The following is a 69,190-nucleotide window of genomic DNA, read 5'->3' as shown; positions in this document are numbered from 1 at the left end:
TTTCCAATTTTCAAAATAAATGTCATCATTTTTACATAATGTGTAATTTCTCCCTCTCTGTCTGTAGAAGTCGGTCATCCCCGGCCCTCCCTTCCTGTTCGGAGCGTGTGCCGTCTTATTCGCCTTTCTCGTCGCCATCTTCATCCCCGAGCACCAACAGCTGGCCGACGTCAAGACCTGCGCCGCCCGCAAGTCCAGCAGCACCTCCACCGCACACGCTCAGATCACCAGCCCTCTGGCCACGCCCACCAGTGACGCGGAGGACATCGAGCCGCTCCTACAGGACAGCAGCATGTGACTGACAGCTGTCCCGACCAATCACAGCACTGAGGCCTGAGTCCTGTCTGCTAGTCCCGCCCCCTTCAGAATAAACCGTTTCCAGCTTTTATATTTTATTTTTTTATTTCTTCGGATCCAGACTGTTCAGATAAGAGTCAGGTAACGTTAGGCGGCAATCACACTGACGAGCTTCATTTCTTTAATTGACAGACGATATTATAATATCTTCTTCGTGGTCATTTTCTCGCAGGCGTCTTCGCTCTTTTTTCATTTTATCGCCGCTGTTGTTGCTGTAATCTAAATCTTGGTATCGTTTCCCTCCGTCACTGTTGCCCCTTCCGGTGTAAATCAAAAGAAAAACAAGTTTTTGTACAGCAACGTACAACGTTTATACGATTAATATAACTCAACCTTCTGCACCACCGTTTATACACCTAAAGCCATTTTTAGCACCTTGCCCAGGTGTGCTCGGGCAGGTGCACCCACAGGGCTTTGAACCCTCAGTGGGACCAGTAACAGGATGTCGCCATGAAAGTCAAAACAAACACAAGTTAGACAAAAAGCAGAACCTGTCGGGTCAAAGTCAGAGCTGCCGCTGTTTGTGCAGAGCAGATAAACTTAAACGATGCGTCATGGAGGATCCCATCGCTCGTCACGGAGTCCGAAATATGTTTAACCACGATACAAACTATTTGCTGCAGTTGGTTGTTTGTCTTTTCCCACCATAATGCCATTTTTAGATGAGCTGGAGCTTGATAAATATCCCTGTGCCGCCATGTTGTTGTTTAACTCGGACTCAAATCAGAATTTCTTCTTCTTCAGAAAATATTCGCTGTTTTTTCAGCTGCGTATTTTCACTTTTTTAATCGTAGTTTTGATCGGCAGTGTAGAGACGCGGGAATCACAAAGAGCAGGTGACGACACGAGGCCGCTGGCTGAGATCAAACCAGGACCGGACGCCGCCGCCGTGTGCGTCCACCTCAGCTCCATGTCGCTGAACTAGTTTTGGTCTTAAGTTCCTCTTGTGACACGTTTGTGAGTCGCATCTGCTCCCAGCGTGACCTCCGACCTCCTTCATCGGGTATGGAGACCGTGGCGGGCCGTGAAAACGCGCCCCTTGTGATTTATTACTCTGGAGCGTAACGCACCCTGCGCCGCTCTTTCACATCTCAGAGCGGCTTCTGAAATCAACTCGCGTTTCTCAAAGCCGTCAGTCTGGTTGCCGCCTAAACACTCCGGAGTCAGTTCGCCTTCTCTCTGTGTGACTCCGCCCGTCAGGTCTGCAGAGGTCACGGGATCAAACGCTCCTCGCTGTACAGGACCGGCGGTGAGGAAGAGGAGGAGGTGTGTTCACTTCAGCACACGGCTGACACCAGCTGTCCCAAAGCTGCAGACTGTTGTTTTAACTGAAACTTTTCACCACGGAGACACGGGGGGAGGACGGTGTGGTCACAGCTGCCGGGGATTGTGGGATATGACCGAGGGAGAGGACGGGGAGACTCGTGGGAGTGGAGGTCATCGCCTGCAGGGGGCAGCGTGGTAGTTTCTGTTGTTGCTACTTGTCTATAATCTCCACATACTGACAGTTTATACTCTGCGAATAACGGGACTCATGGATAACTGTTTCTATGACAACAGACCGTCACTCACACTGAGCGTGTGCGAGCTCTCACCGGCTGTGACGTCATCCTCCTCTCCTGCTGTGTGTTTTCACACTGAGGAGAAAACGGAGCGTCGTCGATATATTTAGGAACTTGATTAAACAGCTTTTAGCGGAGCTTCTGCGGAGCCTGAAGGCGTCAGAAAATAATTAGTACGCACCAACTCCTGCTGTGGATCTAATATCGGATATATTTTGCCTCCTCCCCTCTCGTAGACGGCCGTAAACGTTCGCTCAGACAGACGTGTGAAGAAGATTTATGAAGCGCTCCAGAAGCCTGAAGCCGAGTCTGTATGATGACGTCTGCAGTATCATCAAAGAGTTTATAGCAGAGCGTCCTGTAAAACGAGGGATCTCAAACACAACGTGAAGTATCTCCAAAAGAGAGCGAAGGAAACGGAAGACAGGACCAGTGACATGAAGCGGATCAGTTATGTTCAGCCCCCCCACCCCCCCGGGCTTCGTACGCTCGACTGATCTCACCACATCGTTATCGGATCTGTCGACGTCTCCTCATCTGTTCTTGTGTTTTAAATACTTGAAGTGTGTTGAGCCTGTCAGGCCGTTTGATCTGAAGGTGCTCCTCCCGCCCGCCCGCCCGCCTGCCAGTCCAGGTGGCACAAATGAAGCGCTCCCAGTTACTGATGTAGTTTGAACGTGTGTTTCCTGTCCGGGCCCGACGGCCTGACCTTCGTCTGTGCAATGAACGCTCTGTTCTCGTTGTCTTTAGTTTGATTTTTTTAAACCACAAAAGTTTGAGCTTTCAGAATCGGCAGGTCGTCAAGAACCAAAAGGTGCCATGTTTTTAGTTTTCTGTTCACTTCTTCTGTTACTTTTGTTTACCGGATGTTTTTTTTTTTTTTTAAAGGTAAAAAAAAATAATCCACCCTCCCCTCCTCAGTCAGAGCTGCGGATGTGATACGACAGCGACTGATACAGAAACAGACCTGTTACCATGGCCGCAGCCAGGAGATGCTGTATCCATAGCAACAGCTTTGTAACTGCACCAAACTCCACCCGGCTGTCCAGAACTGAGACAAAATGGCCGACAGCGTTCCTGGTCTGGTTTTAAAAAGATGCAAAAAGCTTCATTATATTCTCCCAGCGTGCGGTTTGAAGGGATCGAACGCTGCATCAGGAGGGCACAGTACAGATGTGGGTTTACCCTCGCACGTCTTCTGTACGTCGGTCGGTTTATTGTAAGAGGAACATATGCTGCGTTCAAGTCGTATCTGATGTGTGGGAAACGCGAGTGTCTGACTGGGGAAGGCGGCTGTTTCAGGTCTCCGTACAGAGAAGTAACCAAACCGTTAGTCTGCATGTCGGGTGACGTCACAGTTTCACCGTGTCTTCACTCGACGTTCTGCCATTTTTATTTATTTTCTTCCTCCGACGTGCCGTGAATGCAGCATCGGTGTCGTCGCAGCTGAACACCTGAGCGTCCCGAGGATGAGGTGGATGAAGGTGTGTGGCTTCATGAAGCACAATCATGTTACAACCAGAGTGGATTTGTCTTTTTCTTACAGTCAGAGAAGTTTTCACCTCGTTACGAACGTTTCTAAAAAATTCAGATTCAATCTTCAGACTTCATCTTTAAATTAATATTTATTATTTAATTTTTTTTTAACCTCGAGCTCTGTCAGCTCGTTAAAAGTTTTATTGGTATTTTTGGAACCGAACTTTGGACTCGACCGAGACTTAAATCTGGTCTCTTGTTTGATTTTTCTCTCCGTCACCGGTCGCTCTTTCTCAAAGATGATGTCAAAAACAGGAAGCTGGACCTACAGTATATTTTTCTACAGTCAGCATGAAGCCCTGCAGAGTTCTTACTCAATATCCCAGAATCCACCACAGTGTTATGAACTACACAATGCTGTCCTCCTTCGCTCTGCCTCTCTGTTCATGTTGCCGTTCACGTCTCATTGGAAAGTTTCTCTCGAGCGTCGTCACAAACAGTGAAGCGATCGAAGGATCCTGTTTTGTATTTCAGGGTCTCTGCTGGAGCTGCAACGATTGCTCAGTTAGTTGGTCGACAGCTAATGATTCCACTAATTTGATAATTGATGATAGTTTTTAGTCATTTTTCAGATGTTTTCTGGTTCCAGCGTCTCAGACGTCAGGATTTGCTGCTTTTCTTTGCGCTACACGATCGCAAACTGAACGTCTTTGGTTGGTCGACAGAAGCTGTTAGAATAGATCGCCTGTTTTAATAGCTGTGGGAAATGTTAACGGGTGTTTTTCACAGTATGAAAGCTGACACTCTTTGATTAACTTTTCTTCAGCCGCAACTTATTCAGACAAAGTTCTTGTACAGCTGCTCGTGTTCAGACAACTTTTTAAGAACTTTTGTAGAAAAACTCTGGTGTCGGCTCTAATGTCGAATCGTTTCAAACGAGTGTTACGCGAGCGGAAAGATCAGCTCTCCGATGCGACGTGAAGCGACAACATGGCCGCCAGAGTGACCGGCAGTAACCGATTGGCTGATGGAGAACGGACGTGTGACTGAAGCTGAAGACGGAAACTCTGAATCTATAAGTTGACTGAGAAGACTTTTCCTTTAGCTGCCGATAATTAATTATTAGAACTGATACAGTAACTTGTGTCTCACCCCCCCGCCCCCCCCTCCTGTGTACATGATGCAGAACATTTGCTGATTGCTGCACTTTAATTTCTCTGAACGTGTGCCTCTAATCATTCTTCATGTTCATATCTGTTTTTATATATAAACAAAGAGACGCTGGATGGCGTCTACGTGTTGTGCATTTGCAGTTGCTTTCTTTTATCTTATTAAGAACATAATTTTGAATATCTATGATGATGATAATGATAATAATAATAAAGAGAAATGTATGGAATTTGAAACGTGGACTTGTTTGTTTTTATTTGAAGTATATTTATTGATTTTTGTAATTTATTTATTTTTAAATGATGAATCGATAAAGTTCATTTTGTTTGTTACAAAATAACTTTATTTGTCAAAGTGCTCAAACACGAACTTTAAAGAAATATTTTGGGGGGAAATGTGTATTTGAAATAATTTGTAATCAGATTTTTAAAAACAGTAAAGAATCTTTTCTTGCAGGAAACTGAAGATTGTCAAAGTCAAACAACGTGAACAAAAAAAAAATCTGCACAAACAACATTTATTAAAATAAAAAAGCATGTCAGAATAAAAACACACAACCACACCTCTCGGTCAAAGCGTCGCACAGAAACCTGCTTCAATAAAAATCAGTTACACAATAAATACAAATATAAAAGTAAAAACAAAGTGAAAGAAACTGTCAGCGCCGAATCAGGAAGTAAAATCACTGAGTGTGTTTGTAATAACAGTAATTTAATTTTTACTTATTGCAGAAATGAATCTAAATCCATAATTTGATTTTTTAAATAAATCTTGTTGCTGTATATTGACATTTGTTACTAAGTTTGCAGTTGCAGCTCGACTTCAACACAGAAAATGACCAAATTCACAAACTTTGTCTAATAAATAATAAATACACTGCAGAATATTAATGAAATGTATAAAATCAGCCTCGTCTCTGTTTGGTCACGACATTCACACCTTCAAACGTAAAATACATCCGTGTTCGAGGAGAAAACAAAACGTTAAAATCGTCGCGCTGACCAAAACACATCAGAATAATCCTCAAATACCTGATATTCAAATGTCAACATTTAATTGTAAAATCTGTTATATGGGACTGTTTGTGAAAACAGGGCTTGTAATGAAGCAGTGAACTTCAATGTCTGAGTTAATGTCATAATAATATATAATGATATAAGCATAAAAATTGTTTAAATGTTAGAAATCTGATTTTGGAATGAAAAGTTATTTTTGAAACGCAAAAAATTAATTTGAAAATACTCATAATTTAACATAATTTAAAAAAAAAAAAAAATATTCAGTAACTCAGTCAACAGCAATCCATAAAATAAATTAAACTATTGTTCTGTTTCAAAAACAATAACTTCACTCATTCACACATTAGATTAAAATATGGAAGTTCATTCCTGCCAAGGAAAGAAAAAAATTGATGAAATGTTAAAAATCAAAAGTCAAATTTCTGAGTAAAAATTTGACTTTTTATGTCAAAAGTATGATAACGTGCCAGAATTTAGATTTTGACTTCTCATATTTCCATTTTAGTGAGTCATTTTTATTGACCTTTTTCATTTTATTTGATCTCAAATTTAAGGCTGAAAATGTTTTGACTTAGAGAGTCAAGACTTTGACTAAATCTCATTATTTGAATTCAGAAAGTGAACGTTTTTACTTACTATCTCCTAATTTTTACATGAGTATTTATCTTTTTTTATTATTAACTTTTCATCTTTATTTTCTTATTGTGGAAATAATTTGACTTCCATAAAACCCTAATCGAGTAACAAAAAAAATTGTGACTCAAACATCACAGTACTCTGAAACTTCTGGACAACATTTCAACAAAACACAAAGTATTCCTGATTCTTTATTCTCAGTGAGTCAATGCTAAGAACAAGCTAGCATTAGCATGTTAGCTCGGTGAACTGAAACCATGGCTGTGTCCGAAATCACTCCCTGTTTACTATATATAGTGTGTAAATGTACCTGATATATACAGAGAGTCCTCACAAATTATACTACGGAACGAAAAAAGTGTCGACTATTTTATTTAAAGTTCTTGTGCAGCTGCTTGTGTTTGGACAACATTTAACATTTGAGAACTTTTGAAGAAAAAGTTATTTATTTTTTCAATCTAAGGTGTTAAAAAATGTCTTTTTTTTTTTTTGTTGCCGAAACTTGGGTCTCATATCAGCTCTATTACAGAATAATTTCAAACGAGACTTTAAACTTCAGACATTAAAAGTCAACATTTTTACTGTCTCATAATTTTGACTTTGGATTTTTATTTTTGTCATTTCTAACATTTCATCTATTTTTGCTTCCTTAGCAGGAATAAAAGCATGTACACTACTTTTTGCTAACAATCCCACAATGCAATGCGCTGCATTTTATAGATGCTAACTGATGATGAAGTGTTAGAAATCTCAACGTACGGCTCACTATCGGGTCTGTTATATGGAGTAGTGAGTGACTGAACGAGGGAGTGGTTTTGGACACAGGCCGTGGGCGCCACTCATCCCTGCTGCTAATTTGTCCCAGTGGTCATTTGTGGTACTGCACCTAAAAAATATATAATTAAATAATTATAATTAAATCATTTTCCCCGTAGACCTTCATTATAAAAGAGACGTCTGTAAAACTGTTGACAGGACGCCTCCAACTGCAAACACGCTCAGTTATTACTCTTTGTGTTTTGAATTTATAAACGATGAAGGTTTTATATTTGTAACCTAGAAAAGTGATTTTTTTTTTTTTATTTGCATGGCGTCCAAAAGTAAAGTCTTTGGACCGAATGGGCACGCGTGGGCGGGGCCAGCAGGGGAAACACTACTGAGCATGTGCAGTGGGCCGCACGATGCAGAAGCTAGAAAAGTGAGTGGGCGCCATCTTTGAGTCCTGTACACAGTTCTTCTAATATATCTATGAATTAAACTGTTTTATTGTGGTTTTGTTTTTGTTTTTATCTTTTCTAGTGTAGCTTTGAAAAGTGCTGCCTCAAATTATCTTGTCAGCTCAACCTTCTTCATCTTCATCCTCCTCTTCCTCACAGCAGGCAGGAGATGGAGACCTTGGTGGTGGAGAAGGGGACGGTGTCTGGTGTGGGACAAACAACATGTCAACTGGTTTATCCGACGTCTGTCGTCAGTTGAATGTTGAATCAGAAACATTTCCGTTTACAGTCGGAGCAGTTTGCTGTTTTATTACCCACAATACAAATTATATAACACTGACTTTTTAAAGATTACAGAAGGTATAAATAATATAAAGCAGAACCCCAAATTTGTATCTTTCTAAATGTGAGACAGTGCTTTGTAGAGCCGCAACAACAGGAATTCATTTTGGACTAAATATTATATCCATATATGGAAATCTAAAACATAAACATACATATTATATTCACAATGCCATGTGGAACATAGCAAACAATATTATTCCAAAATGCAGAACAATTTACAAATTATTGCCACTTTTAAAAAATGTAAAATCATTCCAATATATCTGAACAAAACATTTTAATTTAGCATCATATTTTATACGTTATAGAATAAAATAGAAATAGAAAATAGGATTTTCATAGATTTTATTTTGTCTACTGTAAAATATACGTCGTCTATTTAATACATTTTATTATTCAATATGTCAATAAATACAGTTTGTTCTCTTAAGCAAAAATAATATGAAGCCTCAAGAATAATTTAATAGTGCTGCAGTTCATCTGCTTGTTAATAAGTTGGTAATAATTAATAATAAAGCTTTTTGTCCCTCCATCCCTCCGTAGTTTTTGCGGTTCCCGAGTCTCACCTCTGTCCTCCAGCGTGCTGATGTACGCCTCGATGAACTCTTTCTCTCTGCTGTCCTTCTTCACCTCCTCCTCTCTCGGCTCTCTCCACCTCTTCTTCTTGTTCTTCTCCTTCTTCTTCTCCTCGTCTTTCTTCTTCTTCTCTTCGCTCGCTGGGTTGTCGTACAGTCGAATAAACCTGCCGGGGAACAGCAGAGACGAGGAAGCCTGAGAACAGGAGCAACACGTGCTGCACAGTTGGTCATTGTGTTTTCATCATGTTAGAGATTGTGTCTGTTGTCGCCACCTACAGGTAAAGAAAGTAACAGCTGCTGCAGTTTGAACACTACCACCACCTGCAGGCAGCGAGTGGTACAGCTGTAGTTTTGTTTTGTTTTATTCTGAAGCAGAATAACTAAATACGATTGAGCATCATTGTGTCTCACTAACCTCTCGTCAATATTTAATAATAATAATATTTAATCATTTAGTTTACGGCTGTAAAACACCATAAGTGAAATAATGTCTATTTTATTTCTCTTTCTAAACATCTGTTTGCTGTCTGTAGTCATCTGTATACAGAAAACAATTGTACCAAAAAGCAACAGACATGTAATGGATTTCAAAAACACATAAGTTTATAGTTCAGATATTCATCACCAAAAACAGAACTTTGTCGAGCTGCATTGCCAGTTTTCTTGTACTGCTGCTGTTTGGCCAAAGTAATCGGTCTGTAACTAGTCTTGAAAGTAACTATAATCAAAAACACTTCCTGTACTTTTACACCTAACTGTGGCTTTTGAAACTTACTATAATAACATTCTTATTAATAGATCGGATACCATCTTTTGTCTTAATCCAGAATCACTTGTGACAGAACAAAGGTTTCATGTGGAGTTCCTCAGGGTTCAATTCTGGGTCCACTACTCTTCAGTTTGTACATGCTACCATTAGGGGTCTGCTAGCATATTATTGATTGTTATCATTATGCAGACAGCACCAAACTCTATTAAACCCATTATAACTTTATTGCCTTACAAACTGAATTTCTGCTATGAAAGGGTGGATGCTTCCAAAAATCTCATCCAAATGAATCGGGACAAAACAGAGATTTGGTTATTTGGTTCATGTGAAAAGAGCCAAACTGAGTTCACAGCTGAAGTCATCAACACTGCGTGTCAGACCGCAGGCGGAAAATATGGATCACACAGTCAAATCCAACTTTACAGCTAAGTGCAACAATTTTAAATAAACCAGCATCGTGTTGCTTAAAGAACATCTCAAAGGTCAGATTACTACTGATGCACGTCAGGTCTGCCCAAAAAGTCTATAAAACAAACTCTTGATGCTGCTGCGAGAGTTTTAACGGGAGAAAACTAAGATTGTTTTTAAGCTGGTAAAACGTTCTTGTAAAGAGTTCTTGTGTCTGTGTGGTTCGTGTACTTGATGTCCGGGTTGCTGCACAGTTTGGTCGGGATGCAGGTGAGCTCATCGCCGCTGACGACGATCATCTTGAGCGTGGAGATGTTGGCGAGACAGTGAGGGAGGTAAGACAGGTTGTTCTTATGGACGAACAGGGTGACCAGCTGCTCCAACCTGCGCACACAGAGTTTTATATATATTTATACACACAGTTTGTGATAATTTGAGTGTAACTTTGTTTAGCAATATGCAACAGCTAAAGCACAAAGTAATCCGAGAGGATGTGTCTTAAGGAATAGTTCAACACTTATTCTCTGATATGCTTATTGTTTTTCTGTCTGAAAGTGAGTTTTTCAGATGGATATAATGTCTGTGTGTTAGGTAAGGAGTAGAGGCATTGGTTAGCCTAGCTTAGCATAAAGACTGGAAGCAGGGGGAAACAGCTAGCCTGCTAGCAGCTCTTTTCGGTGCTCTGCTGTCTTTACAGTCCAGGTCTTTTTTTTTTTGCAGCTCACATCTCTGTGAAATTCCCTCGTGAATTTATATAAATGTAATGTTTAATGATGCATTTCATTTGTTATTGACATTAAGCAAAAGTAGTTTGTCTTGTTGTGGCGAGAGAGAAGTAGAATTAGAGGGAGGGAGACGAAGAGGCAGTTTTCCTTCTGTTAATGTTCACTGTTCAGGAAATACAACATAAAGATCATTCAGCGCGCTGAGTACAGTCATTAAAGTTAATACAGTTCAGACACAAAGTATCTGTTACCAGCAATCTAATTAAGTATGTTGAGGTCTCCTAGTGGTCCAGATTACAGGTAGTGATGATGTCATCAGTTACCTGTCCATGTCCTGCGGCAGGTCAGTCAGACTGTTGTTACTCAGGTCCAACAGCTGCAGGCTGCTCATCCTCAGAGCACAGATGGGGATCGACACAAACCTGTTCTCCGCGATGTCCAGGTGAACCAGCTGCTTCAGGCCGCTCAGCTGACAGGAGTTACAGAGTGACGTCATCAACAGAGTGACGTCATCAACAGAGTGACGTCATCAACATGAGTGAGGTCATCAACATGAGTGACACGATCCCTGCAAAACCCAAACTGACCCCTGCTCTGACAAAATTATCATTTATGGACAAAATGAAGCACATAACGGATCACTGTTTGTCCAAAGTTGCGTTAAAGGAAACTTTGATTTTTAACAATCGCTGTCTTTTTGATCGTCTAAACAGCAGATTGAAATATTGACTGATCAATATTACAAAGCATTTTGTATTCAAAAGGTTGTTTGACGTTTTGCTGCTCTCTCTCTCTGAGAGTCAGATGTTCAGATCGATGCCACTCTCGTGTCTGCACTGTAAATATGAAGCTACAGCCAGCAGCTGGTTAGCTTAGCTTAGCTTAGCTTAGCATAAAGACTGAAAACAGGGGGAAACAATTAGCCTGTCTTTGTCCACAGCTAACAGAATCCATGTACCAGCACCCCTAAAGCTCACTGATTAACACATTTTATCTCGTTTGTTTAAACTGGACACAAGCCGAAGTGTAAAAACTACAATTAGCAATTCTTGCTATGTGCCCGGACTATTTCTTGGCTCTGAGCAGTTGCCAGGCAACCAGCGGAGAGACTCCAGGAAGTTCTGGTCCCAGGCAGTATCTGGTCCCTTCAATCTGAACACCTAACTCTCAGCAAAATAAGAATAAACTTCCCAAAACTTTTCCATACAAATGAAAAGGCAGTTTACCAAAATAAAATAAAATCATCAGTTAAGTGTAAAGTGTCCAGTTTCTGCACGTGTGACCAGACTAGTTTCCTGTTTAGGGACTGATAAAGTTATCAATCTGTAGATTTGCTTTATTTAATTAACCAGGTACTGAAACTACCGCAGGCTGGCTCATCCCATCCTCTCTGACTCACCTCAAACGGCAGCTCGGACAGGTTGTGGTTTCCCGCGAGTTCGAGTCTCTCCAGGTTCTCGCAGTTTCCGAGCTCTGGAGGAACTCTGGACAGACGGTTGTAGTTGACATTTAATTCTCTTAAACCCGTCAGTTTACCTGAGGACAGAGGAAACTGATACGTCTGTGCTCCGCTAGTTTTTCCTAACTCATTTCAGGATGCTGAACAAAAACACACTAAACTCAGGTATTTAGGGAATTCAGAGACATTGTCTCCCACGCTCCGACTGAAGAAAAACGGGGGAAACTAAAGAATAAAATCAAACAACCTGAATAGCTCAAAGAGATTTAACAAACTGGAACCAGGCTCAGGTTGGTCCCAGGTGAGTTTGGGGCTGAAAATCACCCGACGGCTCTCCTCTGAAACTTTATCACGTTTGAAATCTCGGGCTTCGTCCTCACCGATCTCAGGTGGCAGCTCGGCGATGGTGTTTTTGGGGATCTCGAGCACGGTGAGCTGGGTGAACAGAGCCAGGTAGTCGGGCAGCCGACGGATCTTGGTCTCTCTGACGTGCCACTCTTTCAGGTAGGTCATCCACTGCAGCTCCTTGGGGAAGTCCTGCAAAAACATTCACTCATTAACAGTTAGTTTCTCACAGATCGCTCCCGAACCTGTCGGCTTACCGTCCAATGGTCTCCGTCCAGCTGGAAGATCAGCTTGCTCTGCTGCGGATCCTTCTGATCCTGCTGGTCTCTCTGATCCTGCTGGTCTCTCTGATCCTGCTGGTCTGCTTCTGACAGATAAACAACAACAACAACATAAACAAATACATAACATGATCAGCAAATCCAGAAACACAACAACATGTTATTCACAAATATAGTAACAAAGGAATTTAATTAACTATTACAGCTTTATTTACCTGTGTACGGCAGTATTCACTTGCGTACAGCTGTATACACCTGTAAATCAGTCATGCTTACCTGTGTACGGCCGTATATCAGTCATGTTTACCTGTGTACACCTGTAAATCAGTCATGTTTACCTGTGTACGGCCGTATATCAGTCATGTTTACCTGTGTACACCTGTAAATCAGTCATGTTTACCTGTGTATGTGTCATGTTTACCTGTGTATGTGTCATGTTTACCTGTGTACGGCCGTATATCAGTCATGTTTACCTGTGCACACCTGTAAATCAGTCATGCTTACCTGTGTACACCTGTAAATCAGTCATGCTTACCTGTGTACACCTGTAAATCAGTCATGTTTACCTGTGCACACCTGTATATCAGTCATGTTTACCTGTGTACGGCCGTATATCAGTCAGTGTAGCTCTCTCCAGGTAATGGTGCAGCAGGTTCAGTTCTTTGGTCTTCAGTGTCTTACAGTAGATGCGATACTGCCACTGCTGCTCGATCCTACAGACAGACAGACATGTTAATGAAGCTTCATACTGAAGTCGTATCAGGTTTCCGGCAGACTGGATGTTCCCGTTCATTCTCCAAACCCGTGACCTTTCTGCTCTCTGGAGGCCGACGCCGACCTGCCGTCACGGTTGTACCACAGCACTGATGTTGGGATATAAATAGCAGTCTGTGTGTTCATGTTACTAAAATCAGCCCTGACTCTCATAGTTCATGACTAACAGTCAGCTCTGTACGAGTCTGTCTCCGACTGAGAGCTTAAATACTTTTACTTTTAACCTCGGCAACTCTTTGAGACAAATATGTTCGAGTTCGCCGCCATTTAACTTCAGCGCGGGACGGACAGCCGTCAGTGTAGCAGGTTAATTAATGTCGCCATGTAACTTCCATTTCTACACCCGGCGGTGGAAGAAGCACTCAGATCCTTTTAGTAGAAATACCACAGTCTAGAAATACACCATTAAAAGTAAAAGTTCTGAATTCAAAATATTAAGTACAAATACAAAAGTACTTATTATACAGAATATGAAAATATTTCCTGTCCGTCCGTCCTGGGAGACGGATCCCTCCTCTGTTGCTCTTCCTGAGCTTTCTGACATTTTTTCCCGTTAAAGGGTCTTTGGGTAGTTTTTCCTGATCTGAATCGAGGCTGTAAGGACAGAGGGTGTCGTAGTAAAACCCCAAAATATATAAATAAAACTGACATGACTTGACGGTGTTATGTTATTATAAAATATTAAATTCTGCTTTTATCACTAATGAATAAATATAAGAGCATTTTAATGTTGTAGCTTGTCAATGTGGAGCCAGTTTTACATACATACTTTCTATACTACTGGGTAGTATAGTACTGCATCATATCATATAAGCATATTATATGTTTTTTATGTAAAAACTAAAGCTGTCAAATAAATGTAGTGCGGTAAAAAGTACAATAATTCCCTCTGAGATGTAGTGGAGTAGTATACAATGAAATACTAAAGAACAAGTATGTCAAAGTTGTACTTAAGTGCAGTACTTGAGTAAATGCACTCAGTTACATTGAACTTTGCCGTAACTGACGGTGACAGCTGTAGCCGCACAGCTGTGATCGTCTTACTTGGGGAGGGCACTCTTCTCGATCCTCTCCTGCTCCTTCTTCTGTTTCTGTCTGTGTTTCTTCACTCGGACCTCCCAGATCCCTCTGATCAGAGACAGATCGCAGACCGGGACGTCCAGCTTCCTCCCCAAACCCATCTCTGCTCCTGGGGGGAGAGGAGGAAGAGGAGGAGGGGGAGGAGGAGGAGGAGGAGGCCGTTATCTCAAGATTTTAGTCCTCAAGATTAAGATCCCATTTTATTTTCTTGTAACCTCTGAAGCCTGATTTTAAAAATACCAAGTTTTAGTGGTGGAATGTAACTATGTACATTTACTTAAGTACAAATTTGAGGTACTTGTACTTTACTTAAGTATTTCCCTTTTATGCTACTTGATACTTCTACTATAATAATACTAATATACTTTCTAGTCCACTACATTTATTTGACAGCTTTCGGAACTATGTACTTTTCAGATTAAAATTTTACATTAAAAAGTCTATGATCAGTTCATAAAATACAATAAATTGTTAAAGATTAAACCAGTGTTTTTCGCTTGTGACCTCTTATAAAAAAGCAGTGTGTAGTTGTGTCTCAGATGTTTCAGATGTCTCTGAGTTGTTATCAGTGTTAACTGTATATAAAGCAGTTAAAACTAGCTAACTGTATATAAAGTAGTTAAAACTAGCTAACTGTGTATAAAGTAGTTAAACTAGCTAACTGTGTATAAAGTAGTTAAAACTAGCTAACTGTGTATAAAGCAGTTAAAACTAGCTAACTGTGTATAAAGTAGTTAAATTAGCTAACTGTATATAAAGTAGTTAAAACTAGCTAACTGTATATAAAGTAGTTAAAACTAGCTAAAACTAAACTAGCTAACTGTATATAAAGTAGTTAAAACTAGCTAACTGTGTATAAAGCAGTTAAAACCAGCTAACTGTATATAAAGTAGTTAAAACCAGCTAACTGTATATAAAGTAGTTAAAACCAGCTAACTGTGTATAAAGTAGTTAAACTAGCTAACTGTATATAAAGCAGTTAAACTAGCTAACTGTGTATAAAGTAGTTAGAACTAGCTAACTGTGTATAAAGCAGTTAAACTAGCTAACTGTGTATAAAGTAGTTAAAACTAGCTAACTGTGTATAAAGTAGTTAAACTAGCTAACTGTGTATAAAGCAGTTAAACTAGCTAACTGTGTATAAAGTAGTTAAACTAGCTAACTGTATATAAAGCAGTTAAACTAGCTAACTGTGTATAAAGTAGTTAAAACTAGCTAACTGTGTATAAAGTAGTTAAAACTAGCTAACTGTGTATAAAGCAGTTAAAACTAGCTAACTGTATATAAAGTAGTTAAAACTAGCTAACTGTATATAAAGTAGTTAAAACTAGCTAACTGTATATAAAGCGTAAAGTATAAAACCACCTCGAGCAGCTAAAACAGTAAAATTCGACTCTAACATTGATGCATCTGTATTAATAATTTATTTATTGTAATATATCAATCACCGGCCGATTTTCTGCAGAACAAATAGCCTACTTTTACGTTTGATACTTATTTAGCTAGTAATGCTTCTGTACATTTACTTAAGTAGACTTTTACTAGTATTTTTACATTGTTTATTATTGGTTTATATATATATATATATATATATATATATATATATATATATATATATATATATATATATATATATATATATATATATATATATATATATATATATATATATATAAAACATGGTTTAGTGATGATCAGGAGAGGACCAGAAGTGCAGTTTAATGTGTTGAGATAATTAAACTGTTGGTCTGAAAAATAAATGGTCCACTATTGTTGTGGATGCACTTCTCCTTTACACGGTTAATGTGATGTATATGCATTGTCGGCAATGCTTTACTCATCACACCACTATGTCACACTTGCCTTGTATTTTTGAGTTTAATTGCTCTTGTATAGTTTAAATTTTTATTACTACTCTGATACTTCTAATTATTGACTTTTCTCTATTTATCTGTACGTCTGTGTCCTTGTGCTGCTGCAACACCTGGATTTCAGTCAGTAAAGGCTTATCTCATCTTAATTGGTTAATAAATTGCCGATCATAACAAAAATCACAAAAACATAATTTGCTACTTTGTGAGAAGGATCAACAAAAACAGTTTTATAAAGGTAACGAGATCATGAGACATCAGCTCTAAACAAGATGTCAGCAACTACAGCAGAAACATTCATTCGCTTTCAGTTTAAATGAGTTGAACGGATCGCAGCTGCTGTTTGCAGGTCAACGAAAAGCTCTTCTCATCTTCAGTGAGAACACCTGTTTCTGTTGTTTCAGCCGCTCTTTAATACTGGCTTTCAGGGGAAATGAAAGCATCGCAGATGTCGAGTTCACTGAAACTGAAGTGATGAAGAGGAAGAAACCAAAGCTGCAGAGCGGAGGCTGTGCTGCAGTTCTTCCTCCTCCCAGGTGTTTGGTCTCATCACTCAGCAGACGTTAATATGACAAACACAACTGCTCCCGAAGAGTCTGCCAGTGTGTCACAGCAAACTCAACCCACAAGAGGGCTTTTACTTTGAAAACCGTCGGCCTTTGCGGCCCAGCTGGCAGTAACGTCCTCTTCCCCGTGGACAGATAACAGGACACGTGTCCCATCACATCATCATGATGTTCAGTTAAACGTCTCATTTAAGCCTCGAAATGCAGCTGAACTGTCGGCTTTAAATGACTTCCTCTTTCCTGCAGCTCGACGCTGAAGCTCTTATTTCTGCTCCCCCGAGTCTCGTCTCTAAGGCAACGGTTCTCGGTTCTCTTTCCTCTTCTGTTACCAAGTCCAGGAGCCACTATGGACCAGGTTCTGACTCTGGACCAACACGTAAACCCGTGGGCCGTAACTCCCCGTATCACCAGCAGGTCTCTGAGCTCCTCTGGTCAGGGTCTGCTGGGCGATCCTCGATCCAGGATTAAAACTAAAGGAGTCTCTGAGGTTGAGTTCTTCTGTTTTCTTCTTCTTCTTCGTCTGTATTCGTGTCGGGTTTCTTTCACAAAGCGCTTTGCGACGTTCGGCTCCTGTATGATGCAGTCCGGCTCTTCTGCGGTCTGGATGGATCGGCTCGAAGCGGAGTTTCTGATCCCCAGAGGATGAACCACGGGGACTTTTCCTCTGGCGCCACCAACACCTCACATCCCGACAAGACACCTCCAACGCCAGCGACTCAGCTGAACGTTAGCGTGTTGCGCTGACATATTAAATGCTAGTATGTTGACATGCTAACATGCTAAATATAAGAGATGAAGGAGGAGGAACTCGACTTCCCATGAATCATCGGTCACGTTTCCAGTCGCGTCTGCTGGCTGGAGGACGAACTTCATCCTGCCGTTTGTGAAGCGGCTTACTTTAAGAGCTGCTAATCCGCCTGTGTCTAAATAAAGACGCATTTCCTGCGTGTGATTCAATTTATTTATATAAATAAAGATATATAAATAAATATATAAATGATCCCTGTTACAGTAAATCTAAACCAACAGGAGTCCTGTGTTCTTACCTGTGAGTTCCTGTCAACGTCCTGCTCACCTTCACCAGCTTGTTTACTGAGATCTGACTGTGTGTGTGTGTGTGTGTGTGTGTGTGTGTGTGTGACACAGCATGCTATTTTTACCAGCAGCGATGTGTGTGTGTGTGTGTGTGTGTGTGTGTGTGTGTGTCACATGACGCCACCGCCTCCTCACATACGAGCATTTGTCTGGACCGCTCACATGACGTTCCCTCGTGTGTAAATCAGGTGACACACTGTGATGTAACTGCTTTTAAATGAGTTTCATTATAGTTTCACTCACACAAGAAACTAAGCTTCACTTTTATTCTGAAAAACGTATCTACGTTATGTTATTTCAGCCGGTGTGTTGTTATTTTATTTTTGTATGTGCGACATCTGAGCACAATAAAAGATATAATGAAGGTATTACAATCAGACGAGTAAAAAACTGCACCTTAAGACTAAATTTACAATTAATCAAATTATCACAAACTAACTGCCACGCAGTGAACCTGCGGCCTCCGGGGCCCCTGAGGGTCTGGGGCCTCAGGGCCGTTGTACGCTTTGCCTGTGTTACAAATAAGTATTTAATGAGCTCGCTTGAGTGTTCAAGCGCCGTAAAATGAACAGCGAGCAGTCGTCATGTTCGTTTCCCGAAGCACCAGCGGTGGAGGAAGCACTCGGATCTCTTAATTACTTTATACACTGCTCGGTATTTGAATCTATAACAATACATCGTGCTTTATTTGTTGATTATTATATTCTGTATTAATAATCTGAGTCTGTAAAGTAGCTAAAGCCGTCGGATAAATGTAATGAAGTGCAACATTTGCCTCTGAGATGTGGCGGAGTCGAAGTATAAAGGTGCAGAAAATGGAAATACTCATGAAGTCCCTCATGACTGGACGTAAACACAGTACAGGTGAATGCAGCGATCCCCACATTATATGGCGAAGTGTTTACAGGTGTTAAAGGTGTTACTCACTGAGCTGCAGCCTTTAACTGTGCAAACGTTTGGACACAACTGTGTCTCCATCAGAGTCCGAATGGACAGAGACCCGGGGCAAACACATGCAGACGGGGACAAACGAAAGGACAAACCTGCAGCAGCGCTCACCTGATCTCCGTCTGCGTCCGCTGCTGTCTGTCCTTCAGCTCGTGTGTCTCTCCACCTGCTCAGGTGTGTCTGGTCTCAGTGAGACGAGCTGCTTAAACAAAGGCTGTGTGCGTAAGCGAGGGGGACATCGTGCGGAGGAGGGGTCCGTCCTCCAGCAGAGCTCCTCGGGAGGCCCCCGGAGGCCGGACTCCGCCCACAGCCAACCTGGAACAGGTGCGCGCTCGTCGTCGGATGATTGGGTGAGCAGGACTTCAAAGAGTCTGATTACACCTCGTGAATCCGTGCTCTGTTGCTTCAGATGTGACGGCGGCGAGCGGAGGCGACTCCCAGCCTTCGTCATCCAAAGATCTGAAATCCAATTATCCAATCACAAGCGAGCACCTGTTCCTGGCTGATTAAACGTGAGTTTGCCTCTGATGAAGTTAAAGGCTGCAGCTCAGTCAGTCAGTCCATTTTGCCCTCGAAAATCACCAAATTCGAGTTTGTCAGAAACAAAACTCGTGCTGTTTCCTGTCGGTTATTTCATCAATGAAAAGTTTCAAATTGTACATTTTGAAATCAAATTTTCAGAAAATGTAACATGTTGCTGTTATGATAAAAATGCCATAAACAGTAACAGACGATCGAAGATTTAATCCACCGCTGACTGAAAGGTGTCGTTTATTTGCACATATAATAAAAAAGCCAAACAAAGACACTTTGCATTTTTCATTTCACTTCATAAAAAAACCAACAAATGTTGGATAAAGAATATCTCCAGTAATAAATCCCAAACTCTGGAAGGTTATTAACATATAAAACAGTAACGTCAGTGCTTTTCTTTATGAACTATCATGACACGACGGATTCCTTGTTATTATCCTGTTGTTATGCAGGGATATTATTACTGTTTAGCGGCGACCGGAGGCCGCAGCAGCTTGTGATGTGGCTCCTTCAGTCCTGGTTTACAGGTCAAAGGTCAGCAGCAGCCTGCTGTAGTTCTGCTGCTCCTCCACAGGAGGGCGCTGCTACACAGACAGCATGTAAAGACTCCCACTGTGTAACAGCTCAGAATCAGCTCATTGAATTATTATATTAATAATTAAGAACATTGTTCCAGTAAAACTGATGATTCTGATCTTATTGTGAAAGTAAACCACCCACCACCTTTGTATCCGCTTCTTCTAATACGTCCACGTCCCGGTCATGAAATGGTCCGGGACATAACTCGCCGTAACGCCACGTGTTGTTTCTACACTTTGGTGTTTGTTCACAGAAACAAGATATAACATCAGTGAGCTTCAGAGCGGCTGGGAGGGGGAGTTTGTTACAGAGCCAGGCTAGCTGTTTCCCCTTGTTTCCAGTCTTTGTGCTAAGCTATTTAGCGTATATACACACACACACACACACACACATATATATATATATATATATATATATATGAGAGTGGCATCAATCTGAACATCTGACTCTGAGAGAAAGAGAAGAAGACGACTTCCTGTTGCTCAGTGTGGTTTAAAAGTCACATAGCAGCAGCCGTGTGACGGACTGTTTATATTAGTACAACACAGTGTGTGTGTGTGTGTGTGTGTGTGTGTGTGTGTTTAACACCTTGGGACAGCATCATGTCACGCCCCGAGAGGGTTGAGATGTCAAACAAGTGTTATCACCCAACACACACACACACACACACACGCTCGTAAAATGTGTTGTGAATTCATGACATCATTGTAAAAGTAGATCACTTTCTGTTACTACACAGGATATATATGTCTGCAACACGCACACGCACACACACGCACACACACACACACACACACACACACACGCACACACACACACACACACACACACACACACACACACACACACACACACACACACACACACACACACTGTGCATGGCATCATTTTGAACACTGATCACTTGCCTGGGTCAGTTTTTGTGCACAGTGTTGAGTAAACACGCACACACACTTGTGTGTTATTACACGGCTTTGTTGAATACTCGATTCTGATTGGTCCAATGACGGACGCAGTCCTGATCGCAGACTCTGGAGTCCGATCACTTCGATCCGCAGGAACCGAAACGTAACGGCAGAAAACACGGCGGAATATTTTTCTAACATTCATTTTAATGCGTTTGGAGAAACTTCAGGTGCGTGGCCAACGGCCGCGCTGAAAGCGAGAGCGAGGAAACAGTTCTCCTGTTAGCCTGTCGCTACACGCTAACTCACTTAAGCGATGAGCCGTAGTGATGATAATAATATTGTTAGCAAAAAATTGCGTTTCCAGGTGTTTGAACTGCAAAGGCAAGAAGCAAACAAGATAAACGAACGTCAGAATCCCCAAAGATTCACCTCGTCTCTCTTCACCATCAACCGAAACGTTCAGTTTAACGTGAATTATAACGCTAAGTGTGCTAAGCTAATCTGTAAACGGCTACAGGGGTTATGTTGCCGCGGACGCGCTTCCAACCGTAGAATCTAACGGACTAGTTTTATTAGCGATACGATCATTTTTAAATCAACATTATGTGTCAGATTATTGATTTCCGGGAGAACCCCGACAGGCTGATGCAGGAAGGTGTGTGTGTGTGTGTGTGTGTGTGTGTGTGTGTGTGTGTGTGTTTAACACCTTGGGACAGCATCATGTCACGCCCCGAGAGGGTTGAAATGTCAAACAAGTGTTATCTCACACACACACACACACACACAAACATTAAGTGTGTGTGTGTGTTATTTATCTTTAATGATCCAGAATGTGACAGCTGTCAGAGTGCTGACAGTGTGTGTGTGTGTGTGTGTGTGTGTGTGTGTGTGTGTTCGTGATGATTGACGTCTGATCACTCATGCACCACCGCTCTTGTGTTCTGGAGCTTTCTTCAGTCATATCGCATGATCTTCATCAGCAGGTGGCGTTTGAACAGTCGTCATGGAAAAGTCCATTTCCACATTTACGTTCCCGTCATCTCCTAATGAAGATCATGTGATGCGACTGAAAGCTCCAGTCAACCGATATTACAGCAGACTGAACACGGACTGTGTTCAGGTTTCAGCTCTCTGCAGGCTGATTTTCATGGAAACAAACTGAAATCAATCTAAAAACTGATTGATGAAGAGGAGAAGGATCAGCAGTGTGAGATTTGCCGTTAAAACACGTAAAACCAGCGGCGTGGTCTGACAGACGAGTGAGGAGAGGTCTGCGGCTCGTTGTGTGGTTTCTGTAAAGTTTAACGAGCGTCGGCAGCGTCAGCGCACTGATTCATCATTTCGCTCCTGCAACGTGTCGGACTCGCGCTGAACAGTTTAAAACAAAAAGGATCCAAGTCGCTGCAGCAGAACCGGAGAGCCTGTTTCGTTCCACACGTTCGTCTTCCTTGTCAAAATATGGCGCCTACATTACCCACAATGCAACTCTGACAGGTGTGTGGTAGACTGTGGTGTGTCACGCTAGCGGCGGCTAACGTAGCCCGCAGCAGAGACGAGCAGCGGAGGTCTGCTGAGCTCACGTCTTTCTGACGCCACGTCTTCAAACTCGAGTGAGAGACGTCACACAGCTCCCTCTGAGACACTAAGGGCTTCATACTGCTTTTAAACATCTGCAGTAGAACTCCCCAACACCTGGAGACACCTGGAAACACCTGGAGACACCTGGAGACACCTGGAGACAGACACTGATGTGGACAATCAGCTCGAAGTTCTCCACGTTCGGTCTTTCTCAGCAGAACACACCGTTTGTATCCTTAAGGTCTAAACATGTTGAATGCATTCCCTCCTCAGAAAACAACACAAGGAAGATGTTAATACACTGAAACCTTCATCAGTTAGCACTCTTCTTCCTCCTCCTCTTCTTCTTCACTGTCATTTCTTGGCGCAGTGCTTGAGATCACTGATGGTTTGGCTCAGATGTGATTGGATTAGATTCAGCTTTATTGCCGTTACACGTGTGCAAGCTGTCTGAGCTGTCACACTCACCTGTCATTAACCTCACACATCGCACTGCCTCACCTGAGCACTTATCCCAGTCACCTGTCACTCATTACACACCTGCACTTAATCATCACTCCACTCCCCTACAAAACACCATCCCTCACTTGAGTCAGTGTCGGGTCTCGTTTGTAGTAGGACAGATCTTTGTATCCAGACTCCTACCTCGCATCTGCACGTGTCTTCCCTTCTCCTGAGTTCCCGGTTCCTGTCCCGTGTGTCTCCGGTCTCCAGTGTGTGTCACTACTCCCCCCAGATCTCCAGCTAAGCTAGCCAAGGACGGTATCAGTACCATCTCCTCTTTGCCTGTTTACGCCGTGTGTAATAAAAACTACCTATCTCATCTTGGTGTCTCCGGCCTACTCTGTCCGCAACACAAGCAGAAGTGCAGGATATAAAGTGTGTGCAGGATAGAGCAGTATTATACTAAGTATAAGTACACTGATGGATGTGTACAGTAACAGCAGTGCAGTGAATATATAGTAGTGCAGTAGATGAGTTATTGCAGTACAGAGTACTGCAGTGCAGACGATGCAGTATGTGTGTAAATCAATAGTCCGGCGGTGCAACTGAACATGTGCTGCATGTAGCAAAAACAACACAGCAGCAGTCGTGTTTTGTTTGTCATTCATGTCATTATTACTTCCTGTTTTATTCTGGTACTCTCCTCTCGTTGCAGATCACTTCCTGCCCCTCACGTGTTTCCCGCCTGTCCCGATCGCATTGCTCCGCCCTAATCACCTGTGTCCCGTCGTCTCCGCCCACCTGAGTGCTCGGCCTGCTGCTTCTCCTCCCTCCGCGTTCTGGTTGTTTCTGGTTGTTTGCTCTCTCCTGACTGCCAACCCGTGTTCCGACTTTGCGAACTGGAAAAGTAAAGACTGCTCGTACCCGACTTCCTGTTTTCCAGCCATTACAGAGCCGGCTCTTCGTTTAGCACCGCCTCCGCTGGTTACTTTCTTATTTGTTGCAAGAAACATGCAAGATACATATACAGATATACAAGCGAGACGTTCCTGGTATTTAACAAATATGTTGTAGGCTCATCATTCTGTCTTGTGTTAATTTACACGGGAGCCGGCTCATTCTCGGCCGACGCGTCACTACTTGAGATACAAACGCCGGCCGCTAACCGGCAGAGACTCCTCCCTATGAGTGAGCAGTAAACTGAGATTTCAGACACTTACAGTATGAATCATCATCATTTTTGCATAAATTTACACTCAGAATTCAGACACTCAAACAAAATGGTGGACGGCAGATTTTAAAGCACTATGTAGTAAACTGGAAGTGATTTCAGACAGACGGAGAGTCTGCAGCCACGCTAGCAGCTCTGTGAGGCTGTACTTTGAGCTAAATGCTAACATGCTGATGTTTAGCAGCTATAATGCTCACCATCTTAGTTTAGTGTGTTAGCATGCTAACATTAGCTAGTTATTTTGTGTGTGTGTGTGAGAGCGATAACTGTGTTAGTGAGGGAGGACAAGTTCACGCCAACGAGGAAATATCTAACAGCGCTGACGACGTGTTGAAAAGTCTTTTATTCACGCTTTCTTGTTCGCACAAAATCCATTTGTTTGTGATATTCGATCCGTTCTGCATCTCGTCCAAACTAATTCTGACGATCGTCCGCATCACGAGGTTAAAAACATTAAATATGTTTCACTGAAAACAAGGTGAGAAAATGGTTAAAACCAGACTCTGCGAGGCTGAACTCGTGCTAACGCGCTCGCAGGGGCAACGCTAACACGCTGACGTTCAGCAGCTATAATGTTCACCATGTTAGCTTAGCTTGTTAGCATGCTAACATTAGCTAGTAAACACAGAGTGCAGCTGAGGCTGATGGGAAGTGTCGGACACGTTAACATGTCGACCTGATGGTGGCGCTAGATGGAAAGTCAGAGGATCAGCAGAGTTATTACAGTTCATCCTGAGGGGAGCATGAACGATGAAGCACGTCCCATCACAGTCCAGCTGCTGCTGATGCTTCAGTCTGGACCGACGTGGAGGACTGACGGATGGACGGACATCCTCCTGTGAAACATGTCGACGTGTCCTGGGGAAAGACACTGAACCCCAAACTGCTCGCTGCCGTCGGTGTGCGAGTGTAAATGGGTGAATGAGAGGCAAACATTTTAAAGCCCTTTGGATAAAAATCATTATATAAATGCAGCCGTTTACCGTTTACAGCCGCCAGCAGAGCTAAAGCATCCCTCCGCTGTGCCAACAGTGGTCGGAAACGTCGACAGGATATCTCTAAAGTTCCTAAAACTTTTAAAAACATGAAACTACTTCAGAGCCAATCAGAGCTGAGACTTGAACCAGTCCCTGTTGGTCCCTACAGTCCAGTTAAATCCCAGTACACTAAGTTCACTGGGAGGGAGAGAGCGATGGGAGGGGGACATGAGTGGATTTACTGACTGGAGATCAGTAAAACATTTATTTCTGCGGGAGGAGGATCACACACACACACACACACACACACTTCATCCACCCAGTGAGGCTGACGGACGCTCGGTTGAAGCTCTGAACAAAGGTTTGTGTTTATTCTTTTTTGTGTGTTTTTAATCAGCATTTTTACCTTCCAGTGTTTAAGGTCATTTATTAGAATCAGCAGTGAAGTAAAGATATTTATTTATTCTGCTGTTCTGATGCAGTTACTGGTTTCTTTTAAGCAAACTTTATAGTCAATAAATCAAATGTTTTTAACAGCTTTAAGTATTAAACTAATTAAAAGTATTATTCCTGAAGCAGAATTCACTATATCTTTTAGCAGTGGTGGAAGGTAACAAGTGCATTTACTCAAGTACTGTACTTGAGTACACATTTGAGGTACTTGTAGTATTACCATTTTCTGCTACTTTATACTTCTTCTCCACATCTCAGAGGGAAATATTGTACTTTTTACTGCACTACTTATCTGACAGCTTTAGTTACTTTGCAGATTCAGATTAATACAAAATATAATTATGATGTATTATTACTGATAAAGATGCTAATACTTTTGTACTCAAGTATGCAGGACGTTTTTACTCGTAACAGAGTATTTCTACACTGTGGTATTACTAAATTTAGTCGAGTACTTCTTCCACCGCTGCTTTGTACACAGTCCAGTGTTGGACACAGTTCAGAAACACTTCGTCTGCAGCAGCTGTGAGGAGTTATTATGGTCGGATGGATTTAGCGGTACATTCAGTTAGAAGAGATCTTATTATTCAGCACATGAAACATTATGTTGTAAATATAAATGTTATTAATTTATAGTTTGTTAATATTTCCTACTGTAGTATTACCTGCAGTAAACTGCATGTTTAAAGAGCAACTTAACAAGAATCTTGTTGTTGCCAGTGGTGGAAAGTACATTTCCTCAAGTGCTTACTAAATTTGAGGTACTTTACTGGAGTATTTCCATTTTAAGCTACTTTATACTTATACTCCACTACATCTCAGTGGGAAATGATGTACTTTTTACTCCACTACATTTATCCGACAGCTATAGTTAGTAATTACTACTTTTACTAATTAGTTACTTTCCAGATCAATATTTTTAAAAGTCAAACATATGATCAGTTTATAAAATATGCTTTGTTATAGATGAAACCCAACTGTACAGCTGACAACATTCAGATGCTGCTCAGTAACACTTTGAATGGAGCCATTTTGCAAAATGAGTACTTTTACTTTTGATACTTTACTTAAGTGAGATTTTGAATGCAGGACTTTCACTTCTAACAGAGTATTATTTCATTGTGGTATTGCTACTTTTACTTTACTAAGTAAAAGATCTGAATACTTCTTCCACCGCTGGTTGTTGCTCACTTCTAGAGGCTGAAGAGTCAGTACGCTGTGACATCACTGCTGGGTGTGTTTACACGTGCAAAGGACTTTAACCAGCAGAGGGCAGTGAAACAAAGCTTTTTCAGCTTGTTAAGTTACTCTTTAATCAAAGTGTCAGTATCTGGATATTATCAGTGTTGTGTTGTTGCAGATGAACCTGGCTCTGATCCATGACAGACTGCACATTAAGTCGTTCTGGGAGAAAAGGATTAACAATCAATGTCAGCATGCTGAGAGCGAGGAGCAGAGGGTGAACAAGAGCGCACTCAACAAGTAAGTAACAACACACAGTAAGCGGTAAGCGTTCAAATCCTTTACTTAAGTAAAAGTAGCAATACCACAATGTGAAAATACTACACTGAAAATCTTGCTTAAGTAAGAGTATGTAAGTATTATCAGCAAAATACACTTAAAGTATCAAAGCAAAAGTGCTCATAATGCTGATAAATTGTCATTTCCTGTTTTATTTTGTTAAGAGTTCTCCCTCGTGTGTCTTGTGTAGTTTTACTTCCTGCTTGCTCTTATTGCTTCCACCTGTGCGTCGTTGTCTCCCCTACCTGAGTGTATTTAGTCTGTGTTCTTCCTGTGTTCAGATCTTCGTTGTGTTTGTGTCAAGCTTCCCGACCCTAGTTTTCTGTGTTTTGGAGTTATCCTCGGTTTCTTGTGGACCTTGTTTATGGATTTTGGACTTTGCCGGCTCCGTTTTTGGACTTGTTTGCCTCTTTTGGACCGCTTACCTGGTTGTGACCACTGCCTGTCTGTAAGCCTTGTACATTTCATTAAAAAACTGTTGAAGTGAACCTGCTCTGCCTGCTGTCTGAGTTTGGATCCTCTCCCTGTTTCCCGCCTTGACACTTAAACGTAACATAAATGACCCCTGTGAGTGTTTTACTATTTTATATATATTATGTTATTACTGATGTATTCATGTGTAAGCAGCATTTTCCTGTTGTAGTTGTTCGAGGTGGAGCTGACTTGAACTATTTTATATACTGTTGGGTAGTTTAATATATTTTAAGTACAAAACATATGATGAACTTATAAAACGTGTTGCATTGTTATGTTTCATAAGTTCATCATGTTTTGTACGTAAAATCTGCAAAGTAACTAAAGCTGTCAGATAAAATGAGTAAAAAGTACAAAATTTCCCTCTGAGATGTAGCAGAGTAGAAGTAGAAAGTATAAATGGAAATACTCAAGTACAAGTACCTCAAATTTGTACTTGAGTACAGTACTTGAGTAAATGTACTTAGTTACTTTACACCACTGGAAACAAGTTACAGAAGGCGCATTATTCGAGGTGGAAAATGTGTCTGCAGGTAGGATGAATTCTGATTTAAATCTGAGCTCCATAAATGCAAATTTAAAGTAAACAGAAAAACGCAGCACTCCTACCAGAGTTTAGTTAAAAAAAAAAATGTTTTTAAACTTATAGGAAAAAGGTATTGAATGTCAAAAACTAAATAACTGAGTATTTCAAAGTTATGTACCAAATTGAATTTAGACTAAATGAATTATTTTTTATTTTTTTCTGATGGAGGATGAATGACTCAAAATCGTGATGTTACATGTGCAATATGTGGTTTCACCAATCCATCCATCCATTTTGACCACGACCGTCTGGCATGATATCTGCATTGCTACAGACGCCACATCGCTCTGCCTGCTCCACCTTACCCTCAGTAGGGAACCAGGCCCAGAGATACTTAACGCCGGGCAGCTACTTGCCCCCAATTCAAAGGGAGCAATCCAACATATTCCAGCTGAGATCTGCATCACACTTGGCTGCAAACTGCCTCGATCTGTGCTGAAGGTCACAGTCTGATGAAGCAAACAGAAATACATCATCTGCAAAGAAGCAGATATGTAAGCTGTTGTCAGAGATCCTGCCCATGAAAAAGCAACAACACAAACCTGGCTGATCCTAACCGAGTTAAGCCTTAATTTATTGCCAGGGATACGGACACAGCTCTCACTCCAGTTATACAAGGATTGGATGGCTTGTAAAAATGGCCCCTGTACCCCGTATTTCTGCAATACGCACAACAAGACACCCCAAAGGACATAGTCTTACCCAAGTCTAGAAAGACTCAGACAGTTCATGCACTATTACTTTATACCGTATTATTATCAACCGGTAAACCAGCTTTGTACTTCACACTTATTTTATACTTATACCCACTTGGTACTTAATTTATTTTCTGACCTGTATTATAGTGTATTATATATTTTTTGCTTAGTACTTCTATTCCTGTGTGCACTGATGTGATAGTGAGCTGATGTAACAAGAGTTTCACCTCGGGGATCAATAAAGTATGTCTGATTCTGAAAACACATGCAGACTGGTGAGGCAAACTTCCATGCCCACTCCAGAATCCTGATCCATTTTCTCCTCCTGGATCTGAGGTTCGAACATCAGCTGGAGTGTCCTTTCCAGCAACCTGGAGGAAAGTTTCCTGGGGAGACTGAGCAGTGTGATATCACAATAACTGGAGCACACCCATGAGTTTTGAAAAATGGGAACCACCACACCCATCTACTAGTCCACAGGGACTATCCCCAACATCCATGCGACACTGATTTGTCAACCAAGACAGCCCAATAAAATCCAAAGCATTCAGCATCTCAGGGCAAATCTCAACCACCCCTCTGCTACTTCTGCCAAGGATATGGGTTTCTGGCCGTGTAGACCGAGAACAGCCCTGCATTAAAAAAATGCAAGGGGCTGTGTTGGAGGGGGACACTGCACAGCTGTTTTTAATTTTCATCATCGCAAGTTAAAAGTGGAAATACTGGGCCCACATTACGAAGTAATCTAACAGGAATGCGTGATTGCACATATTTGATTACAACGCAACACCTTGCAGGATGACGTGTGTCAGCAAAGTTGAGGCAGGTTCAAGTTTGTTTGATATTTTGCCAGACAACCCTGTTTTGTTTTTTGCCGAAGCCCACTATGTTGGCACCCCTGCTGCATCGCATGAGTGGTCCGATTCAAATGAATGCCAGCAGCCATGTGCTTCTTCTGAGCCCTCCAACTCTCTGCGGGTTCAGGAGTTCCTTAAAATGTTACCTTTAAACCACCCAACAATATTCCCAATCAAGGTCAGCAGTTCTTTCCCTGCCGAGTGTAGCCTTAGCAAGGCCCCGCTGCCCCTTTTCTGAGCCGTCGGGCAGAACCTTTTATGGCCAACGAGACGTCCTCTGCCATTGCCTCCCCAAACTCAGTGGCCCCATTTCTTTGGGCTGAGTCTTTCTGGGCCCTTTGGGTATAAGAGCGCCCGTATACTATATCAGAAGTGGTTGTCAAAAGTGGTTGAACAGCTTCTGAAAACCACTCCCTCCACACCTTCCTGACATCAGAATGTACGAAATCTGACAATTCATCAATCCTGCCCACTTCACGCTTTGATTGGTCAGCGATGTGCAGGTGAAAAGGTAGGCAGGTTTGAACTTCCCATTCTCCACACAACTACTTCTGTCACTTTTCATGTGAACAACAGAGTGCAACACCACGAACGTCTGAAAGTGTGCGCCGTTATCCCCATTTGTACAATGCATCACATCTTTTTTTTTCCACAAACTGGTTTGTTTGGAGCATTCCTCCGCCTAAAGGCCTACCACCAGATGCAGACCTACAAGCTCACCTCCTTGATCCAGAAAGAGACCCTATTCTGGGCAAAGTGTCTCTTTCCTGAAGATGCCGATCTATCGAGGTCTTTGAATGTGGTGTCTGTGACCAAACTCAGAATAAATGTGGTGGACATGTGTTTGACAAATAGACGCATCTAAAAACAGATCCTCTCATTACAAACAGCCTCTCGTCTCTCAGCGAGCTGGAGGACATACCAGGACACGCACTCGACCCTCACGGACAGTCTGGTTGTTAAAGGTCTCAGTAATGATGATCACTAACAAGCGGAAACGTCAGCCAGACTGCAACCTGAGCTCATCTCGTCCTGTAAACTGACCGTCAATAGTCCGGAGTTTTATAATTACACACATAATACTCTGGAGATGTTTCAACTATTGTCACACACACTGAACATGATGGCAAAATGGACAAGTGCAGCTAAATTACAGTATTTTAATCAGCTTTTTGATGTTTTATTTCTCATAAGGTAACTTTGACAAACCTTTTCAGTTTGTCAGATCTTCTTAGTCTGATCGTTTGACAATTACACTTCTCTCCCAAACTCCCTTTACCTTCTGATACAACCATGAAAATAGACAATGTAAAGTGCAGTGAAGTAGTGTGAGAACCCTTGATGTTCCATAGATGTTTGGTATTGATCCACCCATCACTGGCAGTCAGAAATAGAGCACAAATGGTTACGTTACTATACGTACAATTTGTTTTTTAGCCATGCTAGCAACTCGGATGGATGGCAAAATCGTTCCGTAAGTCTGTCTGTCCTCCTCTTTGGTCCAAACAGAAAAATTTCAACAACTGTTGGATGGATTGCCATGAAAGCTGGTTCAGACGTTCAACCCTGTAAGACCTGGAAGTGTAATCAGGCAGTGACACAATTTATACTTTACTTCCTAATAACTCACCGTCTGGCTAATCGAAACTAAAACAAAACTAGCTACACTAATCTTACCGGTTAAAAACAAAACACAGAGGAGGCAACCACCCCCTATGCCTCGAGTGCTAGACAGACAGTTCCTGCTTGTATTAGTAGTCAAAGTGTGTGTGAAAAGAAAATAATCCCAGAACTGCTAAACGAGAGCTTCACAGTGAGATCGAGTTAACATAAAACAAAGAGGCTGCTCACATTAAATCAGTGTTTGCTCTGGTCTGCTTTTATAACGTCATGTGATCTGCTAAACAGACTCTGGGTTGGTGGAAGGACGACGAGAGAATGAAGGAGCGGCCTGATTGGATGCCATCTGGATACGATGGTCCGACCGGTGACGGGGAACCAGTCTGGTGCTGCTGCACGGCTCTATTTAAATCGGAGACGGTCTGGACCACAAGGATTAATAAATAACATAATAAAACAACGTCAAAGGCCGTAACGTGAGCCAAAGACGACGTTGGTGAAGTTGTCAGCAGGCAGGTGCTTCTTCTGTCAAACGCCTTCATTACATTACAATGGGATTTTCAGGCGAATGGTATATATCCTCCTATTAAATCTTCACCTCTTAGCCAACTATTAGCCCGATCCCTCCTAACTCCAGTCATCTCCTCTTCTATCCCACCCTAACCTCACACCACCTCTTCTGCCCATCACACCTAATCCCCCGGCTATCCATTACCCTGTACCCCTAATCCCCCACCTATCAATACCATGTATCTCCTAATCCTCCAGCTATCTATTACCGTGTACCCCCCAACTCCACAACTATCTGCCCCCTCCCGCCATCGCCTCTAACCCCGGCTCTAGTCCTCACTAATTGCGTACGTTATGTGTGACCCGGCCAGAGGCTGGAAAAAACGTGCTGCAGAGAGTCGAGGCGATAATCACAGAGCGATGACTGATGGACGCCGACTGGCAGCAGACAGGAAGCACAGACACACGAGGCTGAAATCAGAAGTTATTCTGTTCTAAATAATAACTCCTCCCGTCAGCGTGTAAAGGAAGATGAAATTAAGTCGAATTCTTAACATATTGTCGTTGCAAAGTTTCCATTTTACTCTCAAACTGGGACAAAAAAACTCTCTCGCAGTACAGTTTTAAGTGTGAGCTGCAACAATTAGTGGATTAATTGATTAGTCGATCAACAGAATTAATTGTCAACTGTCTTGACAATTGGTTATTTGTTCCCATGCGGACAGGATTTAAATCACTGACCAGCGCAGGTGAAATATTCTCTGGTTCCACCTTCTCGAATGTGAGGATTTTCTGACAAATATGATCGTAAACTGAATATTTTGGGATTTCGGACTGTTTGAATAAAACGAGCCATTTGAATACATCTCTTTGGGCTGCGGGAAGTTGTAACGCGCAGTTTTCACTCCTTTCTGACATTTTATGCACAAAACGATCAATCGAGAAAATAATCTGCATATTAATCGATCATGAAAATCCTCGTCCCTCCCACTGGGACGAGGACAGGATGCCTCTCTGCCGAAGGAGGTCGCTGGTGTCGCTGTCAGTCTGGACGCAAGTCATTCACAAGAAAACAGAATGAGAAGGCTCAGTGTCTGCCTGTCTGTCTGTCTGTCTGTCTGCCTGCCTGTCTGTCTGTCTGTCTGTCTGTCTGTCTGTCTGTCTGTCTCTCTGTCTGTCTGTCTGTCTGTCTGTCTGTCTGTCTGTCTCTCTGTCTGTCTCTCTGTCTGTCTGCCTGCCTGCCTGTCTCTCTGCCTGTCTGCCTGCCTGTCTGCCTGTCTCTCTGTCTGCCTGCCTGCCTGTCTCTCTGCCTGTCTGTCTGCCTGTCTGCCTGTCTGTCTGTCTGTCTGTCTGTCTGTCTGCCTGTCTGTCTGTCTGTCTCAATGCCTGCCTGCCTGTCTCTCTGCCTGTCTGTCTGCCTGTCTGCCTGCCTGCCTGTCTCTCTGCCTGTCTGTCTGTCTCTCTGTCTGTCTGCCTGCCTGCCTGTCTGTCTGTCTGTCTGCCTGCCTGCCTGTCTGCCTGTCTCTCTGTCTGTCTGTCTGCCTGTCTGTCTGCCTGTCTCAATGCCTGCCTGCCTGTCTCTCTGCCTGCCTGTCTGTCTGCCTGCCTGCCTGCCTGCCTGTCTGTCTGTCTGTCTGTCTCACTGTCTGTCTGTCTGTCTGCCTGTCTCTCTCTCTGTCTGCCTGTCTCTCTGCCTGTCTGTCTGCCTGTCTGCCTGTCTGTCTGTCTGTCTCACTGTCTGTCTGTCTGTCTGCCTGTCTCTCTCTCTGCCTGTCTGCCTGCCTGTCTGCCTGTATCTCTGTCTGTCTGTCTGTCTGTCTGCCTGTCTGTCTGTCTGTCTCACTGCCTGCCTGCCTGTCTCTCTGCCTGTCTGTCTGCCTGTCTGTCTGTCTGTCTCACTGCCTGCCTGCCTGTCTCTCTGTCTGTCTGCCTGCCTGCCTGTCTCTCTGCCTGTCTCTCTGCCTGCCTGTCTCTCTGTCTGTCTGCCTGCCTGCCTGTCTCTCTGTCTGCCTGTCTCTCTGCCTGCCTGTCTCTCTGTCTGCCTGTCTCTCTGCCTGTCTGTCTCTGCTGAGGTCAGGAGGATTGTCAGCAGCTGAAAGAACAAATGGAATAATCCAGAAAACTCGACAGGAAGGTGACGAAGAGACTTTGAGGACAGCTGACAGTGAGGGTTAGGTTACACACACACACACACACACACACACACACATACGCACACGCGCACACACACACACACGCACACGCGCACGCACACACGCACGCACACACACAGCGATGTTGGTGTGTATTTGATTGATGGTGAAATAAAGAAGCGAAGTGAGACGCTGATGCGACGGTGATAACACCCCAGCTGTCACCAAGACACCAGATCCGCCCGGACGCCACCGCAGCACATTAAATATGACCTCACTGCTGCTTCGACACACACTGTCGACCAAAACACCATCATCATCATCATCATCATCATCATCATCATCATCATCACAATGACACAGTTTCTACCTGAAAGAAGCTTTTCATTTAGGCCATTCGGTCCTGGAACGAGCTCCCTGATGCGTGTTAATGTGTTTTGTCCATGTTTACGTACAGTAGGTGGTATTTGGGGGGAAACAGCATTTGTATTTGCATTAGTTGCATTAGAGACTGCAGGTGGAAATGAGCTAAATCTGCTGCAAAACTTCTCCTTGTGTGAGATGTTTTTTTTGTTCATGGTCCTAAAAAAAGATAAATGCAATAAACTCAACTAAAGTCAGTCGGTCTAAATTTTAAAACCACATTTACAGTACAGTCTAAGACGGTGTCGTCCCTCATTTCGTCCAGGAGTGTTTTATCGTAGAAAAGGTTTCAGTCGTAGTCGTCTGGACGCTGTTTTCAGAATCAAGACGTTTCGGCTCCCATCCGGAAGTCATTCTCAATTGTGAAAAAATGGAAGAAAACCCCTCTTTGAACAGAAATGGTGGTCTGAGATTCAATCTGCTCAAAGTTTACCACAGTGTGTTAACACCGTGGTCAAGCCGATCACATGCTAATCAGGTACTTAACAGTGATGAGGGAGGTGCAGCCAGAAAACAATAGGCCTGATTACTGATTACTGGGCCATCATGGAAACAGTTAGGTCAGTTTCAGGTGAAACTAGCTAATCAACAGATACTCAGGTAGACCCCTTCCTGAGGGCGGGGCTTAAGCAACACAGAGTAGCTTAAATTTCTGAGTTCTCAGACCATTTTCACAATTGAGAATGACTTCCGGATGGGAGCCGAAACGTCTTGATTCTGAAAACAGCGTCCAGACGACTACGACTGAAACCTTTTCTACGATAGAACAGTACAGTAATAACTAAGCAACAGTTGTGCAAAAGGTCGTGAGACGTTTGGCCTTTTGGTCTGGAGATATTCTATATTTTTCATCTTGTCCACAAACGAACCAACGCTGTGCCTCACGCGAGAGCCGCTGGGACGAACGGATTCGTTCTCGAGTGTCGAGCGATTTAAGAGTTTGATCCCGGCCTGTCACAGCGTGACTCTCTGCGAGGAAGAAAACACTAGTTTGACTTCATATTTATATCACTTTCAATCCGAATGACTAATCGAACTCAATGCAAAATTAATATTTCGTCATCGGCTAATACAATAAAAACGAAGCTGCCTCCGAGTCTTTCTGCAGGTGTCTGTCCTGCATCGTCCTGTGTTGTGACACCTGACAGCGTGACGTCACCTGCTGTCACTAATCAATATTAGCGTTTGTCACATGACCTCCTCTTGTCACATTAGACTGCTTTGCTTTAGAAAAACGTTATTTCGCCTCTTTGAGTTTTGGACTGTTGCTCGGAACAAAACGAGACATCAAGTTCATTTTTCAGTTTTCTGATATTTTAAATACTAAACGATTTAATACATTAATTAATCAGCAGGTTAATCTATTGGTTAGTTGCAGCAGATCTATCTAATAACAGATCTATCGATTGGTCACTGACACCTTCCCTAACCTTAAATCTGAGTTTCATCTCTACTTTATCTTTATCTTTACCTACTTACCTTTAATATTGACCTATCTTAATGGCACACTTGTTTTCTTCATCCTTCAGTGGGCTTCTCCTCTTCTTCTCTCTTTTCTCTTTCCCTTGTCAGGTTCCACCAAGATCTCAGTTACTGTAACAGATGCAGAGAATAAATGAAAAAGAAAACAACAATATGTATTTTTCAGTATTATCTCATTAATATTATTAATGGTTTTCCTTATCTGATCATTTGTTGTATGTTGTTTCAATTATATGTCCCAATAATATTAATGTATGCATGCGTCATGGTTTTGGGTTTGTGTCTAGTTGATTTCCTGTTTTATTTTGAAATACTCTCCTTCCCTCGTGTGTGTGGTAGTTTTGCTTCCTGTTGTTGGTCGCTTTGATTGTTTTCACCTGACTCCCCTCACCTGAGTGTCTTCCGTACCTGTGTTCTTCCTTTGTTCTGTGTCGGATCGTCGTCGCGTCTCGTGTTTTCTTGGACTTTTTTCTTGCGAGTTTTGGATTTTGCCTTCTACCTTTTGGGCTCTTGCCTGTCCGGACTGGTTGGTTCATCTCTGCGTGAGCAGCTCATTAGATCAGCTGTCTGCACCAGCTCTGCCTCCTAGTCTGCATTTGGGGTCCTACTCCTGCTTTCCTGCTCGACACACCGTAACAGCATGTTCATTTTCGTCTTTAAGCAATTTTCTCTTTATTTTGCTTCTGATGGAAAAGTACTAAACCTCAAAGTCTTTTCTCAGCACTTAACTCTTCTGTTTCTGCTCTCCAAGCGACACCTTAATATTTACCTCTATGGTGAAAAGGGATATTAAATGGTTTGTTCTGGCTGTGCCGCTCTTCTGATCTTTACCTGATAACATAACAGTTTCAATATTGTGCGTACCAAACATACATATCTATACAATCTTATGAAGCAGTGGTGGTATCTCCCTCCTACGTAGCCCCTTCAGCTGCTCCGTCTTCATTCATAGTCCTTCACTTCTTTGTCGTTTCTTCCCCCCCAAAATCCCTTTCCCCTTTTGGTTTTAGATCTTTTATTAAACTAGGAAGTAGGGCTTGTTGCATGTAGTTGTATGCTGTTGCATGCTGGGGCAGCAGGCTGAGGGTAGCGGACGCCAACAGACTCAACAAACTGATCCGTAAGGCCGGTGACATTGTGGGGGTGGAGCTGGACTCTCTGGCGGTGGTGTCAGAGAGGAGGATGCTGGGTAAACTACACGCCATCTTGGACGGCGTCTCCCACCCGCTCCATGACGCGCTGGTCAAACAAAGGAGCACCTTCAGCGGAAGACTCATCCCCCCACAATGCACCACAGAGCGCCACAGGAAGTCATTCCTGCCTGTGGCCATCAGACTCTTTAACTCCTCCCTCTAAGTGTCAGTCTGTATGACCCGAAGTCACTAAACTGGACACTGATCATTAACATCTCTGCAATACTTGAATAATTGTGCAATATTCTGTGTATTACTCCCGTGCAATATTAGTTTTCCCATGTTAGTTTTTCTTAATTATTGTTATTGATATTATATACCTCCATTACTCTCGACAGTACATGCACCTCTGCTTATTACTTATATTATTACATTGTATTATTATACTGTATTATCATCATCAACCGGTAAACCCACCTGGTACTTGACACTTAGTTTATCTCATACTTATACCCACCTGATACTTAATTTATTTTCTGACCTGTTTTATAGTGTATCATATTGTTTTCTAGTACTTTCTCCTGTGTGCACTGACGTAAAGGCGAGCTGCTGTAACAAAGAGTTTCCCTTCGGGGATCAATAAAGTGTTTCTGATTCTGATTGTTGAATTTATGAACTGGTGCCAGTGCATTAGAACTTCCTGTTGGGAGTTATCCTTTTCTTCTAACCCTGGCCGTGCTGAATTACAACAGTTTGCTGCCACGAACAACCTGATATTCCACAGATATGAGGGGATGAATCCGGATGACTTTCTGCTTCTGCAGGCTGAAAAACAAGAGGCAGGATATCTGCTGTGTCTGAAACTGTCGGACTAAAGAACCTTCCCGTGTGTGTTTTCAGGCTGAGGGAGGAGTGGCTGGTCCGTCTGGAGAACCGAACCAAACACCTGAAGAGCCTCAACGACAACTACGTCAGGAAGGTCAAGATGGAGAAGTCAGCTGACCAGACATGAGCTCAAACAAACAGGGATGAAGACACGCTGTGCCATCCTAATGTTAAATGCAATAAAGTGACTTTTTGAACACAGCTGAGGTGAGCGTGATGAAAGTAAAAGTATAAATACTTGCACAGGTTTTGGTTTGGTCCCTGCACAGTGTGCTCAGTGGTAGCTATGGCCGGGTGACGACAGGACTACAGGAAGCTGCAGACAGTCACTGAGCCTGACTGTAGTTCAAAAAGAAATAGTTCCAGCACATTACTCCGCCTAAAACTACGCCTTTCCTTTTGTACGGCGTACACAGAAGATACATGTTAGTCAGTGAGCTGGAAGGGTGTTGGTAGGTGTTTCCCCCCTGCGTCCAGTCTTTATGCTAAGCTAAGCTAACCCCGTCCTGACTCCAGCTCTGTTGTTAACACACAGACACGAGGCTGAACCCATCTGAACATCTCACTCTCAGAAAAGATAATAAGCAGATTTCCCAAAATGTTTAAGTTTTAATTTAAAGTGTTTTTTAAAGCAGAATCTTAAACATAAATAGTAGTATTTTATTGCTCCGTTCACATTTAAACTCTACAATCCAACTAATAAATTAGACATTTTCTTTCAGAATAAAAGCTCCTCCCTTAAAGCCAACAGTTAATGTGATCCTTTCACAATAAGAGTCCTCTAACGTCCCAGAGGTGAACGATGTATAGTGTGTTTTGGTCAGTAGAGGCTGTGGATGGGTAAGATGGAGGTGTTCTTGGTCTTTTTCAGCAGTTTCTCTCTCAGGGTTTGTTTCTGGACTTCATGCCAGACGTATCGAGGGTTTTCCACAGGTGGAGGCTGCCCCGTCCCCGTCCACTCCACCTTCTCTCCGTCCTCGTTGCGATGGACGCGGTCGGGCACCAGCGCCACCAGCGTGTTGAAGCACATGCCGTCCGTCTTCCCGTGCTGCCGGCCGTTGTGCTGCAGGCTGAAGACGCCCAGCGTGCTGACGTTTTGGTCGTAGTACGCTGATGGCATGGCGTCCTGCACCACCATGTTGGATGCCCAGGTCACCGCATGGGTCTTCACCGCCGCCGCTGTGGGGAGGTGGAGCACCGGGGCTGCAGGACAGAGGGGGGAGGGGTTAGTTCATGGATCTTCACAAATGATAAAACACACAGGAAGTCTTCTCCAAAGTAACGGTCGCTGAGACTCATGGGTAATGTAGTCTGGGACAAAAAACTGATTTGTCTGGAAGAAAAGTGAGAAACTGATACTGATACTCTTGTAATACCGTACTTTGAGAAATATAGACGGTGTAGTCCCTCATTCGTCCAGGAGTGTTACATCGTAGAAAAGGTGTCAGTCGTAGTCATCTGGACACTGTTTTCAGAATCAAGACGTTTCAGCTCCCATCCGGAAGTCATTCTCAATTGTGAAAATGGTCTGAGAACTCAGAAATTTAAGCTACTCTGTGTTGCTTAAGCCCCGCCCTCAGGAAGGAGTCTACCTGAGTATCTGTTAGTTAGCTAGTTTCACCTGAAACTGACCTAATAGTTTCCATGATGGCCCAGTAATCAGTAATCAGGCCTATTGTTTTCTGGCTGCACCTCCCTCATCACTGTTAAGTACCTGATTAGCCTTGACCACGGTCATACACTGTGGTGGCAAGTACCTGATTAGCATTTGATTGGTTTGACCACGGTGTTAATACACTGTGGTAAACGGTTGGCAAGTTGAATCTCAGACCACCATTTCTGTTTAAAGAGGGGTTTTCTTTTTTCACAAAAATGGCTTCTTTGACTCGTCTTTCAAACCAACTCTTCTCTCTACTTAGACTCTTCACCTCGCTGTCTTCAAATGTGCGGTTTGTAGCTTTTAGATGCAAATGCACGGCGCTCTGCGATCCTGAGTTATCGTGTCATCTGTGCTGATAAAGTCTTTTGTGAAGTGGCTGTTTAGTCTCACCTGTGTACCGTTCTTTGCAGTTTTCCTCAGTTTTCTTTTGTGAAAAAAGAAAACCCCTCTTTGAGCAGAAATGGTGGTCTGAGATTCAACTTGCCAACCATTTACCACAGTGTATTAACACCGTGGTCAAACCAATCACATGCTAATCAGGTACTTAACAGTGATGAGGGAGGTGCAGCCAGAAAACAACAGGCCTGATTACTGATTACTGGGCCATCATGGAAACAAAAGAAGGTCAGTTTCAGGTGAAACTAGGCAGGTAAACAGCAGATACTCAGGTAGACTCCTCCCTGAGGGCGGGGCTTAAGCAACACAGAGTAGCTTAGATTTCTGAGTTCTCAGACCATTTTCACAATTGAGAATGACTTCTGAAACGTCTTGATTCTGAAAACAGCGTCCAGACGACTACGACTGAAACCTTTTCTACGATTTGAGAAATATAATCACATTTTTCTATAAAATCCTTTTCTTCATTGAACAAAAGAAGCCAAAGTTTTCAAATGTTAAATGTCTCAGACTAAGAGCCTGCAGACTAAGAGACCTCAACAGTAATTCTGAAAGCTCTGATATAGCACAAATACGTAAAACAAAACTGCTGACAGTTTATTTACAGCGTGTTATTTGAAATGACATAACAACTTTATTTGTCATCCAAGATAGTAGTAAAAACTGAGAGCTCTGATGGTCCTATAAATCCGACTCATATTTTCAGACTACAAGAAGCACAACTGGAAGAAAGACGGGACAAACAAAGACTCAAAATGGTGGAATCAGAGTGGAGCTGCAAATGAATGAACAGGACTGAATGATGGAAGAATGTGGACGAATTTCCCCAAACAGTTTTGTTTGATGGTGCAAATCTTTTGCGAATAAAGATTTTAAATGGTAAAAAAAGAAATGGAAACAAAGATGGACGCCTCACATCAGCCAGTGTAATTAAACCCAAATTGAATTTAATGTGGTTTTAATGCTCGACGTCCTCCCAGATCCATATTCTTCATATGTTTGCAATCTACCTATTGTGATGATTGATTATCAGGCCTCTGCTCTGAAAGGAAAATGTTCAAATGCTGTCATTTTTAATAGTCAGAGCTTTAATCAGCGAAAATAAACCAAAAACCCAAAGTTCATTTTACCTTTGATGAGCAGAACCCAGACCTGCTCCTGAGCGTTGGTGAAGACCAGGACGAGTCTCTGCACCACGTGACGGCAGCTCATGTCTACAGGTAACGTGACAGGATGCCAGGGATCCTGACGGTACCTGAAAGCAGCACAGCCGCCAGAGTCAGTGCTGGTGTTTTAATCTTCATACTCTCGCCGTTTCCATCGCTGCGTATACGAATACATTCAGACCACGTTGGTTAAAGCAGCGTGAGAAAACTGACACTAATCTTAACGATCCCAAAACAAAGCCAACACACAAACCGGTACGTATGCCGTCGTTTTAAGATAATACATATTTACATTATTGTTACAAAAACTCGGACCATCAGAAATGTGTTGGTTTTGCAGGACAGGAACAGTCCTGTCTTCTCCAGTTTCCTCTCTGTGTCCAGTACAGACATGTGTTTAGCTTAGCTTAGCACAAAGACTGGAGCTCCGGGGCCGAGAGAGTTTAAAGTCGTACTTGAGTCCGCAGTCGATGAGACGGAGGATGTCTCGTCCTCTGAGAGGGAGGACAGACCGTCTGTCCCACCAGGAGGCCTGAAGAGACTCCCGGTCTGCCGCCGACAGACTCTTTATACTCCCACCTGACACAGCGAGACAAAAGGAGATGAGCCTTGTTTACTTTATTACACATCTTAAAAACACCTTCACCTGCAGCTGCACACCTGTTCTCATCACTGCATTCACTCCCCAGCTACATCTAACGCCAGACGCCACGCTGTTTGTTTTCATTTCTATATATTTATTAATGTTTATTGAAATGTGGCGATTAGGGCTGCAGCTCATGATTATCTTCATTATCCGTTAATCGTTGAATCTCTGAAATGTCAAATAATAGCGAAAACATGCCCGTCTGGTGACGTCTTCAAACGTCTTGTTTCTCGTTGGGCCGACGCTTCAAAACCCGAAGAGATTCGATTCGTGACAGAGAAAAGCAGCAAATTATCAAACTGCAGAAGTTCAGTCAGAGCATGACCGGAAGCTTTTCACGTGTTTTGCTTGAAAGATAACTTTAACGATTAATCGATTATCAAAATACTTACCGGTTATTTGTCTTTCGATCGACTCACTTATTGTAGGAGACAGAACGCGGGTGCACTGTGTGTTGGTCTGGTGCTGAGGGGGCGGAGCTCACGGGAGCAGGTGCGCGTATGTCTGTAAAGGTGCGCACTTACCTGAGGCCAGGCTGTTGAGAGTCAGGGGCGGGTAGCCGTAATTTTTGCTGACCGCCTGATTTTCCTGTTTTTTGTCCGTCTACGTTACCTGTTTTATCTGGTTTTCACGTCCGTCCTCTGTCTGCCGCGCTTTGATGGCTCGTGTGCAATAAACCTACGAAACGCATGTTGGATCTCAGAACATTTGTAAAGTACAGACTTCAAGCGCGTCACAAATGTTCGAACCCAGGACTCACCTCCGACCCTCACCGCTACACCGGTCATTTCAGCTCCAGCTGTGATGTCTGTGCGTATAAGTCCACAGAGGCAGCGCTGCTGCACAAAGTTAATGTGTGCAGGTAAAAAAACGCAGCTTACCTCGGGAACACCGCGGAGTCTCGCGCTGCTGACGTTTAAACCGACCGCATATTCAGAATAAAACAAGTCAGAAATATTTTGCCTTGAGTAATAATTTAATTACCTCGTTAATAATCTGCTCCTCCTCGCTGTAAGAATCCACAATCTATGAATGTATAAACATCACTATGTCATGAACGACATCACGGCGAGGTCGACGACGTCACGGCTTTAGCTTCAGGTCGGGCTGAGAGGGTTCGGGGACGGATTATGTCAATCAGGGTCCTCATAAGTACAGAAGTACAAACATGTGAATGTGTGTGTGTGTGTGTGTGTGTGACCTCTGACCTGTGACTTTGGCGAGGAAGATGAAGCGGATCCACTGTGGTCCCTGCTCCTGGATCAGCAGTAAGGTGATTGGCTCGCAGTCAAACCCCGCCTCCTCCTTCACCTGCAGACAAACAGAGCTGTAACTCAGGTAACCGGACAGGTGTGTGCGCGCGTGTGTGTGGGTGTGTGTCTCACCTCCCTCCTCAGCGCCTCCTCCAGGCTCTCCCCCACCTCCACCCGCCCCGCAGGCAGGTACCACTGCTCGTAACAGTCCTGCTTCGCCTCCTGCACCATCAGCACCTCCTCCTGTTGGAGGACACACACACACACACACACACACATACATTGTGACATCACTCTGTGACATGTGAGCGCGTCAGAAACAGGAAGCCGTCAGCACGGGTGACCTCATCGTTGAAGATGACGGCGCAGACGATGTAGGTAACGGTCTTCCTCAGAGCTGCCGGTTTGCTCTGCTCCAGGCCCACGTCGTACCCGGTGACCTCTGACCCCTGACCGCTCAGCAGCCTCTCCACCTGCTCCTCCACCTGCCGCCGCTGCTCCTCCTCCTTCACCTCCATGTCTGCAGCGACACAAACACACGCAGGGAAATAAAAACACTAAGGTAATAATAATATATAACTAATGATTATTACAGTTTTTGATGGTATAAAAAAGAAACAAATATTTAGAATTATAATAGAATAAAACACTAAAATAAAATACATAAAAAACAATCACAACATTATATTTACAAGGAAGATATACAATTATGTACATACATATATATATACACGCACATATTTCCATATACATATGTATATATATACTATTTTTAGTGAATGTTAACACTCATTATGTAATTTAATAGACAGTGCTAATAAAAGTCAGTTCTGAGTCGCAGCTTCACATTAGTTTAAGTACTTCACGTGATGTGATGGGTCGTTTTTTGGACACAATTTTAAAACATTTGACAATAAAGAAACACTTTTATTCATTACTGCGCGGTTATTTCCGCGTAACGAGCCTGTCGTCGGCGCTGAACGTGCAGAGGTTAATGGCTGATAAGCTTCAGTAATGATCCGAGTCAGAGGGCGGAAGTGTGAACTACAGTCTCGCGGAAAGTTTCTGCACTTTCATCAAAAAGTCACAACAGAAAAACACAAGAAACAGAACAGAAACGAAACCACGAACCTTCCTGCGATCAGCTGCCGTGTTAGCGACGCTGACTGACGTCTGACGTCTGACGCATACGCGCTAACCCGGAAGTGCGTCCCAACCTTTTCCGGTTTGGGATTTCCAGAATAAAAGCGGTGGCGAGTATACGTAACTCCGCATCGGGTGCGGGAGCAGGTTGAAATATACCTACACACGCGTTAATAACAAGTAGTATTTTTCCGGGCGTCCTAATCGTTAACAAAATCTACCTTTTCTTCGTGGTTCTAAATAAGTTATTTATTGTAAAAAAAAAAAATCTATTACCGGAAGTAGCAGTTTGTAGTCCGCTGGCTTCACAGTGGTGTTGTAACGTGCAGTAAGGTCACACGGGCTGTTTACATCAGCTAACGCCGCTAATAATGATGTTTAGGTTATACTCTACGTTTATATTTCGATCGATTAACTAACAGGTGAAACATGTCTTAACCCGCAGCGTCAAACAGGTGAGTTACCTGGTGTGTGTCTTCATCCGCCAGCCTCCTAGTTGAGTTAGTGTTATAGTTGGCTGTGTTTCTGCACTTCCACCACCACCAGATCTCCTGCTGCAAAAATACTTCACTTCAGTCTGTATGTAAATATATATATTTATAAAACATATATATATATATATATATATATATATATATATATATATATATATATATATGTATGTATGTATGTATGTATGTATGTATGTATGTATGTATTTATGTATGTGTGTATCTAATAATTCAGAATTTATAATCTCACCAGGTCAAAGTTTAGATTTGTCGCTGAAAATATTCCAAAACTACAGTCAAGAAGAAACCATTTTTTTAAAATCCTGTACTTGATGATTAATCAAATGTTGCTGATTGACTGATAATCGTTTAAGTGCTAGAGTTCATTAATCGATTGGTCGATTGATGGAAACGTGACGCTTCTGTCGGCTTCATGTGTTCGTGTGAGGAAGGCTCCAGCCTCCTCATCGCTCCACACACAGCTGATGCTTTCTGCTCCTCAGGCTGCTTCCGGTTTCATCCAGAAACACCCTGATTGGGTAAAACGTTGACCTTCAGAGAGCACGGATGCAGGTGAGACGGCAGGTGTCGTCAGCGTCTCGGCTGGACGATGAATCCTGTGTTTTATCGTTGCCGCATCGCCTAAACTCTGTGTGTTTCACTCCTACAGTCAGATCCTACCTGCTTCAGCTCAACACCTGGAAACCTCAGACGTCTTCTCAGCCAATCAGAGCTCTCCCTGCTCCCCTCAGCTCACAGACGGCTGTCTGCAGCATCACAGCCCCAGAAACTCCACAGACAGGAGGCAAAGTGGAGCGTCGTGGTGCGTTTAAGGTCCTCTGAGTTCAATCTGTCGCTCCAGCTTTACACATTTAGGGTTTCACATCACCTTCAGCGTCTGGGATCATAAATCTGCGCTCAGGCTGCCGAGAGAAGATCAGCGATCTTCTGAGAGCTCGACTCGTTGAATAACAGCTATACCGGCTTTGTATTTCTAGAGAGAAGTCGGGGGTTTTCCCATTCACTTCAATACAGTCGGAGTTTGATCACAGCAGCATCTAGTGGACGTTAGAGGAACCGCAGCTGGAGATACTCTGGCGTCAGCGTGTCCTTCTGGCTTCCCGTCGACCTGGTTTCTGCATCTTCGGGCCGGTGAGGTCGAGTTTGTCCCGATGGCGCGACACAGTAAGCTGCAGAAGCAAGTCCTGGCTCTGTACCGGCAGTTCCTGCGGGCCGGCCAGGACAAACCGGGCTTCACCTCCCGAATCCGCGACGAGTTCAGAGAGAACGCTCGCATCAAGAAGAGCGACGTGATGCACATCGAGTATCTGTACCGGCGAGGACAGAGGCAGCTGGAGCAGCTGAGGGACGTCAACACCAAACAGCTGGGCTCCTTCTCCAAACCCTTAGAGAAGAGCTGACCTCTGACCCGCACGGCGTCACGTGACCCTGGATGACACCGACAAATACCTCCTTTAAGACTCGCTCACTGCCGAAGTGTCATGCGGAGATGCTGCGACTGTTTAGACTCGTAAATTTCCTTTGACTTCACATGATAATAATAATAATGATGATAATAAACTCAGTGATGTGGACGAAACTGTAATATTGCAGTAATTATCACATAGATGTCTCATAGAGACATTAAAATGTTAAGTCAAGTTACAGATGTTTATGTTGCAGACCTGCTAGCAGCGGTGCTTTGAGCTAAATGCTAACATGCTGATGTTCAGCAGGTATAATGTTCACCGTTAGCTCATTTTGCTAATTAGCAGTAAACTCAAAGTACAGCTGATGGGAATGTCATTAGTTTCGAAGGTATTTGGTCACAAACCAAAGTGTTGGACAAACTGAACTTTAGAGGAAAAATCAGTGGGATTCATCATCCGGGGAACATGAATGTCTGTAGGGCGGTGTCGTCCCTCATTCGTCCAGGAGTGTTCTATCGTAGAAAAGGTTTCAGTCGTAGTCGTCTGGACGCTGTTTTCAGAATCAAGACGTTTCGGCTCCCATCCGGAAGTCATTCTGAATTGTGAAAATGGTCTGAGAACTCAGAAATTTAAGCTACTCTGTGTTGCTTAAGCCCCGCCCTCAGGAAGGAGTCTACCTGAGTTTCTGCTGTTTACCTGCCTAGTTTCACCTGAAACTGACCTAATAGTTTCCATGATGGCCCAGTAATCAATAATCAGGCCTATTGTTTTCTGGCTGCACCTCCCTCATCACTGTTAAGTACCTGATTAGCATGTGATCGGCTTGACCAAGGTGTTAATACACTGTGGTAAACGGTTGGCAAGTTGAATCTCAGACCACCATTTCTGTTCAAAGAGGGGTTTTCTTTTTTCACAAAAATGGCTTCTTTGACTCCTCTTTCAAACCAGCTCTCTCTCTACTGAGAATCTTCACCTCGCTGTCTTCAAATGTGCGGTTTGTAGCTTTTAGACGCAAACGCACGGCGCTCTGCAATCCTGAGTTAGCGTGTCGTCTGTGCTGATAAAGTCTTTTGTGAAGTGGCTGTTTAGTCTCACCTGTGTACCGTTCTTTGCAGTTTTCCTCAGTTTTCTTTTGTGAAAAAAGAAAACCCCTCTTTGAACAGAAATGGTGGTCTGAGATTCAATCTGCCCAAAGTTTACCACAGTGTATTAACACCGTGGTCAAGCCAATCACATGCTAATCAGGTACTTAACAGTGATGAGGGAGGTGCAGCCAGAAAACAATAGGCCTGATTACCGATTACTGGGCCATCATGGAAACAATTAGGTCAGTTTCAGGTGAAACTAGGCAGGTAAACAGCAGATACTCAGGTAGACTCCTCCCTGAGGGCGGGGCTTATGTGAGCCGAAACGTCTTGATTCTGAAAACAGCGTCCAGACGACTGCGACTGAGTGTGTTAATAGGTTCAGTTCTAGTAGTGTGTTAACCAGGTTCACAAGTTTACAGTCAGAAGCAAGTCAGGACATGATGCTGGAAATAGCTCCAACTATCTTCAGAATTACTGGAGTAAGCAGGAGTAATAGTGAAATTCATCTGAATTCCAGCACATATAGGGGTGGAGGGAAATAAACTGGCAGACAAATATGCTAAAGATGCAACTAAGAAAGTAAATGTGACAGTAAATTATAGTAAGGCTGAAGTTAAAAGCATAATTAAAGTAGAAATGAAAAAGAAATGGCAGGACCTTTTGGAAGAGGGAAACTAAAGGTAGACGTTACTGTAGTATCCGACAGGAAGTAGGAGAAATGAGGGAAACCAGTAGAACAAAAGAAGAAGAAGACATTATCTCGAGGATGAGGTTTGGGCAAACTGGTCTTAACAGTAAACTTAAGATAACTGGTAAACATGGCACTGGTCTGTGTGAGTACTGTAACATACAGCAGAGCATGTAATTATCAGCTGTCCGAGGTACGAGCAGGAAAGACTAAAAACAGACTGAGGAGAGATCGCATCAAGTCCGGAACAAAGGAGTTACTCCAGCTGAACTCAGGGCGATATTTAGGTTTTTGGAAAAGACAGGACTTAGAAGAAGACTACAGGGTCGGCACAAGACCGCTGTGAGCCACACTGCATGTCAGAAGGTGGCGCTAAAGCGCCAAAAGCTGTTTGCCAACCGCCATAAAACACCAGAAGAAGAAGAAGACGACGAAGAAGAAGAAGGGATGTAAACAGGAAGTAAACAGGAAGTGAGACATCTAGAAGACAGAAGAATTAGTTTTCGGTATATTTCTGTGAGAATAGTGAGTTTAGCTGCAGTTATCTGTTGCAGGGGAAGTTGTTTTGGTCATAATTATCCGCTGTTTTGTGTTTTTGTCGTTTATTCGTCGGTTCTTCAGTCATGTCGGGTTCAGGGACCTCAGGAGGAGAAATGAGCACCGCGCAGTTATTCCAGCAGGTGAGAAACAAAACAAACACGATCTAATATTCATTACCTGTTTATCCATAATTCAGTAAAGCAACAAGAATATTTTGGATGGTGATTTAGGAAAAATTACAACTGTAAAACAATATAAAAGGTGTTTTAGAAAAGATTTTCTCGATCGATTTGTAAAGTTAAAAACATGTTTGATTAATGAGGATTATTAAGAATATCTTACGCTTCACATCTGTCTAAATGTAGGCGTGTTTGCGACATTAATGGGATTATGTTTCGTTCATTTCTGACAGGAAATGAAGCCGTTATTTATTGATTTGTTTTGATGAATTATAGGAGCAGAACAGCACAATCAAATAATAAAGTTTGTTAAGATGCTAAAGGCTACAGTCATGTAGCTGATGAGTGTATTTATTTATTTATTTATTCTTTATTTTTATTATATTTCTCCAGTGTTTGATTTCTCCACCTGGGCAGCAGGTGTCTCTTCCCATTTACCTTTTGTATGTGTAGCACATTTAGGTAGGAAACCAGTGTGAAACCTGATGGCACCTGATCCAGCTGTCTGCGGGAAGGAGAAAGGAACACCTTCAACCTGATTATTAAGTTACAAACTGCTTTATACTGGTTACAGGTGTTACAGGTGTTACAGTAGTGAATTAGTGTTATAGATAAACACAAGAGGAAGGGAAAAGGAGCCGCAGCTCAAACTAAACAGCACAAACTTACTCTGAGAAAAGAAACAGACGGGGACACTCACCTGTAAACGAGTGTGTTGTGGTGAATGTAACTAAGTAGATTTACTCAGGTATTTCAGGTACTTTGTACTTCCACTCCGCCACCTCTCAGAGGGAAATACTGCACTTTTTACTTCACCACATTCAGATTTTTACACACAAAACACATATGAAGAGTTTATAAAATCTGATGTTTTGTAGTAAATTAGGCGACAGAGCGGCAGATCCTGAAGGAACAGGCAGGGAGGTGTGCTGGATGCTGAGTCCGTGGACCCAGGTGGAGGTGTTGTAGAGGGTCTGAGGCCAGAACCAGTCAGGAAAGGGAACTTATGCTAGAAGGTAGCAGAGAGGGAGGGAACGACGACAATACGACAACAGCGTAACGTGGAAAGTGCTCATCAGTGAAGAATAAATGACTTAAAGAGCTAAAACAAAACCACCACAGTGATCCTCTTTAAAACGTCTTCCTCCCGCCTGCAGATGGCGCTGCTGCGCTGGCTGACCTCTCAGACCGAGGAGGACCGCAGGATTCTGACGGCGGTGACCGGCGTCCAGGTCGGCAGAGAGCTGCTGAACCGGATCACCGGCCAGGACAAAGTGGACGCTTACAAGGTACCTGCCTGCTGCCCGCAGGGGGCGCTGTCTCTGGATCAAATGCACAGCCGCAGCACTGCAGCGAGTCAACCTGAGAGGATTCTGGATCAGTCTGTTTGGGTTTCAGGTTCATGTACGGGAGCCCTGAAGTGCCATTTTCTCCCACAGCTTTATTGAAATAAGCAGAACACACTTTTTCCACACACAGGGACATTAAAGAAGATTACATGAACGATAAACGTAATATAACAAAATAAGAAAACGTCATATGTCTCCCAGAAGTGCAGCAGTTGTTTTGTGCTTTTCAGTTGCAGGTTTGACGCATCAAAGCGTGACGAACATCGTTAGTTGTTCTTGAGTTACGAATGTGATGTTTCCCTCGCAGACAAAGAGGGTTTATGCAGTCATCAACCGTTCTGTTATCGGTACGAACAAATAAAAATAAAACCACGTACGTAACGAATGAATCCACTAAAGCAACTAAATATTAAAAGGACACGTCTGAGCAGCAGCAGCTTAATAAACAGGTGTAGCTCTGAATGTATTTCAGATTTACAAACTGTGACAGAGGAGTTCAAGGTGGAGGTGGGTCTGCATCAAGGATCGGCTCTGAGCCCCTTCTCGTTTGCTCTGGTGACGGACAGGCTGACAGATGAGGTTAGACAGGAACCTCCATGGACTGTGATGTTTGCGGATGACATTGTGATTTGTAGTGAGAGCAGGGAGCAGGTGGAGGGAAATCTAGAGAGATGGAGGTCTGCTCTGGAAAACAGAGGAATGAAGCTTAGCCGCAGTAAGACAGAATACATGTGTGTCAATGAGAGGGACCCAGGTGGGACGGTGAGGTCACAGGGAGCAGAGGTGAAGAAGGTGCAGGACTTTAAGTACTTAGGGTCAACGGTTCAGAGCGACGGAGACTGTGGAAAAGAGGTGAAGAGGCGAGTGCGAGCAGGTTGGAGCGGGTGGAGGAAAGTGTCAGGTGTGCTGTGTGATAAAAGAGTATCAGCAGGAATGAAAGGAAAGGTGTTGGAGACGGCGGTGAGACCAGCGATGTTGGACAGCTTAGAGACAGCGGCGCTGAAGGAAAGACAAGAGGCAGAGCTGGAGGCAGCAGAGCTTCAGATGTTGAGGTTCTCTTTGGGAGGGACGAGGACGGACAGGATCAGGAACGAGGACATCAGAGGGACAGCTCGTGTTAGACGTTTCGGAGATAAAGTCAGAGAGGACAGATCGAGGCGGTTTGGACGTGTCCAGAGGAGAGACTGTGAATATATTGGTAGAAGGATGCTGAGGTTGGAGCTGCCAGGCAGGAGGTCTAGAGGAAGACCAGAGAGGAGGTTTATGGATGTAGTGAGAGAGGACATGAAGCTAACTGGTGTGAGTGAAGAGGACGCAGAGGACAGGGTTAGATGGAGGCACGTGATTCGCTGTGGCGACCCCTGAAAGGGAACAGAAGAAGAAACTGAGTAAAAAAAGAGGGATAAAGAATGTAAAAGGGCCCAAGCAGTAATTGACCTCATTCAGCTTCTGTGTGTGTCCTCAGAGAGAGTGCATCCTGAGCGTCGCTGAGTTCGTCCGTGGGAACCCGCGAGCCTCGCCGGCCGCGATCAACGCCGAGGTGGAGAAAAGAGTTCTGACTTTCGCTGCTCGAGTGAAAGCTCTGGAAACGGCTCCAATACTCTGAATGAAACCTCTCCGTGTTTTAATATTTCTAAAGATGTGAACGCCTCAGCAGCGCGGGCACATGTGACGTCTTCACAGCTCAAACTGTTTGCTTATTCTACGTTTGCTTTTCATATTTTACAGTATGTTTGTGTAACTATTTAGTTCATGTTCTTGACTGATTGATACGAAAATCAGCCTGTTCATTTATGTAAATCACACCAAAAGAAAAGTCTTTGAAAGTCTTTGAAAGTGCTTGAATCTGTGATCACGAGGAGACTCTGTGACGTCTGCTGTTTTCTGTGTCATCGCCTTAAAGCTGAACCTCCGCCACTCTTCATAATAAAAGCTTCTGGAAACACTCAGCCCCGTCGTGCTGTCCTTCATGCTGAGACGACCTGACCAGGTTTGATGACGTGGACCGATTATCAGCCGGAGACTAACTGTCATCAGTTTTTAAGTCTGGCGGGTCGGCAGCTGCTTCCCGTTTCAGGGGCGGGATCTTTGAAAAGACAGCACGAAGGTGAACTTGAAGCCTGCAGGACGTGTGGATGTTCGGTGCTGCTGGTTTCATGTCAGGGAATTTCCTGATTTTTGTTTAAAAAGGGTGATTTAAAAGGTGTTTCTGCTACAAATAAAATAGACAAATACATTTTTTTTTTTTTAAATTACCCTTAAAAAAAAATACACTTGAGGTATTTTATGATTCCAGAACTAAATAATTTACAGACTCCCTTTAAATTTGTCTACTTTTAAATAAACCAATCAAACAAGCAAATCAATGATTCAACAGATGTTTCTTCCTTGCAGCGTAGAGAAACATCTCATTAAAATACTATAAAAAAATAAGAAATTAATAAAAAAAAAAATGTTTAAGAGATTGGGTGAGGAACTCTTAAATCATGTTCTTTTTAGCCCTACTTTTGCATAATTTGCTGTTTTTTCCAGTAACTCTGGTGGATTCAGGAGACGAAACAACTTTCCAAAGCTTTTTTTTTTTTAATATTTATTTCAAGAACCATACAGGCTTATTAGACATTCAATATTTCAAGTAGAGCAGGTCGAACAATTGAACAGAAATGAAACCAAGAACAAAGAAAGCCGCAATTACAGAGTCTCAGGGTTCAGAGAGCTTCCAGATTATCACACGGCCAGATTCAGATTTACAGACACTCAAAGACTCTTTTAAAGATGACGCATCGCGAATAAAAACATTAAATAAAGGTTCAGTGTTGCCAAATTTACATTTGTGAATGAAAAAAATTGCCGTAACAATCAAGCTATTAATTGTTAAATCTTTTGATTTGTCCTCCAACACAACGCCAAATGTAACGTCGCTGTAATCGAAAGATCGGACAGCCGAGTTGTTTTGATGACGAATACAGAAACACACGAGAAACAGAGAAGCTCGTCTGTTTCAGTGTTCGCTAAACAAAAGGTACAAACATTGTCTTCAATATTAAACTTTGAATGTAAAAATTCTTTGCATGGATAAACATTATTTAACAGTTTGAAACGAAGCTCTTTAGCTTTGGGCGGGACAGGAAGTGTTAAACAGTTCCATCTGAACTGTTTTATGTTCTGACCGGTGAAACCCTCCGTAATACTTCGTCTTCTTAAAGGAAAACATTCGTTGGACAAAACGGATCTTAAGAACTTGTTGTTACATTTTTTTGTCTAAAAAGGAAAAGTTTTGAACAGTTAAGGGAAGCAGTTGGGGAGCAGAGTGTGTGCACATCCAGAAACCTTTAACAGAACCAATCACAGCTCGTGGGATCGCATTAATGACTTGTGTAAACTGTTGATTAGAACAAATAATATTATATTTGTGAATGAAAGTCTGAATAGTTAAGTAAATTACCCCTGTCGTCCAGTAAAACCAGCATTGCACCCTGTTCAGCCCGGTGTTTGGAAAATAATCAGTATTTACCTGTTATTCCATAAAGGTGTATCATGGGGCGAAAGATTATGATTATAAATTAATTTCCAGTACTGGAGAACTTGTCCATGAAACTTAGACAAATTAATGGGTTATTTGGATAACTCAAAGTCACATTTAATAAGAGGAAACGAAAAAACTTTCCAAAGCTGAAATTTAGGGACATTTCCTGAAAACGTCAAACTGTTGCGCAACAACACGCAACCGTTTTAATCGCAGGAGTGCCGGGCTCAACGCTGCTCATTGGCTGTGCTTTGCTGTTGGTCCCGCCCGCTGCACTTGTCCGTTTCCCCCGATTGGATAACTTCGTCGTGGCGTCACTGCAGCGTCCTCTCTGATTCGCTGGGAAAAAATGGCGGGGGGAAAGCTGCGGGTTCAAACACAACAACACACATTTTACAGGCAGTGAGTCCCGCAGCAGCTACCGGTGTGTGTGTCTGCGTTTTTACCAACAAAACCACCTTTATTCGCCGGGTTTCGTTTTTTGTCTTGCCGGTGAAGACCTAACACTGTCGGGATGGATGTTTCTCAACATAACGGCGGAGTTCCGGAGATTTCCGAGAAACTGGAAAAGTAAGTAAAGCTAGCTAATGTCGCTGTCAAGAATGGCTAACACTTAGCATCAGTGCTAACGCCCCTCTGGTTAACGTTACTGAAAGGCTAGCCACGTTTCTGCTAACGGAAGAAGTGTTGATTTGTGTTTGTAATTATTTCTACGCGTATTTTAGTACGTTTGTTTACTAACGGCGTAACTACATCGACTGGAGCAGCGTGAAGTACAGTTTTAGGTACTTGTACTTAACTTGAGTATTTCCATTTTATGCAAACAGACAAAAGCAAATCATCAGTTTGACAACACATGCAAAGCATTTAGGGAAAATGCTGCTAATACAGAAACGTGAAGATGTTTAATTAACTTGCAGTGCGTTGAGCTCTCAGTGCCACATATACATTACTACATGTGCTACATTTCAGACTGAAATATTGCACTTTTTACTCCTCTACATTTATCTGACAGCTTTAGTTACTCTTCAGATTAAGATATCACATGAAAATATATGATCAGCTTATTAAAGCTTTGGTCTTGTGACCTTGTCTCCTTGTCATGTGTCAGATGTCTCTGTTTCACCAAACATTTCTAAACTTTTCACATGTTTTCATTTAAATAACCTTTGGAGGCCCAGAGAGGTCAAATGATCCAATATTTCACAAAAAGAAAAGATCAGAGAAAAGTCCAAAAACTGAAAATAGATTTGTGTTTCAGAAATTTGTTTCTTCTTCTTTCCTCTCCCATCAATCATCTCACGACCCCTCAGATTTATCTGGTGACCCTTTGGAGGGCCTGACCCCTAGGTTGGGAACCACTGGACTAATCTAGCTAACTGTGTATAAAGCAGTTAAAACTAGCTAACTGTGTATAAAGCAGTTAAAACTAGCTAACTGTGTATAAAGCAGTTAAAACTAGCTAACTGTGTATAAAGTAGTTAAAACTAGCTAACTGTGTATAAAGCAGTTAAAACTAGCTAAATGTATAAAGCAGTTAAAACTAGCTAACTGTATATAAAGTAGCTAAAACTAGCTAACTGTGTATAAAGCAGTTAAACCTAGCTAACTGTGTATAAAGTAGTTAAAACTAGCTAACTGTGTATAAAGTAGTTAAAACTAGCTAACTGTGTATAAAGTAGTTAAAACTAGCTAACTGTGTATAAAGTAGTTAAAACTAGCTAACTGTGTATAAAGTAGTTAAAACTAGCTAACTGTGTATAAAGTAGTTAAAACTAGCTAACTGTGTATAAAGCAGTTAAAACTAGCTAACTGTGTATAAAGCAGTTAAAACTAGCTAACTGTGTATAAAGTAGTTAAAACTAGCTAACTGTGTATAAAGTAGTTAAAACTAGCTAAATGTATAAAGTAGTTAAAACTAGCTAACTGTGTATAAAGCAGTTAAAACTAGCTAACTGTGTATAAAGCAGTTAAAACTAGCTAACTGTGTATAAAGCAGTTAAAACTAGCTAACTGTGTATAAAGTAGTTAAAACTTGCTAGGACAGAGATCAGGATGACATTTTTTCAGAATAACAAACATTTTATGTCCTAAAATTAGTTTGAGAGGTCTTCAGATTCATTTAGTTTCTTGGTGCCGTTATTCTTCGGAGATATTTAACTTTTAATGGGTCGACTTTTACCGTGTCAGTGTTTCATTATTGTGTCGGGGGGTGTGTTTGATCTTATTTGCATTTAAATGGCTTAAAAGTGTTGAACCTAAGTCGATGCGTGTTGTGTGTTGGATGACTGTGTTGATGTCTTTAACCCTGACTTTGTCTCGACAGGTCTTTGTCCATTGATACAGAAGACAAGATGGAAGCGTACCACAGGTAATTCACTGTGTTCGAGGACGATTACAGCCCCAAAAGGCCAGTTTGGTTGGTACGCCACTGATTAAGGTCCCTTCCGAACATATGAGTATTTTAAGTGGATCTCTTATTTATATTTATACGTTGTCGTTACTGAATTTTGTCAGCGCTGCACACTTTCTGTGGGTGTAACTGAAACTGATGGATAAGCACTAATTCACCTCTGAAACTAACGTTTTTAGCTGCGTCAAAGCGCTCTTCAGTAATATTTTGATAACCAATTAATCAATATTTCAAGCAAAAAATACCAACAACATTAGTTCCAGCTTTTAAAATTGTGAGGATTTACTGCTTTTCTTTGTCTTATGTGATTTTATAAATTTAATATCTTTGGGGTTTGGACTGTTGGTCGCACAAAACAAGCAATCGGAGGACATCGCCTCGGGCTTTAGGACACTGCGATCGACGTTTCTCAAACTCTTTTTATAGACAAATCGAACAATCGAGAAAATAATTGTCAGATTAATTGATAATGAAAATAATTGTTAGTTGCAGCCCTAAACACCAGCGCTGTTTGTCTGCTTGTTTGCCCAACACACATGGCTGTATGTAGGGAAACGCTGCTGGTAATAATATTTCTCACCTGCCGTTTAGGTTCTGACGTTAGGTATGTTAATGGTACATGACGCTGCAGCCTGAAGAGGGTTTCTTCTGTTGTAGCTTTTGGACAGAAGTCCATGTTTTCCCCCCTTAAAGTGTTTTTCTTAACTGAATCGAGGGTCTGAGGACGGAGGCTGTCGTTTGCTGTACAGACCTGTGGTTTGATATCGGGCTGTATACATACATCGAGAGGCTGTAGTGACAAAACACACAGTTCCTTCTCTTAGTCGGTATTTTACACACAACCTACTGTTCAGCTGAGACTGGGTGATTTATTTAACTGATTTATTCAGACTTCTGAAGTCAAACTTTGGATTTAATGGTTTTGCATTCAAGGATAGACCATTATTACAAGCAACGATCCTTCTTTTCATTACTCTGTACTGCTGCCGCAGTGATACGTTCCTGTCTGACGTCTTTTTCATGCACATGCTCGCATGTCTTCTTCTGCTCCCTTTCAGGGGTCGCCACAGCGAATCACGTGCCTCCATCTAACCCTGTCCTCTGCGTCCTCTTCACTCGCACCAGTTAGCTTCATGTCCTCTCTCACTACATCCATAAACCTCCTCTCTGGTCTTCCTCTAGACCTCCTGCCTGGCAGCTCCAGCCTCAGCATCCTTCTACCAATATATTCACAGTCTCTCCTCTGAACACGTCCAAACCACCTCGATCTGTCCTCTCTGACTTTATCTCCTAAACATCTAACATGAGCTGTCCCTCTGATGTCCTCGTTCCTGATCCTGTCCGTCCTCGTCCCTCCCAAAGAGAACCTCAGCATCTTAAGCTCTGCTGCCTCCAGCTCTGCCTCTTGTCTTTCCTTCAGCGCCGCTGTCTCTAAGCTGTACAACATCGCTGGTCTCACCGCCGTCTCCAACACCTTTCCTTTCATTCCTGCTGAGACTCTTTTATCACACAACACACCTGACACTTTTCTCCACCCGCTCCAACCTGCTCGCTTTTCGCCTCTTCACCTCTTCTCCACAGTCTCCATCGCTCTGAACCGTTGACCCTAAGTACTTAAAGTCCTGCACCTTCTTCACCTCTGCTCCCTGTGACCTCGCCGTCCCACCTGGGTCCCTCTCATTGACGCACCTGTATTCTGTCTTACTGCGGCTGAGCTTCATTCCTCTGTTTTCCAGAGCAGACCTCCATCTCTCTAGATTTTCCTCCACCTGCTCCACCTGCTCTCTCTACAAATCACAATGTCATGTAAAAAAAAAAAAATAAAAAACCCTCAGAAACCCAGTTAAGCATTAACTGTACATGGCCAAGAAGTCTAATCTAGCTGTGTTTAGGAAACTAGGTTCCTTGTTTTCAGGACTTGTTTTTATAACACAGATAAGCCTTCTCTTGTGTTTTAAATATTTGCTTCCTTGTAACCATAAAAACCAGATCTCTCTTTTTTTTTTTTTTTTTTTTTTTTTTTAGGCAGCGGTCTCATTCGTCACAGAGCGTACGGTGTGTTTCCACTGTCGGCGCGTTCGTTCATTTGCAAAAGAAAAGTCTGGAGAGAAGCTATTCCTCGATTTGGCATTTATTAAAGAATTGGAGGATCAAAAGCATCTTGTGCAAGGATCTTTTCTATTCAGTCAGCAAGCTGTTAGTCTGCAGCCATCATCCTAAAAAAGAGTGCTATTCTTAACATCACACAGAGGTTTAAATGAGAATCCACAACTATCTGATAGGTTTCTCCAGAGCTGTGGTTTAGACTCAGCTCTCCCTCCGGTGCTGCACAGGCTGGTCCGGCCTCTTGGCACACCAGTCCACCCTTCGTGTGGAGGAATCCTACACTTCCTCTGTTTGTAAGCTGCTAAAGTCTCTGCTTCGTTCCCCAAAACTGATACTTTTCCTCTCATGGTCATTACAACACATACTGTCCCCAGTACGTGATGTTCTTTCTGATCTCCCTGTTTGTATAAATGTTGCAACAGCTGATCAACTTTTCCCTGCAGTCAGCAAGTCTGCAGGACAACACTTTGAATTGTTAAACCTCATGCCCTGTGTGTGTTTATATGTGTACAAAAGTTTCAACATGGTATTAATATAATAGGCAAGCAACCTTCATTTAAATTTTTAATTCTCGCACCACTCAGAGGATGGTAGCACGTTACCTCTGCGCTGTTCCCTCTCTACAAACTGATCTGTGTAGTAACTCGTTTTCACCAGCAGATGTTAGGCTAGGTCTCGGAACTGTATTGATGGTAAGTCTGCCATCAGAAGGGGGGCGCCGTGGGCTCAGACCATGAAACCCGACGCCCTGGTTTCAGATCTCCGCTTAAAATTCCCCATCGCTCTGAACCGTCACAGGAAAGGAAAGTAAAACTGTTTCAGTGGAATCAGATTGTTGACGCTGAGTAATGACTGTTTACGCGACCTGTGTCGACTGATGATGAATTTATAAAGTCTAATTACAGCAAACACTGCAGCTGATATCTTTGCGAGAGTATCGGTAACAAATACATTTTTTTAAAATCTGAATTAAAGGAAGTTGCCTTTTGGCCATACATACTTAAAACATAGAAGTAGATGATCAAACTGGATTTATTTATTTTTTGTTGCATTTCTATGTGTAAAGATAAGATAATTCATGACAAATAAATGAGTAAAATAATCAATTTTTACATGATCAGATAAAAACGTTATGTCTATTCCAAATGTAGTTTGCTCTAAAATAAAGTTGACTTTATTTATGGTTTAGGGGCCATTGTGATGTAGAAAATGTCATGGCAACCACTGTTTGTACTATGGTAAAAATACAGATGTTTTATAGTATGATCTTATTGAGGACTCCTGTATTTTGTTGTAGTTAATGTGATAATGACTGCAATAAAAACTAATTTAACTCGAAATTAAAAATGCTATGCAAAGCATATCCACATATTTGTGTTTAGGAGGAAAATAAACACACACACACACACGATTTTAGAAATTGAGATATGAGGCTTATTTAGTATATTTACTGTCATAATAATAACTAATAAACTACCAGCTACGACTTAACAACTGCACAGGAAACCAGGAAATCCAGTTGTGACACCTGAACAACATCATGTTCTGCAACTGTGAAAACTAGTTAGTCTTGTCTAATAAAATATTGTAACAATGCCCACTCTTATATAATTAATAGTATTAAATAACACCAAGATTAAAATGCATTCAAATGAGCACACTTGTAACACGAAGGGTGGTGTTGATGAATGGGTACTAGAGCTCGTCTGGTAGGGGTACTTAAAAAACAAAAACAAGTTAGTACCGCTGTTGTGAATGGTCAGTTTCCTGTAACTTAAATGAACACTAAAAAGTTGCACTTGGGAATCCATTGGTGCAGTTGGTTTCAGCCAACCAGTGCTGGGCCTCGAAACATTTGCTGCTGGGCTGCGATGAAAAATATACGTATGTATTTGTTCACTGACGTTTTGTCTTCATGTTAATGTCCAAAAAGAGATTAATGCAGCTATCAAGTTTCAGAACATTTCAACATTGTCTTATTAATAACCCTCTGATGTGTTTTTTTTCTTACAGATTCATTCAAGATGGTAAAGATGTTGCCAGACAAGGGGACATGTCCAAGGCGCTGGAGTTCTTCAAGTTGGCGTACAACATTCACCAGAGTCAAAAACTTGAAAGCAGGATTAAGAAAATTGAAGAACTTATTGCTGAGAATGACTCGGAGAATGAAGATACATTTGTCAACGTAAACAACAGCGGTTTAATGCTTTTCAAAGAATTATATGACAAGCTTTATGACTACCAGAGAAATGGAGTGGCCTTCTTGTACAGTCTCTACAGAGATGATCGTAAAGGCGGGATCTTGGCAGATGACATGGGCCTTGGTAAAACCATCCAGGTGATATCCTTCCTCTCTGGTATGTACGATAACGAGCTGGTTAAACACACGCTGCTAGTCATGCCAACTTCACTCATCACAAACTGGACCAAGGAGTTTGCCAAATGGACTCCCGGCATGAGGATCAAGGAGTTTCATGGTGTCAGCAAAGGAGAGAGGACCAGGAATCTGGAGAAAGTTCAGAGGAGAGGTGGCGTCGTCGTCACCACGTACACTATGCTTATAAACAACTGGCAGCAATTGTCATCATACCATGGCAGAGAGTTCACGTGGGACTACATGATCCTGGATGAGGCACACAAGATAAAAAGCTCAACCACCAAAACAGCCAAAAGTGCTTACGCCATACCTTCAAAAAACCGAGTTCTTCTCACAGGCACTCCAGTCCAGAACAACCTGAGAGAGATGTGGGCTCTGTTTGACTTTGCTTGCCATGGCACTCTCCTCGGCACAAGTAAAACATTCAAAACAGAGTATGAGAACCCCATCACCCGTGCCAGAGAGAAGGACGCCACTCCAGGGGAAAAGGTTCTCGGGTCCCGGATGTCTGAGAACCTCATGACCATAATAAAACCCTACTTTCTCCGCAGGACAAAATCAGAAGTGCAGAAAAGCAAAATGAATGGCACACATCTGTGCAAAGACGAATATTCAGACAAGGACAGCCAAGTCCAAAACCCTCAAAAAGACTCTGGAGCTGTCATGCCCACCCTGACGAGAAAGAACGACCTGATTGTCTGGACATACCTGAGCCCTGTTCAGGAAGACATATACAGGCAGTTCATTTCACTGGACCACATCAAGGAGCTGCTCATGACCAGTAAATCACCTCTAGCTGAATTAACCATTCTGAAAAAGCTGTGCGACCACCCAAGACTGCTCTCCGCTGCAGCCATAGCCAAGTTAGGCTTGGAGGAAAGTCCAGCTGAAAGTCGGCAGAATGAAGACATGGGGGCAGACGCTCACGGCATCGCTAACGTTGCCGACGACACCTTAATATCTGAATCTGGGAAACTCGTCTTTCTGTTCGCACTTCTTGAAAGGCTCAGACAAGAAGGACACCGCACGCTCGTCTTTGCTCATTACAGGAAAGTGCTTGACATCATTGAACGCATCCTGGGCAACAGAGGCTTCAAAGTAATGAGACTGGATGGCACAATAACACAGATTGCAGAGAGAGAGAGGCGCATCACTCGGTTCCAGACAGACGAACGTTACTCGGTCTTTCTCCTGACCACCCAGGTTGGAGGAGTTGGCATCACTTTGACGGCAGCAGACAGAGTCGTGATCTTCGATCCCAGCTGGAACCCAGCAACAGATGCCCAGGCTGTTGACAGGGCATACCGCATCGGCCAGACTGAAAACGTTGTCATCTATAGGCTGATCACCTGTGGCACGGTGGAGGAGAAGATCTACAGACGGCAGGTTTTCAAAGACTCCCTTATCAGACAGACTACCGGAGATAAAAAGAACCCTTTTCGGTACTTCAGCAAGCAGGAGCTGAAGGAGCTCTTCATTGTGGAGAACACACGGTCCTCGTCCACGCAGCTGCAGCTTCAGGCCCTACACTCCAGACACCGATGGACAGACCCTGAACTGGACGAACACATTGCCCACCTCCACACCATGGAGATGTTTGGGATCTCTGACCACGACCTCATGTTTTCCCTCGACGTCAACCATGACGAGGCCCCAGAGGACCAAGAGGCGCACCACTACATCGAAGGGAGGGTCCAGAAGGCCCAGGAGCTGATGAAGGCTGAGTCAGACTTACAGATGCAGCTGGCAGAGAGCATGGCATCAAGCACAGAACCAGCCTGGCTCAGACAACCAGTGGACAACAACAGAGAGCTGTCTCACGAGAAAAAAACAAGAAATCCAAGACCAAGTCCTTCCTATCCACAACATGACAGCAACTTTAACGGATCGCCAGTTGTGGTCGAGTTGGACCAGTCTAGTTCTGGCAAGGAGGACGGCCAACAGAATCTGTGTGACCGAGTTATCGATCTAACTGCAGATGAGAGTATGACCGAAGAACAACCTGCTGTAGCAGTAAGCCAAGACGAGCTTGCCAAGCAGAACCCGGATTCCCCGAAACACCAGTCTGTCAAGCAGGAGAGGAGTTTCTTGGAAGTTGCAGACGCCTCTCCTCAGGAGGTGATTGAGGAGTCTTTGGTGATGTCGGAGGCCACCAATCCTGCCGCGGCTGAAATGGCAGATGCCTCGGTTCAAGAACTAACGGACGAGTCTGCAATATCTGAGGCTGCAGTTGCTTCAGCGGCCGACGGCAGCCTGGAGTACGTTACAGCAGCTGATGAACACGAACAACAGCCAAGTGGAACTTCGCCCTCAAAATACGACTCTAAGATGGACTTGGGGCATCCATATGTCAGCTATCTGCAGACCAAGAGACTTTCTGTCTTGCAAGCATCCAATTCAAGCATCAGAGGAGACACATCATCCAGAGTCAGCACACGGCTTGAATCCTTTGAGGGCAACTTCAATTTACAGCTTGAGGACAGCGACATGTTCTCAGATCATGATGTCCTGGATCATCGGGAGACCGAAGCAGAGGAGAGGAAGCTGCTGTCGCAGCTGCAGATGGAGGGGAGTTTTGACGTAAATAAATCCCTTTCTGAGAGACATCATAAAGAAGCACTTGGGCAAAGCCTCAACAACGTCCACGCCTCTGAAATGGACGAGTCAATGAATGAGTCCATTGTAGCTAACAAGAAGAAAAGAGCTGCAGTGATTTATGACAGTGAAGAAGAAGAAAATGATGATGATGATAGGCAGGAGTTGAAGAAGAGTCAACTTGACTACTCCTTCCAGGTTCTTGGAGCCTCCACACCCAAATCAGCACCCTCTGGCTCCACCCCTCTCCGTTCAAGAAAGAGCGTTGGAGGAAACACCTCTGTGGCCTCACGCAGGTCCCTCCTCCAGTCCATCATCGAAGACTTGGAGAACCACAACCCAGACATGGATGAAGGCGATGATGATGATGATGATGGTGATATTTCAGAGAGGCATTCTGGTGAGGCTGAAGAGGAGGACATCGTTGGTTCAACTCATGATGAGCTTCAGCTGGAGGAGACCACTGGAGAGACATTAAACACAGAGGATGAGGGGGAGGATGATGAGGAGGATGATGGGGAGGATGATGGGGAGGATGATGAGGAGGATGAGGGGGAGGATGATGAGGAGGATGATGGGGAGGATGATGAGGAGGATTACTCGGAGGAGTCGGCAGATGCCGTCGATGAGTCGAGAGAGGAAATGAGCAGTAACCTGGAGGAATCGACCAGCGAGCCCGAGCTAGCCTCCTCCGAGAGAATGGATCAGTGCACCGTTGATGCAGAAGTCCAGACGAATGGGATGAAAGACGAGGACGGGAGCTACGAGTCCCTGGTCAGTAGAGGGAGGGAGTTCTACAGCAAAGGGAAGCTGGACGACGCGCTGGGCTTCTTCCTGAGAGCCATCGACATCAGATCTGGAGATCCTGAAATTCAGCTCATGACTATCCAACTGTACCGGCAGCTGAGTCAGAGAAGTTAACAACTGTTGGGGGATATTTCAGTCTGGGCCAAAGTTGTGGACCGACGTTGCCATCCATAGAGCCACGCCGCTAGCATGGCTTAAAAAAAGGCTCGGTAGTTTCCTCAAACAGCTGCTCGCTGTAGTTTTTATCAGACCAACAGGAGGAAACAGAGCGTCTGTTGGGGACTATTTCCAGCGGCGGATGAATCCACATGTGGTGCTGTAGTGAGTGTTTGGGGCAGCAGGACGGTGTGTGTGGGGCGGAGTCAGAATAAACTACAGTGTGTGTGTTCGTGGTGATGAAGGAACATGTCAGCCAGTACAACAGAGCGGCTCGCTGATGTGTTTTAATAGTTTCTGGACAACAATGGCGGCTGTGATTCACACACACACACACACACACACCTGTTACCTGTTCGTTCACCGCTGTTTGAGTCTGAACGGTGACACAATAACAACACCTCGGGAATATAAAGACTCTTTACCTTTCGCCTCAGACCTGATATACTGTGCTTCCAAAACTACAAATTTGATATTTTTGTCGTGTTGAACTGATCCAACGGACACATTTTTAAGTTTAACACGCAGGGATGAATCTTTGTACAAAAAAAAAAGCATTTAAAAATATTAAAGGCGGCACAATGCAGTTTATTCGGCACACATATCACTTTCATACGTACTAGTTTGTGTCTGTTAGAAGCCTGTCTCATATTTGGCATGTATTTACAGAAATGACAGTAAAAACACGAGTTTATTGAACTGGATGGTCACATGTTCAGTTCTGGGGGGGAGGTCAGTATGTTTTCATTCATCCATTATGATAACGCAATAATGAGTTTTATTTCTCCCTTTCTTGTCTTATGTAACCTGTATTTGTTGTATATATTTTCTGAAAAACTTCAAATTAAATTTTCCTAGCCAAGTAGTTTGTTTTTATCGGCATAGTTTCTTTGAGGTTGGGTGGCAGGAGATTTCTGAATTGATTATATTTAATTGCCCTGCAACGAACAATAGTTTTCATTTCCTGCAGATATGTTTTTGGTCTTATCTGAAATATCTGAAAGTAGTGCCAAATTCCCATGACGATTTCCAGCAGAGTCCAAGTTTTAGTTTTGTCCGACCAACAGTCTAAAACAAAAAAAAAATGATTCAGTTCACTGTGACGGAAAGAAAGCAGAAGCAGGAACCAGCAAATGTTTGGCTCAAACGATCAATCCATTATCAAAGAAGTTGTCAATTGATTGCTCAGTAAACTGAATATTTTCGGGGTTTGGACTGTTGGTGGTAGACGTCACCTTCAAGTTAGTATTTTAAAAAAATAAACAGTGTTATTTGCAGATCTAATCTGAGTGAAAACAGTTTTTTAAAGCAGCTGCTTGTTGGAGCGACTGATTTAAACTAGCAAAGTGTACCTGTGTAGCTCATTTCACAGCAGAGATCAGGCATTTTAAATAACTAAAAAAAGAGCCAATATGCTGCTAATACGTCTGTCAATAACCAATCAATTACTTTGATTCCTCAGTTTAAGGTTTAATTGCAAGTAACATTTAGTTTGAATCTATTAAATTGGGAAAAACTCAAATTTAAAGAAGGTAGTTTACCGGAGACACCTGAACGCATCACAATCTTCTTTATTGGGATTAAGTTTCAGCCAATCAGCGACCAGAAACTCGTCTCTGATTGGTGCTCAAAGCCTTAAAGGTGCGTTTGGATAAAGTGTGCGGACCTCCCGGTGGTGTTCCGGTGAAGGTCGGACTTTGAGCTGAGCAGTTTCACCTTCGTCTCCCTCAGATTATAATAAAGTTATGATGCGAACGAGGTGGCGCTCGGTTTGTCTCGCTGTACAGCCCGACAAAAGCGCATGCGCAGTTAAAGCTTCTTTCCCCCCCGTTTGGAGTTTTGTGACGTGACTTCTGGTTTAACTAGCTTGACTTCAAAATAAAAGTCCGTGTAGCTGCTGCTGCTGTGAAGTTTACACAGCAAGAAAGGAAATCATTAATGTGTTATTAACATAAAATATATGTTTTTAATCAACATATACACAATATTACAGGCTAATGGCTCATAAGAAAATAACTGCTGTTACTGCAGCATGAGGGAGTTAAATGTAAAAATGAAATAAGACACGATGTCCCACAGCTGTGTGCAGCACATTATACATGGACTGAACTGATAGTAATGTCGTGTGATAACAGATACAATACACAGCTAAAAACATGCAAATATTCACATGCAACAGTATTTATATGATATACCTGCAATGTACTTACAGTACATACACACGGTATGAGAATACATTATTATGTAATGCGTACATGTTTCATAATCGTGGATGGATTACTGAGCAGGTACCAGCTGGCTGGAAAGCCACAGAGCTCAGTCAAAAGTAGGGTATACACATTTAATATTGAGTATCTGCCAACCAAATCCAATACAATAAACGTTTGTTTTAAAGTGTTCCTTCATATTACAGCTGCACAGCAGAGTGAGACTACAAACGTGTCAGAACCTGCATCTCAGGGTTTCTCGGGTGGTTTCCTATAATATCACACAACAGTGTTGGAAAAGGTTTTCAGATTCTTAATCAAACGTAACAATAACGCAATCGATGTAAAAATACTTTATTACAATTAAAAGTCCTGCATTTAATATCTTATAATAAAGTAGTAGCAGTATAATATATTAATATTAAGTAAAGATAAAGGAGAACCACTGGTTTAAACTTTAATAATGCTGTATTTTATAATCTTATATGTTTTTTATGTAAAATATGAACTGTAAAGTAACTACTAACTACTAAAGCTGTCAGACAAATGAATAATGGGTAAACACGTGTGCATCTACATGTAAATAACTGCAGGATATATATATATATATATATATATATATATATATATATATATACTGTATGTGTGTATAACCTTGTGTTGTATAATGATAAATGAATTACCGTGCACCTTGTGAATGCAGTGCTGTAAACAGTCCAATCTTCCCCCTGAGATGTGGTGGAGTCGAAGCATAAAGCAGCATAACATGGAAATACTCAAGTACAAATACCTCAAACACTACTTAAGTACAGTACTTGTGTAAATGTACTTTCCGCCACCGCTCACAGGGTAATGGGTTTATATGAACATATCACCTAAGCAGCACTTAATGGTGTTTATTATTATTTTTTTTAGTCATTACTGCAATCTTCCTGTAGATTGTAGATATTCCTGCGAGGAGAAAGAGGAGGGAGGGGTTGCTCTTATTTTGAAGTGCGTGACAGGAAGCAGCGAGTATTTCCGCTAACTTGACTCTGGCTGAGCTTCCAGTCCGGTTTATAAGCAGAGAAATATCTGCTCCGCACGGTAAAGACAGACCTTTACCGGAGTACGGTCCGACGGAGGAAGCGTTCAGACTCACAGTTAGCGCTTTAATTAACAGATTTAATAACTGAAACATCAGCGGGAGACATTTTGGATCCGGTTGCTAGCTAACAGCCTAAATAGACCCCGCCGCTGTGACCGCGGAGCATCAGACGGGACAGGAATGGCTCGGCCGAAGAAGAAAAGCACTCCGGGGAGTTTAGCATGAGGCTCTGCGGGGGGAAACGGCTGCGAGACAACTGTAAAAACTACAATAATAATAACAAGAAGAAGAAGAAGAAGCAGAGGAGGAGGAGAACTGTCTGTGTGAGAGCTGTTCGGTGACATTTATTTCCTCCAGCAGAAGAAGAAGAAGAAGAAGAAGATGAAGATGGGAGGCAGAGTGGAGCTGCTGGAGATCTGCTGCCTGCTGCTGCTGATCGGAAACTCACACTGCAGAGGTGAGGGAGGGGGAGGAGGGGGAGGAAGGGCAGTACACTGAGGGTGAGGAGGGTGAGTACACTGAGGGTGAGGAAGGTGAGGGTGAGTACACTGAGGGTGAGGAGGGTGATGAGTACTCTGAGGGTGAGGAGGGTGAGGGTGAGGAGGATGATGAGTAAACTGAGGGTGAGGAGGGTGAGTACACTGAGGGTGAGGAGGATGATGAGTAAACTGAGGGTGAGGAGGATGATGAGTACTCTGAGGGTGAGGAGGGTGAGGAGTACACTGAGGGTGAGGATGATGATGAGTAAACTGAGGGTGAGGAGGATGATGAGTAAACTGAGGGTGAGGAAGGTGAGGATGATGGACAGGTGTGTGTGTCTCATCTTTCGTTTGCTCTGTACCTCATTACACTGCAACACTGTATTATACTCTACTACTTTTTAATGTACAGTACTACATAATGTACTACACTGTAGTACTTTATAATGTATGTACTGTACTGTACAGTACTACATAACCTCTGTACGGTACGACACGGTGCTGTAGTGTGTAGTACTACACTATATTTATTTCTTCTACACTGTACTGTACATTACTCCACTGTACCACACTGTACTACAATACAACACTATACTATACTTTACTATACTCTACTATACTGCACTTTATACTACATTACATAGTGCTGTTCTATTGTAAATTAAACTATTATGCTAATCAATGATGAATGAATATTTGCTGTACTGCAACTACAGTATATGTTGTACTTTTCTAAATCGTAAAATACTACACTGAAGTATTCAGATCTTTTACTTCAGTAAAAGTAGCAACGTCACAATGTAAATATACTCAAGTCCTGCATTCAGAATGTTGCTTAAGTAAAAGTATTAGAAGTATTAGCAACTAAAAGCATCAAAAGTACTCATTAGGCAGCAGAATGGCTCCTGTCATTGTGACGCTACCGTATCATATACGATATTACCCGATTATTATTACTATTAATGTGTTAGCCGCTCGAGGTGGAGCGGATTTTAACCACCGTACTTTATATAACAATGTAACAAGTTAGAAACTCATTAAAGGTTTTCTGTGTAAAATGTATCAAAAGTAAAAATACTTGTTCCACAAATTATGTATTATTATATTTTACATTATTAGATTATTAAAACTGATGAAGTAGCACTCAGTTAGCTAGTTTTAGCTACTTTATATACAGTTAGCTAGTTTTAACTACTTTATATACAGTTAGCTAGTTTTAGCTACTTTATACACAGTTAGCTAGTTTTAACTGCTTTATACACAGTTAGCTAGTTTTAGCTACTTTATACACAGTTAGCTAGTTTTAACTACTTTATACACAGTTAGCTAGTTTTAACTACTTTATACACAGTTAGCTAGTTTTAGCTACTTTATATACAGTTAGCTAGTTTTAACTACTTTATATACAGTTAGCTAGTTTTAGCTACTTTATATACAGTTAGCTAGTTTTAGCTACTTTATACACAGTTAGCTAGTTTTAACTACTTTATACACAGTTAGCTAGTTTTAACTACTTTATATACAGTTAGCTATTTTAACTACTTTATACACAGTTAGCTAGTTTTAACTACTTTATATACAGTTAGCTATTTTAACTACTTTATACATAGTTAGCTATTTTAACTACTTTATACACAGTTAGCTAGTTTTAGCTACTTTATACACAGTTAGCTAGTTTTAGCTACTTTATATACAGTTAGCT

General features: G+C 42.6%; 7 protein-coding genes across 23 annotated transcripts in view; 5 read left to right on the top strand and 2 right to left on the bottom strand.

Moving 5' to 3' along the window:
• Positions 1-4,801, top strand: part of mfsd14bb (major facilitator superfamily domain containing 14Bb) — a 20,709-nt gene extending 15,908 nt beyond the window's left edge. The window contains exon 12 of one of the 2 annotated variants that reach the window (XM_044197495.1): positions 68-4,801. In XM_044197495.1, coding sequence (XP_044053430.1) covers positions 68-298 — 231 coding nt within the window. In that variant the 3' untranslated portion in view covers positions 299-4,801. The remainder of the gene's footprint in view (positions 1-67) is intronic. The other variant, XM_044197496.1, reaches the window with a different exon arrangement.
• A 265-nt stretch (positions 4,802-5,066) lies between these two features.
• On the bottom strand, positions 5,067-18,976 carry lrrc2 (leucine rich repeat containing 2). Of its 5 annotated transcripts, none has more exons than XM_044197509.1 (10): positions 18,793-18,976; positions 14,166-14,310; positions 12,945-13,060; positions 12,324-12,433; positions 12,102-12,258; positions 11,662-11,798; positions 10,586-10,731; positions 9,769-9,921; positions 8,349-8,524; positions 5,067-7,640 (listed from the first exon to the last, which is right to left on the bottom strand). In XM_044197509.1, exons 2-10 carry the CDS (start codon positions 14,300-14,302, stop codon positions 7,591-7,593), a joined length of 1,182 nt encoding a protein of 393 aa, XP_044053444.1. In that variant the 5' UTR covers positions 14,303-14,310; positions 18,793-18,976; the 3' UTR covers positions 5,067-7,590. The 5 variants fall into 5 exon arrangements, with proteins under 5 accessions (XP_044053444.1, XP_044053443.1, XP_044053447.1 ...); XM_044197508.1 differs by lacking the exon at positions 18,793-18,976 and adding an exon at positions 17,685-17,833; XM_044197512.1 differs by lacking the exon at positions 18,793-18,976 and adding an exon at positions 17,685-17,833 and having other exon boundaries at positions 12,324-12,430.
• A 6,188-nt stretch (positions 18,977-25,164) lies between these two features.
• On the top strand, positions 25,165-37,907 carry LOC122876806 (protein FAM240B). Its single transcript, XM_044197555.1, has 3 exons — positions 25,165-25,293; positions 26,746-26,867; positions 37,722-37,907. The coding sequence occupies exons 2-3, from the start codon at positions 26,746-26,748 to the stop codon at positions 37,831-37,833; spliced, it is 234 nt and encodes a 77-aa protein (XP_044053490.1). The 5' UTR covers positions 25,165-25,293; the 3' UTR covers positions 37,834-37,907.
• A 445-nt stretch (positions 37,908-38,352) lies between these two features.
• On the bottom strand, positions 38,353-44,085 carry nudt18 (nudix (nucleoside diphosphate linked moiety X)-type motif 18). 2 transcript variants are annotated; one of them, XM_044197517.1, is made up of 7 exons: positions 43,959-44,085; positions 43,172-43,347; positions 42,960-43,070; positions 42,783-42,885; positions 41,384-41,507; positions 40,893-41,017; positions 38,353-38,909 (listed from the first exon to the last, which is right to left on the bottom strand). In XM_044197517.1, the coding sequence occupies exons 2-7, from the start codon at positions 43,343-43,345 to the stop codon at positions 38,527-38,529; spliced, it is 1,020 nt and encodes a 339-aa protein (XP_044053452.1). In that variant the 5' UTR covers positions 43,346-43,347; positions 43,959-44,085; the 3' UTR covers positions 38,353-38,526. The 2 variants fall into 2 exon arrangements, with proteins under 2 accessions (XP_044053452.1, XP_044053453.1); XM_044197518.1 differs by lacking the exon at positions 43,959-44,085 and adding an exon at positions 43,766-43,908.
• A 2-nt stretch (positions 44,086-44,087) lies between these two features.
• sdhaf1 (succinate dehydrogenase complex assembly factor 1) lies at positions 44,088-51,684 on the top strand. 8 transcript variants are annotated; one of them, XM_044197549.1, is made up of 6 exons: positions 44,088-44,425; positions 44,965-45,034; positions 45,132-45,284; positions 48,289-48,347; positions 49,544-49,675; positions 51,201-51,684. In XM_044197549.1, the coding sequence occupies exons 4-6, from the start codon at positions 48,291-48,293 to the stop codon at positions 51,339-51,341; spliced, it is 330 nt and encodes a 109-aa protein (XP_044053484.1). In that variant the 5' UTR covers positions 44,088-44,425; positions 44,965-45,034; positions 45,132-45,284; positions 48,289-48,290; the 3' UTR covers positions 51,342-51,684. The 8 variants fall into 8 exon arrangements, with proteins under 8 accessions (XP_044053484.1, XP_044053483.1, XP_044053480.1 ...); XM_044197548.1 differs by having other exon boundaries at positions 45,132-45,295; XM_044197545.1 differs by having other exon boundaries at positions 45,132-45,295; positions 51,182-51,684.
• Positions 51,685-53,392: 1,708 nt separating this feature from the next.
• ercc6l (excision repair cross-complementation group 6-like) lies at positions 53,393-63,811 on the top strand. 2 transcript variants are annotated; one of them, XM_044197450.1, is made up of 4 exons: positions 53,393-53,831; positions 55,588-55,632; positions 59,794-63,238; positions 63,311-63,811. In XM_044197450.1, the coding sequence occupies exons 1-4, from the start codon at positions 53,776-53,778 to the stop codon at positions 63,671-63,673; spliced, it is 3,909 nt and encodes a 1,302-aa protein (XP_044053385.1). In that variant the 5' UTR covers positions 53,393-53,775; the 3' UTR covers positions 63,674-63,811. The 2 variants fall into 2 exon arrangements, with proteins under 2 accessions (XP_044053385.1, XP_044053386.1); XM_044197451.1 differs by lacking the exons at positions 53,393-53,831; positions 55,588-55,632 and adding an exon at positions 55,663-55,684.
• Positions 63,812-66,937: 3,126 nt separating this feature from the next.
• The window catches only part of adam9 (ADAM metallopeptidase domain 9), a 59,933-nt gene continuing 57,680 nt past the window's right edge, over positions 66,938-69,190 (top strand). For all 3 annotated transcript variants that reach the window (XM_044197475.1, XM_044197474.1, XM_044197473.1), the window contains exon 1: positions 66,938-67,466. In XM_044197475.1, coding sequence (XP_044053410.1) covers positions 67,391-67,466 — 76 coding nt within the window. In that variant the 5' untranslated portion in view covers positions 66,938-67,390. The remainder of the gene's footprint in view (positions 67,467-69,190) is intronic.

Source organism: Siniperca chuatsi, linkage group LG5 (assembly GCF_020085105.1).
Source record: "Siniperca chuatsi isolate FFG_IHB_CAS linkage group LG5, ASM2008510v1, whole genome shotgun sequence".
Taxonomy (NCBI): domain Eukaryota; kingdom Metazoa; phylum Chordata; class Actinopteri; order Centrarchiformes; family Sinipercidae; genus Siniperca; species Siniperca chuatsi.
Note: the sequence above shows the minus strand (reverse complement) of the source record. Positions and strands in the feature narration are given on the sequence as shown.

Bases quoted from the DNA above. Each gene is read 5' to 3' on its own strand.
- lrrc2 (XM_044197509.1), bottom strand. From the start codon at position 14,302: ATGGGTTTGGGGAGGAAGCTGGACGTCCCGGTCTGCGATCTGTCTCTG. The intron at 10,732-11,661 runs GTGAGTCAGAGA...AACTCCTGTCAG, and splicing joins TGTCCGAGCTGCCGTTTGAG to CTGAGCGGCCTGAAGCAGCT. The intron at 9,922-10,585 runs GTAACTGATGAC...CTGTGTGCGCAG, and splicing joins CTGCCGCAGGACATGGACAG to GTTGGAGCAGCTGGTCACCC.
- LOC122876806 (XM_044197555.1), top strand. From the start codon at position 26,746: ATGAACCTGGCTCTGATCCATGACAGACTGCACATTAAGTCGTTCTGG. The intron at 26,868-37,721 runs GTAAGTAACAAC...GTGTGTTTTCAG, and splicing joins AACAAGAGCGCACTCAACAA to GCTGAGGGAGGAGTGGCTGG.
- nudt18 (XM_044197517.1), bottom strand. From the start codon at position 43,345: ATGGAGGTGAAGGAGGAGGAGCAGCGGCGGCAGGTGGAGGAGCAGGTG. The intron at 43,071-43,171 runs GTCACCCGTGCT...GTCCTCCAACAG, and splicing joins CCGTCATCTTCAACGATGAG to GAGGAGGTGCTGATGGTGCA. The intron at 42,886-42,959 runs GTGAGACACACA...GTTTGTCTGCAG, and splicing joins AGGAGGCGCTGAGGAGGGAG to GTGAAGGAGGAGGCGGGGTT.
- sdhaf1 (XM_044197545.1), top strand. The intron at 48,348-49,543 runs GTGAGAAACAAA...TCCCGCCTGCAG, and splicing joins CCGCGCAGTTATTCCAGCAG to ATGGCGCTGCTGCGCTGGCT. The intron at 49,676-51,181 runs GTACCTGCCTGC...GACCTCATTCAG, and splicing joins ACAAAGTGGACGCTTACAAG to CTTCTGTGTGTGTCCTCAGA.
- ercc6l (XM_044197450.1), top strand. From the start codon at position 53,776: ATGGATGTTTCTCAACATAACGGCGGAGTTCCGGAGATTTCCGAGAAA. The intron at 55,633-59,793 runs GTAATTCACTGT...TTTTTCTTACAG, and splicing joins AAGATGGAAGCGTACCACAG to ATTCATTCAAGATGGTAAAG. The intron at 63,239-63,310 runs GATGAGGGGGAG...GATGAGGGGGAG, and splicing joins GAGAGACATTAAACACAGAG to GATGATGAGGAGGATGATGG.